This window comes from Manis pentadactyla, chromosome 13, assembly GCF_030020395.1.
Source record: "Manis pentadactyla isolate mManPen7 chromosome 13, mManPen7.hap1, whole genome shotgun sequence".
Lineage (NCBI taxonomy): Eukaryota > Metazoa > Chordata > Mammalia > Pholidota > Manidae > Manis > Manis pentadactyla.
The window spans coordinates 50,502,597-50,570,194 of NC_080031.1; the positions used below are offsets into that span (position 1 = coordinate 50,502,597).

Below are 67,598 nucleotides of genomic sequence, written 5' to 3' on the forward strand. Positions count from 1 at the left end.
GAGGCTAAACTTTGTTACTGAATATTTTGTGTTACAGAAATATCCAAATTTCCTTATGACAACTGTCTTACAGTAAGCTCTCATCAGATCTTTAACCATTGTCATTTGTAAGTCTTTTGTCATCTATACTCACTCTTTTAATACTCCTAAACTAGTAAAAAACTAGATTTCAGCAGAACAAGTATTAGTTACATAAGATTAAGTAAATTAAAAAAATGATTTTATGACTTTTTGTTTCAAATGTTGATAAAGTGTTTTAAGCTTTTTCTCTTAAGCTAACAACAGTTTAGTAAATGACTGCCTTTATAAGCAGAATTGAAACTTTATCTTTCTCTCTACCTGATCCCTTCAGAATTAAAAAACTGTCAGTGACTATTTTTATACTTCATGGCAGTATATTTATTTGCACAAGTTCAATAAGAATCTGCTTTCCTTGTAAGAGGACCAATTAAAAACACTAGTTATATTACAAAAGCTTTGACTGGAATGTCATACCTGAGAGACACGTGTGTAAACTCAGATATGAAAAGACAGCTTTAAGGAAATAAGATTGACTTTATAAAGCCAACAAAGCCCCTTAGAAGAACTAGCCTGGTACCTTGCTTACAGGGTTCCCAGCAGCCTTACCAGGTGAGTAAAGAAGGTCACTTCCTGGCAGGTGCAGGAACCTCAAGAATGTCTTGGGAACCACAAGAAGAGAAGGATTCACCTAAATCTACACGTACTGCAGGCACAACCTGATGGCAAGTCTTACTCAGCTTTCTGGCCTCAAGAGGCCTTTAAAAGTTCAATCTGAAATTCCTTACAAAAAGTTCCAGCAAAGCACATTTAAAAGAGCTTATATAATCAATTGCTCTTCTTGCTGCACTTATGCAAATAATAAAGCCAAGTGTTAATTATTTTCTTAATCTAGTTACTTCTAATAAAAATAAGGGTGATTTTAGAGAAAAGTATTGTTTCAATAATGCAGTCTTATCTATACTAACTCCTAATACTACTCATTGATATGTAAACTCAATCCAGAATTTTAAATTCCCCATAATACCTGGCTATAATTCTCAATTAAACTCTTCATATTTCTAGTTCTCATATTCAGCCATGCATTCTTAATCTCATCAAATTTGTCCTTCCAGAATAAAAGCACTAACTTTCTGAGGCCCTCTCAACTGACCAGTGATAGAAACCTAGATGCACCCTTTACTGCGCCCCTTCTCAGCATGTAGCAGCCAGAGCGGTCGTCGCCCCTTTTCCCTGGCAGCAGCTAGAGTCTCCATCTGTAGAAGAGAAAATTAGACAGAAACCATAAATTTAGATGGAGTGAAGTGAAAGCCTCTAAAGAAAGCAGGGTGAGAGGTTTGCAGTCATAACAATGTAACTACGTGCAACGAAACCGCCGCCCCCACGACACCCCTTGTCAGCCAGAAGTAGCCAGATCAAGTCGTTGCCCATTATGACCAAAAGGCTGAAATGTAAGGTTGAAGGCACTGGGGGGAGGGGTGAGCACATCAGACACTGATGACGTGCCAAAGTCCCAGGCTGCTGCCTCCTCCCAACCTGAAAAAGGTGCCTTAGGCTAGCCAATCCTCACGACGCTGTAAATAAAAGCTCTGCCTCCACCTACCTTCTTTAAAAACTCGCTGCTTGCCTACTTTCGTGTGACTTCCCCGGCCTGTGATAACCAGACCGTGGAACCTCGCCCGGGGGCATTCAAATAAATTACCTGGCCCTTTTTTGCCTCTCATTGCCTGCTTATTTCGGCTAGAATTTATCTTACAGTCATGTACTGTCTGGGTCTAAATCTCCCATCATTCCTTTTAGATGTGTGTTTTCAGTTATGACGGCTTTATACCTCATGTCTGAGACCTGTTGTTTTGCTAACATTTTTTCTTTTATTTCTAACTCCATTTTTAACTGTCTTTCCAGAAGGGAGGCTTTCTTCATGATCGTGGCTATGGTGATATCTTTCTGATGAAGCTCCTCTGTTGGGTCGCAGATCTCCTGCCTCACTCATCCTTTCCCGCTCAGAGCTGCGGTGCTCTTCCGCCTGATAGAGTTGGCTTCTTATCTTGCTCAGTTCTTTTGCATGATTTAGTTTATCTGTGGTCACTGAAAACACCTCTTTCTTTTTCCTTTCTGGTTCTTTAATAGGAGTTGAGTAAGATGATTCAAGTCTTTGTTTATTTTCTTGAGCACCTTGGCACTCTCCTATTCTTAATAATTCTCTCTGCAACTGCAGTCGTTCCATTTCTGTGATTCTGAAGAGATCATCACGTGACTGCAACTCACTTTTCACCTCTGAAAGTCCTGCTTCCATGGCCTGGCACTGTCTTTGGTTCATTTTTAGTTCCTGTAAGAGCTTCTGATTTTCATCTTGTAGCTTACTCCTGCTTAATGCTATCCCATTCACAGATGATTTTAATTTTTCCATAATGGCCTCATCGCTTTCATTTTCAAAACTGTGATCTGGTTCACAAACCAGCTGAGGAGTTTCAGAGCCGCTGTTTTCTGTGCACTTTCTTACCATTTAGTTGAGTCTGATAACTTTGTGCCTTTCCTCTAATTTCTGATTCAAATTGCTCAGTTCAAAGGGTATTTCTTCAGGGTGTTGTAATTCTTTTCGTCGAAATTCGTTTTGTTTCATTTAGTGTAATTTCAGTCTTTCAAAGCTATTCGTTGGTTTGGAAAATTGAGCTTTTCGAGTTTGTAGTTGTCCTTCATAATTCTGAGTCAAACTAGGAAAATGGAAGTTACATTTCTCCAGACTGTCCAGCTTCTGTCTAAGTAATCCCACCACGATGTCAATCCCTTCCATTAATTCCTGAAGCTATGCCTCAGAAGGAGAAGCTCCTATTGTATTATGGGCTTTGTTCTCCATGTCAAGAATCTACTGCCTCTGGTTTATAATTCTTGAATTTCAATCGGCGCCTGGCCGCACTCTCCCCGAGGTCTGCAGCGTCGGGAGCAGAACGCCGCACCCCTCCAGCGCCCCCCCCAACCCGCGGAGGGCCCCGCCCCTCCAGTCCCGCCCCCAGAGGGCACCCCTTCTGCCGCACGCTCGCCACAATGCCGCCAAGCTATTTTACTTTCACAGACCATTTAAATTAGATTTTCACCTGACTTCATTTTTTAAATTCCACCTAATTTGTGATTGGGATATCAGTCTCACTGAAAATACACACAGGCGGTAAGCAAAATCACCTGGTTTCTCAGTGATTTGGGGAAACAAGTTCTGAAGCGAGATGAGTTCCTTACATGGAAAAGAAGTTCAAGCTGTAAATTTTTATTGACCTTCTACACTAGGTGTGGTCTGACGTGTGTCAAAATTTGTATCAAGATTAACTTGACCGCTAGCTCTTGAGGCTGATGTAATCTGGCAATTTACAGATAAGAGTAGATTCAGAGATTTAAGAGATTCTCTGGTTGCTCTGCTAGTAATTTAGATACTAGAGTGATAGATATAGATATTTACATATTAATTTTGTCCAAATAAATATCCTTCACTAGCCCTTAGAATTTTTGAGGTCAACTCTGAAATAAATTTTTCATGTCTACTAAAAATTAAACTAAAAGTCACATGAAATCTATTAAAATATATGTTCACTACAGAAGAAAAGGTAAAGAATGTATATGATTTCCCTTATGCCCAAGTAAATTGGTTTTGTGTGTATGTGTAATTCTTATTCTCATATTGATGCCTGGGGTTCTTGTTTGCGGAGCCAAAGAATGAGCTTCACAAACAGTCAAGGTAGGAGAGCAAGGTACAGGCTTTTATTTAGAGAAAAAGTGAAAGGACAGAGCTCCCGGCTCATGCCAGGAGGGGACAAGAGAGTCTGTAGTGGTGCATTGTCTAGCGGGTTTTATAGGCAGTTGAGGATTTTTCGACAACAGGAAAAAACTGAGGGGTGGGGACTTGTTAAGTGGTCCCTGAATATTAAAAATTAACTTAACACAAGGAATTTTCTTCCTTGATTTCTCTCTGGGACACTGGCACCTTGGTCTGGGAGCATATCAAAAGGCTGCCTGCCCAGACCCAAGGCGGGCTGAGGTATTGTCTACTTGTTAAAGAATCTTGCCTCTTGAACTTTCTTGGTTGTTAAAATGCAATCTTATCTTTAAGATGGAATTCTTCCTGCCTTTAACCATGCCATCTACAGTTGGGTCTGCATGATAAGTTAGTTGCTCAGTTTGTAAAATCACCTTGTCAAATCTGAAGGATGAAAGACAGCACATAGGCCTGGGCCTTTTCACATGCTAAAGTGAATTTTACACATGGTTACAAATGATTAGCATAATAAAACATGTGCTACTCTTCTTTATCTGGGGAACATTAACTGATTTCACTTTAGAATGATTCTAGAGCTCAATGTTTAACATAGAGTTTTAGTAGGGGGGTTTCCTTGCATGTAGTTACATTGCTCTGACTGCAAATATCCCACCCTGCTCCCTCCAGAGGCCCTCACCCTACTCGGACTACATCCATGGTCCCTGTCTCAATATCTCCTGTTTTCCCTTTCTTGCTGTCTTACCCATGATCTGCCTTGTTTCCTGCAACAACCCAAACCTAATGACAGGTGCAGAGAATGCGCGCCTTGCCCTCAGAGCCTCTAAGGAGCTCTGATTCCTGTCTTGTTTGCAATACAAAAGTGGCCATGCCTGAATGGTCCTGGTTTGAAATACATGCACAAATTATCTCCTGTGTAAATCAAGTTGTATATCTACATATTCAGGATATATTCAGTTCATTTGTACATCATGGTGATGAATTGAAATTGTTACAGTGAGTGGAATACTACACAGATGTTCCTCAAAAATATAAAAATAGAAGTACCATATGCTAGCAATCCCACTTGATATATATCCAAAGGAAATCAAATCATTATCCAAACTCCTATGATTATTGCAGCATTATTCACAATAGCTAAGATAGAGGAATAACCCAAATATCCACTGATGAATGAATATATATGTGTGTGTGTGTGTGTGTGTGTGTGTTAGGCTGGAGGAAGAAAATACAAGGACATGCAAACAGAACAGAGAGATGCCATAGGGGGAGAACAGACCAGACCCCAAGGTCCGTCTGTACCTTATATGGAAAGGGGACAGCTCTTTCTGAATTCCATTCTTCTGATGTGCCAGCTAAGACTCGGATGTCTGCCTCCTCCCTCTTGGAAGGAAAAAAGTTGCTAGTTGTCTATTATGTCACCTTTAGCCAATCATACCTCTCCACACCCCCTAGGATAGCTTGCCCACTCCTCCCCCTCCTAATCCCTTATAAGCCCCCACCTCCCTGACCGGGTGTGACTTCCCTGGCCTGTAATACCCAGACCGTGGAATATCACCCAGGAGTGGCATTCAAATAAACTACCTGGCCCTTTGTTGCCTCTCTTTGCCTGCTTATTTCGGCTAAAATTTATCTTACAATATGTATATTACAGCCTTCTAAAAGGAAATACTGCCATTTGCAACAACATGGATACCCTCGAGGGCATTAACTGAGTGAAATAATTCAGGCTCAGGAAGACAAAACACTGCTTGATGACATTGATGTGGCATCAAAACTATCAGAATCATAGAGGTAGAGAGTAGAATGGTGGTTGTCAGTGGCTGAAGGGAGGGAGAAATGGGGAGATGTGAGTGAAGTATTGCATTACTATTATTCAAAAGAGTAAGCTCTCAAGATCAAACATACAGCAATGTGCCTGTAGTTACATATTGTTTTGTAAACTTGAAATTTGCTGGGAGGCATGTAACCAGTTGGTGGTATTCTCAGTCGACAAAAGAAAAAATAGAGTTATGTGAGTTGATGTTTATGCTAATTAGTTTCATTTGGGTGATAGTTTTAATATGTACATATATGGAAACATTATCTGTGAACTTCAAATACATACAATTTTTATTTGTCCATTATGTCAATAAACTAGTAAAAAACAATCCCTTCATGATTGTTTGAGGTAAAAAAGCCAGGATACTTCCAATGTGACATGCAGAAGTCATCATTGAATAGTAGCTGTGACACTTAACATCTTCAGCAGCAGCTCTGCCTGCTACATAGTTACCATAAGAGTTACCATCTACTCCCTGGATTTCTAAATGATAAAGTTCCCAGATTGTTTATATGTATTATTTTATTTTCACAACACATCCTAGGTTGTTAATAAAGACATTATTTCCTTGAAAGCTCCATGATGTGCACAGAATGCTAAAAGTCAAGTGTAAAAAATTAAACACAGATTAATACAATCAGGGAAATTTGGAAAAATTCTTGATAACCATGATACAGCCACTATTCCTGTGAAGGCATGGATTATTTCCTGAAAGTGTCCTTTAAATTTAGAATATAGATTATTGCCCCCAAGGCAGTTAATCTTGTCCATTACTATTTAGCTTCTATGTTTTCATCTATTTTATACTTTTGAATTAATCTAGACAAGAAATGAATTAGGAAGAACTCTTTCATGTAAGATAAAATAGTGTTTAAGCATAAGTTACCCTAGGAAACTTCTAACCACTGTGCACTGATTGGGACAAAAAGAAATCCCACAAACAGCCCATTAAGAAATGCTATTCTCTGCAATTGATATTGAGGATTTGGACATATATGTGTTATTTTATTAATTAAATTTCACATGAGCCTACCCCAATAAGATTCAACAAAGAACAGCATTCCACCTTCCCTTCCAGGGAGCATGTTTATGAAACACCCCCAAATCATTTTATTTTGTAAGAAGTGCAGCCATTCACACCCAAACTGCACTTAAAATATAATTCTGGGCTTTACCAACTCTCACATAGATCATGACACTTGTTTCCTAAACTGATCTTAAATCTGGTAGGATTTCAACCCAGACGACCATTCACACTGCAGAAAGTATCAGCAGCTATGCAAGCACCTCCCATTCTGCCATGAAAACAGCCCTGCTGGTGGGGAATAGTTTCTCTTACCTACACCCTGTAAAGCCTCTCCACTAAGACGCAATCCTCCTCAACTCCAGGGGATTTATCACAGACCCGGAGCACAAGGCCCCTTACCTTCCTCAGTAAATATACTTATCTTTTAAATTCAATTGCATTTCTAAGAAAAGTTTTGGCTGAATTATGTATAAATAAATTATCTTCATTTTTGAAGTACCCTTTGCACCTATTTAAACATTTAGTATGTATTTTGTCACAGTATATTTTTCTCAGTGACTGTATTTTCATGAATACAGTATGATTTAGTGTAGACCTTAGTCTTATCTATGATAAATATAGGTAAAAAATTTTAGTAGTATAAATATAATATCAGTATTGATTGTGTTTTCAATTTCACTGTTTCACTACCACTTCACAAAAGATTAGTAAATGTAGCACCGATTCTTCCCAGAATTGTATAGTGATTTGCATTTTAGGTTCATAGTTCCTGCCTTCAAAAATTGTACAAGTCTTTAAACAGTTCACTCAAAGTTAGACTTAAAATATATATATTTTCCATGTATTGTTATACAATCAACAAAGAATTGCTGAGACTTGCGTGATGAACTAAAAGGCAGTACAGTTCCTAAAGACAGGGGGAGCCCTGCAGTCTTAGGCATCCTTGAGGCCCAAACTAATGTCAAAACACAGTGTACATGAGTTTGTCAGATCATGGAACTGTTTGCAAAAACATACATTTAAGATGCTTCCTTAGTTATTTTTAGGAAACATATTTCAATGAAAATGAATCTATAAACTTTGGTAAAGCTAGTACTTATGTATAGGTTTATATAAACCTTATATAGATTATGCAACTCATTTCCTAAAATGATAACCTTAAATCTGGAATTATTTCAGCCCACACAATAACCACATTGCCAAAAGGTCAACAGCTAAGCAATTGCATCACAGTCTTTTATGAAAGTGCTCTAATTTGGTAGATTGTATTTCCCAGCTCAGTCAAATAAAATTTCATTTTTGAGGTTCCCTGGTTAATGATATGCCTGAATGTATCAATTTCTTATTCTAATAGTTTATAAACAGTTCTTAATTAACTAAATCAAAATTCTCTTAAGCATTTGTTGAACCATCTCGACTCTTATGTGATAAACAACCATCAAAATACAATTACAATATATGCCTTTTATTGCCCCCACATTTCACACTCACCGGATTGGTTAGCTGACTGCGATCTTACATTCATCACCTGAAAAAGTCATTTTTCTGAGTAGAAATATTTGAAAGTTTTCAAACCACTGTACATATTCACCTCTCATCCCTGCACATGACATTTTAGATAATGCCATGAACAGTCATGGACATCTTTGCTGGAAGATTAGGTATAACACCTTTTCTGTGTGTGTGTGTCCACTTGGGGATGTCCACTAGGAGCTGAATCATGTAGGTTAAGTAACTAACAGGACAGGGTGGCCTTAGGCCACTGTTGGGGAAGGATTTTTTAAAATTTCTTTAGGTGTTTTCCAGATGAGGTGTTTTAATTCATTGAGGAAAGAAACAAATATACTAACACCATATCAAAAGTAAACTCAAAATGAATTGAAGACCTAAATATAGGATATGAAATCATTAACTCTTAGGAGAAAACAGGCAAAAAGCTCATGGACATAAGTATGAGTGAATTTTTCTGGACACATCTCCCTAGATAAGCTAAATAAAAGCAAAAACAAACCAGTAGGACTACAACAAACTAAAATACTCTACAGCAAAGAACACCATCAACAAAATGAAAGGCAATCTGGATGGGAGAATATATTAGTAAGTGACATATCCAACAAGGGGTTAACATCCAAAATACACAAAGAAGTCATATGTCTCAACACCAAAAGACCAATAACCTGAATTAAAAATGGGCAGAGGATCTAAACAGACACTTTTCCAATGAAGATATACAGATGGCCAACAGGCACATGAAAGATGCTCCACATTGCTAATCATCAGAGAAATGCAAATCAAAATCACCGTGAGATATCACCCAACACCAGTCAGGATGGCCACTACCCAAAGGACAAGAAAATATGTTGGCGAGAATGTGGAGAAAATAGAACCCTCCTACACCTTTGCTGGGAATGTAAATTGGTGCAGCTACTATGAAAAACAGAATTGAGGTTTTTCAGAAACTGAAAATAGAAATACCATAAGACCCAGTTATCTTAATTCTAGGAATTTATTCAAAGAAAAAAATATGTCTTATTCAAAAAGATATATGCACCTCTTTGTTTCTTGCCATATTATTTACAGTAGCCAAGGTATGGGAGCAACCTAAGTGTCAGTCAGTAGATGAATGAATAAAGAACAGGGGCACATATACACAATGCAATATTATTCAGCCATAAGAACGGAAGAAATCCTACCATTTGTGAAAATATGGATGGATGTGGAGGGTATAATGCTAAGTGAAATAAGCCAGGTGGAGAAAGAAAAATACAATGTGATTTCACTTTTATGTGGAATCTAAAAATAAAACAAAATAAAATGAACAGAACAGCAGTAGACTCATAGACACTGAGAAGTGATTAGCGGTTACCATGGCAGAGGGGTTGGAGTGGGTGGGTAAAATAGTTGAAAAGGTCAAGAGGCACAAAATCTCAATCATAATATAAGTTAGTCATGGGGATGAAAGTACAGCACAGAGAATGTAGTCAGTAGATCTGTAACATCTTCCTATGTTGACAGATAGTAAGTATAGTAGTTGGGGTGAGGATTTAATAATGTGTGTAATTGGTGAATCACTGTGTTGTGCACTTGGAAACAATATAGTACTTATATCAACTAATTAAACAACAAAAAAGTCTCACTCTAAGTGGACGTCACTCTGTGATCAGCGGTGCCCTGAGGCCAGGTGCTCTGTGTCTGCCGAGACCCAGCAGCATGGCAAGAGCTGCTTTTGAATGCCATGCAATTTTCCACTGTGGATGGCATGAATTCACTCTTGAATTTCAGTGGTTTCATTCATAATTATCCTATTAGAGCCTGCAGTTAATGTCACATGACACCATTTCTCAACAATAATATCTCTAGTATCTTAGATATAAGCAGTTGTGTGTTTCAAGTTGCAACGTGGCTTCCACTGCACCCTGGAATGTCATAGATCCCTTTCCTGTTATTGGCCCTCTAAAGACACTGCTATCCTTTTGTGTAACCCAACATTTAGGTCAAAACAGTGGTCCAGAGGTGGTATATGCTGCTTCCAGAAATGTGGGTGAAATGCAGTATTTCCAGAATCTCTCACCTGGCTTTAGTGCATCTCCATATCAATAGGTGACTGTAAGAGGGGTGGAGAGATGAGAGCGCAATGGGACAGGAGAGGTTTTGGGGCCTTCCCAGTGGAAATGGGAGAAAAGGGAGCAAGTGACAGCAACAACCACGCTTCTTGTAAGCAGTAAATGGACTTCTCCCACTTAATTTTTTCCCTTTGACTGATTTTGGCTTTGCAGGTTTATTTTGCCCTGGGCTAGGAATGCGCTTTCCCCAGAGAACTACTGTGGAGAGAACATCGGTAGGAACTCTGAACCCAAAATCTGTCTTCATGGGTGCAATGTTTGGGCAGGCTGCACCTAGAGATGGTGGAAAGATACCTGGAGACCCCCTTGTGGAGGTTGGGGTCCCCCTGTGGATGATGCGTCTTCACCCAGCAACCCCTATCTGTGGAGATTCCCCTCAGGGAGCCCCTACTGGGGAATTGGTCTAAGGTGAAGCACCTCCTAGAGGGGTGGGGCCTTCCCCAGAGTGGGGAAGTGTGGAGACACCACCCCTCCGTGAGATAGAAGACTGCATAGAAGCCCTGAGTGGCTGTGTGGTGGCAGGGATTGTGGGATCTTTGTTTCTCGAGATATTGGAAAGGTTACTGAGGAGACACAACTTTAGCAACTCTTAGAGAAGCTGAGCAATGAGCTATGGGATGTCCTTAGAAAGGGAGACAGCCTTTGAGAACAGAGGTCATGACGCTGAAAGACGCACTAGCAGGCCAGGGAGGAGGTGGCAGGAGTCTCTGTTCTCCAAGAGGCCGGGGGAGAGTGGGAGGGAGGAGTAGTGCCTTCAGCCCTGGAGATGGTAGAGGAGCCGTTGGGGGCAGATGAGGCAGTGGGGCCGAGGGTGGAGCTGAGTCACAAAACCCGAGAAGAGTAGAGTGATGTGCTCGCTGTTTTGTGCTGAGAGAGGAGATGTGGTGATTTTTCCTTCCCTTGGGATACCCATCTCCCTTCATTGGTGTACACCTTCCTGCAGACTATTCCTGTGGCAGTCCTCTGAATCTTGATAGAGTTTATCTCCCACACTTTTGAGCACACTTGTCGTACAAGGTCTCCAATATGATAACCATATATTGCTCATTTTTCCAGCAAGCATTTTGTAATCAGTTTGGTGGGTCAAATTATTTTGTGTGAGATGTTAAGACAGCTTGAACTTCTTCCCAGTGTATTGTGGCAAAGGGCAGGATGAGCAGCATAATATTAGACAAAATTGTAAATATAAAATGTTTTTTCCTCATGAGTGTGAACTGTCCTTGATTCTGTCTTCTGATGGTAATGACCAAATCAATAGCATGCACAACACACACAATGATTCAACCCAATTAGGCCCCTTTTGTCTCCTACCACACTTGCAGGAGACTTTAACACCCAACTTATATCAATCAGGCAGAAGTCAACAAGGAGCAGTGGCTTTGAATGACACATTGGACCGAATGGACCTAATAAATATATACAGAACTTTATATCCAAAACTCAGAATACTAACTCTTTACAACTTCACATTTAACATTCTCAAGGATGAGCACATGGTAGGTGACAAAAAATGTCAATAAATTTAGGAGGATTGAAATCATACAAATTGTGTTTTACCACAATAGTATGAAACTAGAAATCAAATACAAGAAAAAAACTGGATAAAACACAGACACGTGGAGGCTAAAGAGCATGGTACTAAAGAACCAATGGGTCAAAGAAGAAATTTAAAAGTAAATAAAAAATTACTTGGAGATTAAAGAAAATAGAAACAACAATGCAAAATTAAACATACAACTTTTAGTTTTGATCCACTGTAAGTAAAGTACTATTTTCCTCTAGCTTCTTTAGCACTTTCCCCCTTAATTTTGATGTTCCATGATTTGCAAATGGTATGCCAATGTTTGGGCTTTGTTTGTTTTCTGGCATTCAAGCCGCGTGGTGAGCCGCCTAGGTCTGTGGTTTCATTTCAGTGGTCTCTTCCATTCCCTTTTGTGTTTTCCTTGTGGTGTTCACATTGCTTTAGTGTTACATCTTTTGGAGTGTCCTACAATCTTTGGATATTCTTTTTTTGTTGTTCTCTTTATCTTTTGGTTTTTGAGGCATGTGTTGATAAATCTTCTTGCTGCTTGATTATTTCCTCTAAAATGTAATTCTTGTGTACACTCTTCTCAGGCATTTGTCACATCTATCATAGCATACATGTGTGTGTTTTCTTGGAATTTCTTTTCATTTCTTTCTTAGCATTTCCATCTCTCCACTCCGAGGGCCCCTGTATTCTCCCATGTACCCACTTTATCCAAAGGAGACCTTGGCATAGGGTATTACAGCTATCTAGGTTCCTGCCTGGTGATTCCAACACCCTTGTCTCAGATGGTTCTGATGCCACTCTGTATTTTCAAGTTGTGTTTATTTGCCTTTCAGTGTTCCTTGTAACTTTTTTTTTGATAGCTGGAGAAGATGTGCCATGTGAGAGGAACTGCAGTAGGTGGGCCTTTGACATGGGACAGTAAGGACCATGGGGAGGGGAAGCATTCTATAGTTCTACATATGGTCCCCATATCTTAATGAGACTGTACTTGTGGACTGTTCAAATATTTCTCTATTTTTCCCTCCCCCTTATGTGTGAAAATATGTCTGGGGTGGGCAGTAGTTGGCATGTCCTTTCTCCCATGTAGAAGTCTGGAGCTAACTGGAATTTGGGTGTTTCTTTTTCCCTAAGGCATGCAAGCTCTACTAATAATCCAACCTATTAGGCTCTAGTCAACTACATTCTCCTGAGAGCAGGCTTTGTTAAAAACAGAGTGCTCAGGAGTATTTTTACAATTGTTCCTTTTCTTTTTCCTAGAAGCATGAGGGGATTATTCTCAGCTATTTACTGTGAGACCCTGGTTGAGATCCTGGGAGCAAACATCACTAAATTATGGTCCCCTCTATTTCAGGACTTTCCTGGGGTTTTTAGTTTTCAGATACCCACACTAAGATTCTAGCAATTACCTAATTATAGTCCAGGTTTTCCTACACTAGCAATAGATCCCACTGTAGTTTCTGTTCTAGACACTCTGCTTTGGTAAATTATGACACCCTATATTCATCTGCACCTTTAGTATCATGATCTTTGGTATGACTTATTTCCTTTCTTTTATGAGTCCAAGTTATTGATATTTCAGTCTACTCAGATTTGTATTTGTCAGGATAAAGGGTGACTTCACATTTCCTTATTTGAGGAACCAGAAATCAGAAGCCTGAATATTTTGTTGTTTTCACAAAGAGACAAAAACCCAAAGTTGATGTGCAATGACCCAGTCTTTGAAAATGTAAAGGAGTTTCCTTGTCAAGATATATTTTAAAACATTTCCTGTGAACATAAAATTAGAACCATGCTTTGAGTATTCAGTCCACTGGCTTAACTTCATCTTGCAGCACAATATACAAGTGCATTGAAAGAGGAGGTGTTTGTCGTTCATCGTGGGATCAGGGTTGTATTAGAAGGAATATGTACAAGAAATAAAAATATTTCAGTTCATATCTCCAAAATACCCACTGGAACCATATATGCAGCCATGAGGCTTCGGCGAGCAGCTCAGGGGCCTTGGGTGTGCTGCACTAAGGGTCAGGCTTTCTGGGTCTCAGGCTGCAGTCATTCTTGGAGAGCCCAGGTGACCGCAGGGGTGGAGTCAGAGCCATGGCATATGCATCGGGACTGCTTCTGCTCTTCATTGGGAGACGTGCTGAGTGGGCCCCTCACAGCCCGGCAGATGCAGGCAATAGAGGTATCTTAGAGCGATCCTGGGTTTCCTGAGGATACTGTGGAGAGAAGTATGCATTTGATAATTCTCTGGGACATGAAAACAGTGAGTGTGGCATAGGGCCGTGACATTGGGTGTAACCTAAAAGAAGAGGAAAGTGTAAGGAATCTACATATCAGTGAGCTGATTGTGCACGTTTTTAAAAATTTCTATGTTCAGACAAACATTGTTTTCATTATATAAGGTCCTTAAATGAATAATCGTACTTGCTTATTTTGGAAATGGTACTTCTCACATAGTCCTCACACATAATGGGCCATGTAGGAAGATAACCAAGGATTCACAAGATCCCTTTTTCTGCAGAATGTCTAGAGAACCTTGAGCATTCTTTTTACCTGGCTTTTGTTTTGACATGTCTTTGAAAACAACAATTCTGATACCTGTATAATGACCTAAATAGTCATGTCTTGCCTGACTCTCAGGTACAGTCAGGGTATGTATGCACATTTTGCATTAGATTAGTTGATCCAAATTGAACTCTGAGACGAGTCATTCAAGGAATCAGGGAATGTGCACAACTACTAAGGAAACAATATAAGAATAACAAACCAGGTTTTATTGCAAAAGCAATAAATTAGAATGTAATCTAACAGGAATAAAACTCACTGAGTTCTCAGAGGAGCCCATCAGATGGGCCTGGGATTGTTAATAATGCCCAGAAGAGCTGACATGGGTGTCTTCACAAGAACCATTCTCAGGCACATACTGGAAATTACTTGTGGTTGTGGAGTCTCCAGACTTAATTGGCCTGCATTTCTGGAGATTATGTAAGCTTCTCGCGTTTTAAAAAAGTATAATACTTTCTGGTTGTATTGGACTGCTTTTATTTCTTTTAAGATACAAATTTACTTCACTTGAGAACTTCAGACAATTATTTTCCAAATCACATTTTAATTCAATTGGAAAATTCTTGCTAGAAAAGAGTAAATGCTTAGTCAGTGTTTGGTCATTGATACTAAACAGTAAGATCTTTTTCTACAAATTTGAGACAAGTTATGTGATATCAGGTAAATCTTTTGAAAGCTAGTGAACTAATAATTTAAAAAAATATTGCTATTATAATGCATTTCTTTGTGATGAGAAAATGACCTATATTAAGAGATAAGCAAATCACACTCAATTATCCTTCCAAAATTAAGCTTTTAATGAGCTAATACTCAAGAAATCACTAAATATTCACTTGGTTTTAGTACAAAGATGGCTAAATTCATATGATTGCTCATGGAATGTTGATCTTGTACTTAAAAATTATTTCCAGTTCTATACATAAGTCATCAATCACTGTCATGACTTGGATAATCCAGGGCTTCTTACCTGCCCATTCTAGCATCTTCCTTCTTACCTGTATTCAGGCAATAAAGATTATATAAGAATTCTTTCCTGCACTGTGAAAGCCATTCATCCTCAGTGTGAAGCACACCTGGAAGAAATGGTGGGAGCTAAGTAGGCTGGTGACTAAGCGGCGTGTCTATTAAGAATATTGGGAGAGTCCATCGGGGGGCGGAGCCAACATGGCGGCGTGAGTAGGACAGTGGGAATCTCCTCCCAAAAACATATATACTTTTGAAAATACAACAAACACAACTAGCCCTAAAAGAGAGACCAGAAGACGCAGGACAGTGGCCAGACTGCAGCTACACCAGCGAGAACCCAGCGACTGGTGAAAGGGGTAAGATACAAGCCCTGGCCCGGCGGGACCCGAGCACCCCTCCCCCCAGCTCCCGGCGGGAGAACAATAGGCAGAGCGGGAGGGAGACGGAGCCCAGGACTGCCGAACACCCAGCCCCAGCCATCCGGGCCAGAGCGCAGACACAGTACGTGCCCAGGGGGCCCTGGATACTGGGGAAACAGGGAGTAAGACCTCTGAGCGGGTGCCGAAGCTGATGCCCCTGTGACAAAGAAAAGCGGGGGCTTTTTGAAAGTCTTAAAGGGACAGGGACTTAACAGCTTGACGGAAACAACCCAGGTCACAGTACAGCAGCTGGAAATTACAGGGAAAACCGGGTGCACTAACCCCCTGGGCAACAGCTCTGAGAACCCTCACGGAGGCAAACAGTCAAGCAGCCCCCCCCATCCATTACCCCACCGGGCGCTGCGAAAGCAGAGAAGCAGCCTGAGACAAATTCCGCCCACAGAAAGGGAAATTTCTCCCTTCCGGCCAGGCAAGACACAAAGAACCACTCTACACGCAATTACCCAACACAAGCCACTAGGGGTCGCAGTTGTCCCAGTAAAGAAAGGCCAGTAGCAAGTGAAAAGTTTGGCCCTCCCAGCTGACAGCACCTGTCAACATGAAAAGGCAAAAAAATATGATCCAGACAAGACTAACCCAGACAGCTTCGTCATCTGCTACATCTTCCCCTGAGAAGGAATCTGGGGAGATAGATTTAGCCAGTCTTCCTGAAAAAGAATTCAAAACAAAAGTCATAACCATGCTGATGGACTTGCAGAGAAATATGCAAGAACTAAGGAAGGAGAATTCAGAAATAAAACAAGCTCTGGAAGGACTTCAAAACAGAATGGACGAGATGCAAGAGACCATTAATGGACTAGAAAACAGAGAACAGGAACGCAGAGAAGCTGATGCAGAGAGAGATAAAAGGATCACCAGGAATGAAAGAATTTTAAGAGAGCTGAGTGATCAAACGAAAAGGAACAATATAAGAATCATAGGTATTCCAGAAGAAGTAGAGAGAGAAGAGAGGATAGAAAATGTCTCTGAAGAAATAATTGCTGAAAATTTCCCCAAACTAGGGGAAGAAATGGCCTCTCAGACCAAAGAGGTACACAGAACTCCCATGACAAGGGATCCAAGGAGGGCAACACCAAGACACATAATAATTAAAATGGCAAAGATCAAAGAAAAGGACAAAGTATTACAGGCAGCCAGAGAGAAAAAAAAGGTTACCTACAAAGGAAAACCCATCAGGCTATCATCAGACTTCTCAACAGAAACCCTACAGGCCAGAAGAGAATGGCATGATATACTTAATGCAATGAAACAGAAGGGCCTCGAACCAAGACTACTGTATCCAGCACGAATATCATTTAAATATGAAGGAGGGATTAAACAATTCCCAGAGAAGCAAAAGTTGAGGGAATTTGCCTCCCACAAACCACCTCCACAGGGCATCCTACAGGGACTGCTCTAGATGGGAGCACTCCTAAAAAGAGCACACAACAAAACACCCAACATATGAAGAAGGGAGGAGGAGGAATAAGAAGGGAGAGGAATAAAGAATCATCAGACTGTGTTTATAATAGCTCAACAAGCGAGTTAACTTAGACAGTAAGATAGTAAAGAAGCTAACCCTAAACCTTTGGTAACCACAAACTTAAAGCCTGCAATGGCAATAAATTCATACCTTTCAATAATCACCCTAAATGTAAATGGACTGAATGAACCAATCAAAAGACACAGAGTAATAGAATGGATAAAAAAGCAAGATCCATCCATATGCTGCTTACAAGAGACTCACCTCAAACCCAAAGACGAGCACAGACTTAAAGTCAAGGGATGGAAAAAGATATTTCAAGCAAACAACAGAGAGAAGAAAGCAGGTGTTGCAATTCTGGTATCAGAAAAAACAGACTTCAAAATAAAGAAAGTAACAAAAGACAAAGAAAGACATTACATAATGATAAAGGGCTCAGTCCATCAAGAGGATATAACCATTATAAATATAAATGCACCCAATACAGGAGCACCAACATACCTGAAACAAATACTAATAGAACTAAAGGAGGAAATAGAATGCAATGCATTCATTCTAGGAGACTTCAACACACCACTCACTCCAAAGGACAGATTCACCAGACAAAAAATAAGTAAGGACACAGAGGCACTGAACAACACATTAGAACAGATGGACCTAATAGACATCTACAGAACTCTACATCTGAAAGCAACAGGATACACATTCTTCTCAAGTGCACATGGAACATTCTCCAGAATAGAGCACATAATAGGACACAAAAAGAGCCTCAGTAAATTCCAAAAGATTGAAACCCTACCAACCAACTTTTCAGACCACAAAGGTATTAAACTAGAAATAAACTGTTCAAAGAAAGCAAAAAGGCTCACAAACACATGGAGGCTAAACAACACGCTCCTAAATAATCAATGGATCAATGACCAAATCAAAATGGAGATCCAGCAATATATGGAAACAAATGACAACAACAACACTAAGCCCCAACTTCTGTGGGACACAGCAAAAGCAGTCTTAAGAGGAAAGTATATAGCAATCCAAGCATATATAAAAAAGAAGAGCAATCCCAAATGAACAGTCTAATGTCACATTTATCGAAATTGGAAAAAGAAGAACAAATGAGGCCTAAGGTCAGCAGAAGGAGGGACATAATAAAGATCAGAGAAGAAATAAATAAAATTGAGAAGAATAAAACAATAGCAAATATCAATGAAACCAAGAGCTGGTTCTTCGAGAAAATAAACAAAATAGATAAGCCTCTAGCCAGACTTATTAAGAGGAAAAGAGAGTCAACACAAATCAACAGTATCAGAAATGAGAAAGGAAAAATCACGACGAACCCCGCAGAAATACAAAGAATTATTAGAGACTACTATGAAAACCTATATGCTAACAAGCTAGGAAACGTAGGAGAAATGGACAACTTCCTAGAAAAATACAACCTTCCAAGACTGACCCAAAAAGAAACAGAAAATCTAAACAGACCAATTACCAGCAACAAATTTGAAGAGGTAATCAAAAAACTACCAAATAACAAAACCCCCGGGCCAGATGGATTTACCTCGGAATTTTATCAGACATACAGAGAAGACATAATACCCATTCTCCTTAAAGTTTTCCAAGAAATAGAAGAGGAGGGGATACTCCCAAACTCATTCTATGAAGCTAACATCACCCTAATACCAAAACCAGGCAAAGACACCACCAAAAAAGAAAACTACAGACCAATATCCCTGATGAACGTAGACGCAAAAATACTCAACAAAATTTTAGCAAACCGAATTCAAAAATACATCAAAACCATCGTACACCATGACCAAGTGGGATTCATCCCAGGGATGCAAGGATGGCACAACATTCAAAAGTCCATCAATATCATCCACCACATCAACAAAAAGAAAGACAAAAACCACATGATCATCTCCATAGATGCTGAAAAAGCATTTGACAAAGTTCAACATCCATTCATGATAAAAACTCTCAGCAAAATGGGAATAGAGGGCAAGTACCTCAACATAATAAAGGCCATCTATGATAAACCCACAGCCAACATTATATTGAATAGCGAGAAGCTGAAAGCATTTCCGCTGAGATCGGGAACTAGACAGGGATGCCCACTCTCCCCACTGTTATTTAACATAGTACTGGAGGTCCTAGCCACGGCAATCAGACAAAACAAAAAAATACAAGGAATCCAGATTGGCAAAGAAGAAGTCAAACTGTCACTATTTGCAGATGACATGATACTGTACATAAAAAACCCTAAAGACTCCACCCCAGAACTACTAGAACTGATATCGGAATACAGCAAAGTTGCAGGATACAAAATCAACACACAGAAATCTGTGGCTTTCCTATATACCAACAATGAACCAACAGACAGAGAAATCAGGAAAACAACTCCATTCACAATTGCATCAAAAAAAATAAAATACCTAGGAATAAACCTAACCAAAGAAGTGAAAGACTTATATTCTGAAAACTACAAGTCACTCTTAAAAGAAATTAAAGGGGACACTAACAGATGGAAACGCATCCCATGCTCATGGCTAGGAAGAATTAATATCGTCAAAATGGCCATCCTGCCCAAAGCAATATACAGATTTGATGCAATCCCTATGAAACTACCAGCAACATTCTTCAATGAACTGGAACAAATAATTCAAAAATTCATATGGAACCACCAAAGACCCCGAATAGCCAAAGCAATCCTGAGAAAGAAGAATAAAGTAGGGGGGATCTCACTTCCCAACTTCAAGCTCTATTATAAAGCCATAGTTATCAAGACAATTTGGTACTGGCACAAGAACAGAGCCACAGACCAATGGAACAGACTAAACAATCCAGACATTAACTCAGACATATATGGCCAATTAATATTTGATAAAGGAGACATGGACATACAATGGCGAAATGACAGTCTCTTCAACAGATGGGATGGTGCTGGCAAAACTGGACAGCTACATGTAGGAGAATGAAACTGGACCATTGTCTAACCCCATATACAAAAGTAAACTCAAAATGGATCAAAGACCTGAATGTAAGTCATGAAACCATTAAACTCTTGGAAGAAAACATAGGCACGAACCTCTTAGACATAAACATGAGTGACCTCTTCTTGAACATATCTCCCCGGGCAAGGAAAACAACAGCAAAAATGAACAAGTGGGTCTATATTTAGCTGAAAAGCTTCTGTACAGCAAAAGACACCATCAATAGAACAAAAAGGAACCCTACAGTATGGGAGAATATATTTGAAAATGACACATCCGATAAAGGCTTGACGTCCAGAATATATAAAAAGCTCACACGCCTCAACAAACAAAAAACAAATAACCCAATTAAAAAATGGGCAAAGGAACTGAGCAGACGGTTCTCCAAAAAAGAAATACAGATGGCCAACAGACACATATAAAGATGCTCCACATCGCTAATTATCAGAGAAATGCAAATTAAAACGACAATGAGGTACCACCTCACACCAGTAAGGATGGCTGCCATCCAAAAGACAAACAACAACAAATGTTGGCGAGGCTGTGGAGAAAGGGGAACCCTCCTACACTGCTGGTGGGAATTTAAACTTGTTCAACCATTGTGGAAAGCAGTATGGAGGTACATCAAAATGCTCAAAACAGACATACCATTTGACCCAGGAATTGCACTCCTAGGAATTTACCCTAAGAATGCAGCAATCAAGTATGAGAAAGACCAGTGTACCCCTATGTTTATCGCAGCACTATTTACAATAGCCAAGAATTGGAAGCAACCGAAATGTCCATCGATAGATGAATGGATAAAGAAGATGTGGTACATATACACAATGGAATACTACTCAGCCATAAGAAAAGGGCAAATCCAACCATTTGCAGCAACATGGATGGAGCTGGACGGTATTATGCTCAGTGAAACAAGCCAAGCGGAGAAAGAGAAATACCAAATGATTTCACTCATCTGTGGAATATAAGAACAAAGGAAAAACTGAAGGAACAAAACATCAACAGAATCACAGAACTCAAGAATGGACTAACAGGTACCAAAGGGGAAGGGACTGGGGAGGATGGGTGGGTAGGGAGGGATAAGGGGGGGCAGAAAAAGAGGGGTATTAAGATTAGCATCCATAGCGGGGTGGGAGAAAGGGGAGGGCTGTACAACACAGAGAAGACAAGTAGTGATTCTACAACAGTTTGCTACGCTGATGGACAGTGACTGTAAAGGAGTATATAGGGGGGACCTGGTATAGGGGAGAGCCTAGTAAACAAAGTATTCGTCATGTAAGTGTAGATTAATGATTAAAAAAAAAAAAAAAAAAAGCAGTTCCTATGTGGTGACCTCTAATGTGTTCTACACAATGATATAAAGGGCATATAAAAGTGTAGGCAAAGGGTCTGTTTGTGTTTATACAGAGGATCAAAGCCTAATTTGGCTACCCCAAAAATGAACTAAGATACGCTATGAAAAAGAACTTCCAACATCAGCACTCTCGGGAAGACTCATGACAGAAGATGATCAGCAAAAAAAAAAAAAAACTCCAACAAAGATCCACGCAATGTCACAGGTGTAGATGCACTCATCCCACCAGTCCCTGGACTTGCCATGGGAATGATGAAGGAGATATCTAAGCTGGCCTGTGCATACAGTAAAACAAAAATTGGACTGGATCTATACTGTTGGAACTCAACCAAGAATTAGGAGAAGTGCAAATTGTAGCACTCCAAAATCTTACAACCACAGACTATTTATCGTTAAAAGAACATATGGGATATGAACAGTCCCCAGGAATGGGTTGTTCTAGTTTATCTGAATTCTCTCAGACTGTTTAAGTTCAGTCGGACAATATCCACCATATCATAGATAAGTTTTCACAAATGCCTAAGGTGCCTAACTGGTTTTCTTGGTTTCACTGGAGATGGCTGGTAATTACAGGTATGCTTTGGTTAGGTAACTATATTCCTATTATGTTAATGTGTGTGCACAATTTAATTAGTAGTTTAAAACCTATCCATGCTGAAGTTACTCTACAAGAAGATATGTCAAAGAAATAATCAATCTTCCCAGGTTTTCTTCTGCCTGCTACTTCTATAGCTTTTCTTCTTCCTACCTAATCACAACCTTTAAATAGAACTCGTGCCACATGTCGAATTTACTGAGTATCATAATTCTTCCAAGTGGTAAAGACACCTCAAGACAAATGCTGGGCATAGAAGCCACAGGGCATAAATATATGCAAAGAATTAAAAAGCTAACCTTTTCAAACAATAAGGCTTCTCTCTCACTTACCAACTTAACATTTCCCTGTATGGCCCCGGAAGATGACTGGTTAGCCAGAGACGGGTAAGATTCCTCAAGGGAGGAACAACCTAAGACAGGCACAGTCGCAGGGGGCCATGTGGGGAGAAAATGGGGAGCAGCAGAGGTGAGGCTTAGAACCTCCCCCCTCATGTTCTGAGAGAAATCTTCTGCATACATGGATGTTTATTGCCCTTGTCTAGCTCGGATTAACACATAGTCTACAGGCACACACCTGATCATCTACATTTGCTCTCTTACAACACTAAACTCTGTTTTCTACCTTTATCTCGTATCTACCTACTTCAGCATTTTATTAAAAATAATAATAATAGAGAAATGTGGTATCCACATATAAATCAAGTTTAAAAATCAAATGAATATTCATATTTGAACTGACTGTGTATAGTTCATAATGCATGAACAAAACCGAAATCTTCTGTGATGACTGCCCTTGCACTGTTCACCATGTAACTTATTCACTATGTAAGAATTTGTGCTCCATGTAAGAATTTGTTCGTTATGCATCAGAAGATTGGAGACTGACGAAAATTAGGCTTGGGGTGGATTAATGATTGTGCATTGAGTATTGACCCCCCTATACAGAAATTTATTGTGGTTAACAACTATTTGATCAATAAATATGAGAGATGCCCTCACAAAATATATATATACATATATATATATATAAACACACTTTCAATTGTAAAATAAATAAGTAACTGGGATGTAATGTATAGCATAAGGAATATAGTCAAAATATTGTAACAACCTGGTATGGTGATACCTGGTACCTAGAATTATCATGTATATAAATGTTGAATCACTGTGTTGTACACCTGAAACTAATGTAATGCAATACTGTTGTCAACTACCCTTCAATAATAAAAAATAAAAAAAAAAAGAATATTGGTGCAGAGAGGCTGATCCCAAACCAACTCCCAAAGCAGGTTCAGTAGGATTATAAAAGTCATAAAAGGAGAATAAAATGTTCATAAGAAGTATTACCTTATAAAAGGGTTACAGTGGCCATTTGGAATGTGCAGTTTGAGTTCATTTTGAGGGACGATTTGGGAATGTCTCAGATTAATTAAACTGGACTAATAATGTGTATAAATACATTAATACTCCCATAAAGGGCATTTAATTTTTCTATAGTACATTTTGTGTCTCTCTGATCATAATTATTCATCCTGAGGAAGTCCTGTGATAAACTGCTTCCTTAGAATACACTGTGATAATCCTAGTACCTTTCTAATGAAAGATATATACTTGTTGAATTTCCTATATATTGGTGCAAGATTTACACATTCCCTGCAGAGCTCTCTGCATGATCTCTAAATTGATCACTTCCCCCAGAAAATGGAAAATAGAAGGATAAACAGGCACCAGTTAAAATATAAGTATCGTTTTTTTGCTTTGTTTTAAACCCAGGGATGTTATGCCATTTACTGTTTCACTATAATATTTTTTTTCATTTTTGGATTTATATTAAGTACATCAGAAATGTTATACTGAATGATAAAATCAAGCTGGGAAATTTCCATAATCATGTCCACATATTGGTAAACTCTAATTGATGACAAATAAGGGAAAACTATATATGTATCAGGTTTCTTTTTTTTAATTACTAAAGAAAACAAAAAAAGTTGTAGGGTGCATATAATTATTTTGCATAATCTCAACTTTTTAATCCTATTAAAATTAATAGGTTAACTTTAATCCTTGTCTTGTATAATGAAATAAATTTTCCTTAATGGCTACATAATGTTAACATGATCTACTTCTAACGCTGCAAGAGTAATAACATTGTCTACATTTCCACAGAGAAGAATCTCTGAGTCACACTCCTCCAGGCCCCCCCATCTTCTTGTTTCTCAGGCTGTATATGATGGGGTTGAGGATTGGGGTCAGGACAGTGCAGATCACAGCCAGTACTTTACCCTCTGTAGGAGTTTGGAGGTAACTTGGGCACAGGTAAGTGTCAGCAAGGGCACATAGTAGGAAGTCACCACAGTGAGGTGGGTGCTGCAGATAGAATAGGCCTTCCTCCTCCTTTCAGGTGAGTGCATGTGGTGGGCACAGCCAAGAGGGCACAGCTATGGGAACATGCAAGCCAATGAGAGGGACCACAATCCAGAGAGTGGTGCTCAGAGACATTGTGTGCTCGTAGACCCAGGTGTCTGTGCAGGCCAGAGTCAGCGTAGCTGGGACATCACAAAAGAAATGGTTGGTGGCCCTGGATGGGTGGTAAGGGATATGGAGGACATGTATGGTGTGGACACAGGACTTGATGGAGCTCATTATCCAAGCTCCTGTTATCAGCAGCACACATACTCTGTTGCTCATAAGGATGAGATAGTGGAAAGGAAAGCAAATGGCCACATAATGATCATAGGCCATAGATGCCAGTAGTAATCCTTCTGTAGCAGCTAAAGTCAAGAACAAGTAGCTCTGAACCTCACAGCCTACTGAGGAGATGGACACGTTTCCAGAGAGATAACTGGAGGCCATTTTGGGGACGATGGTGGAGATGCGGCTCAAGCCCATCAGGGAGAGCCAGCTCAGCAGGAAGCACATGGGAGGGTGGAGAAGGGCATCCAGGAGGGTCGGGAGGACTCTGGCCCAGGCCTCCCAGCAGAGCCACTGGGAGAAAGAGGAGGGAGGGTGAAAAGGAGCAGCCCGTTGGAGATGGTAGGAACAACCCCAACATGAGGAAGTCAGTTGATGTTTGGTTATTATTTTCCATGGGCTATTCACTTAGATTTTCCTAAAGACTGGTACACAATAAGGTAAACATAGAGCAATAAGCTATTTTACTACATTGTTTTAGACTCATTTAGATTTGTCCATGACATAGTATAGCTTTTAAAGAAAGAACAAACTTACCTAATTTGAAAAAAATAAGTATAGTTTTGGTCTGATAAAATCTCCATGAAGCAAACATTTATGATAAAAAATTATATAGAAATACTGTGAATTTGAGAGCATTATGTATTTCTCTAAGCAATTTGATAAGTTATGCATATTTTACTTCCTTACATAGATTCAGGTAACATCAAAGTCAGAACTTATACTTCAAGTATATGCTTAGAAAATCAATAACAAGGCATAAAATTAGACCTATATTTCAGTATATTTTGGTAACTATCTGATGATGTTGCAGATACATATTCTTTTTCAAATTTCCCTTGCACAATAATGCCAAATCATGTTTCTCAGGTGCTGTCTTATTATTTGCTTCTTTTTTCCCCAGAAATCTACAATGAATCTTAATTGCCAATACCATTTACACAAAGTGTTTCTTTTCTGCCTCATGACTTGTTTTCTGAATTCTATTGCTTAAGCATGCCCTGTACGTGGCAATGTGTAACGCAATTTCATTGTAGTTTTCATGGCTCTGCTCAAGCCCTTTGGAAAGAAGAAGGGTAGTTTTTACATCTGTTCCTCAATGATTATATAACACTGTGCACTGCCTTATGACACACTTACACTCCCATAACTTTTCTTTATTTTATTTTATTTAAAACTATTTCCCCTTCTAGATAAGTGTAGGTTTTCAGCACACATATATCCAATCTCTGCCATGAAACTAAAGTAACGTGATAATAAAGAAAAAATAAGTAATAAATTTAACAAAAGTGGGGCTGTGCAAAATATGATGGAGTAAGAAACAAGGCAGAACCAAATCCCCATATACACACCAAGGAAGCAACTACATTTACAAGTAACCTGGAAAATGATGAAGAGTGCAGGACAGACCTTCTACACCTGGTGAGGAAGACCACTGAGAAGGACCAGGAGACGTAGTTGATCTACTAATATAAAGGAAGAGGCCTAGACAAAATGAGGAGGCAGAGGAATATATTCCAAGCAAAAGTACAAGCTAAGACACCAGAAAGAGGTCTGAATGGAACAGAGTTTACCAATCGTCTTGATAAAGATTTCAAAGTAACAGTTACAAAGATGCTCTGTGAGCCCAGGTAAAGAACTGATGATCTCAGTGAGAACTTTAACAGAGAGATAGAACATGTGAGAAAGAGACAGAGCTGAAGAATATAGGATTTGAAATGAAAAATACAATGGAGGGAATGAATAGTTGACTTCTCGAAGTAAAGAATCAATGAGGTAGAAAATAGAGAATAGGAAAACAACCAAATGGAGGAATAGAAAGAAAAATGAATTTGTAAAAATGGGAAGATGCTAAGAGAGCTGTGTGACAATACCAAGTGAAACAATATTCACATAATAGGGGTTCCAGAAGGAGAAGAGAGAGAAAAAGGAGTTGACAGTCTCTTTGAAGAAATAATAATTGAAAATTTCCACAATTTGTGGAAGAGAAAAGACATTCTGAAATAGCACAGAGTCCCTAAGATGATAAACCCCAGGAAGACAGCACCAAGACATATAGTAATTAAAATGGCAAAGATTAAAGATAGGGAGAGAATATTAAAAGCAGCAAATGAGAGACAGACAGTTACCCATAAGGGATACTTCAAGAGGCTATCAGCAGCTATCCCCTCAGAATCTTTACAGCCCAAAAGGGAATAGCATGAGATATTTAGTGCACTGAAAAGGAAGAACCTACAATAAAGAATCCTCTACATGCATGTGTATCATTAAGTTTTGAAGGAGAGAATACTTGATTGCCACTTAAAATGAAGGTTAAAAAAAAATTCACCATCATTAGGCTGGCCTTACAGGAAATGGTAAAAGGGCTTTAGTTGAAAATATTCTTAAGCCTAAATATATTCAATCAATGAAAATAAACCTACAGTAAAGTTGGCAGACAATTATTTAGTAAGCAAGTGTGGAGTCAAAAGAAAGCAAAAGTAGTAAAATCAATTGTATGCTAAATTAGTCAAGGGATACCGAAAGATGTAGATTGTGATATCTTATACATGAAGTGTGGGGAAGGAAGAATAAAAAAATAGTAGTTTTTATTATGTTCAAAATTGAGAAATTTTCAATTTAATATACAGTTATATATTTAGAAAAAATAGGAAATGTTGGTAACCATAAATCTAAAGTCTATAATAGATATATAAGAAATTTAAAAAATACACTAAAAGCATAACACTAAATAAAACCATGAAATAACAATTGATGAATAAAAGAGAGGAAGAAAGGAACAGAGAAGAACTACAAAAAAATTAATAAAATACAAAAGTACATACATGTCAATAACTACTTTGAATATAAATGGACTGGAGGCAACATTCAAAAGACATAGGTTGGGTAGGGTGGCAGAATGCATAAACAAGAAATATCTGTGTGCTGCTTACAAGGGAGTTACTTCAGACCTAGACCTAGAGACATGTGTAGACAGAAAATGAGGCATGGAAAATGATGTTTCATGTAAATAAAAAGTAGAAGAAAGAAGAAGCAGTACTTACATCAGACAAAATAGATTTCAAAACAAAGAAAGTAACAAGAAAGAAAGGAGGATATTACACAATGATAAAGAGGTCAGCCCAACAAAAGGATGTAACGGTTGCAAATAACTATGCACCCAATGTAGGGGCACCTAAATATATAAAATCAATACTAACAGACCAAAAGCCTGAATTAGACATCAACACAGTCATATTAGGAGACTTGTATGTCCCACTGATATCAATGGATAGATCATCCAGACAGAAAATAAATAAGGAAACAATGGCATTGAAAACACATTAGACAAGATGGACTTAACAAATATATAGAATGTTCCACACTGAAGCAGCAGGATACACATTTTTCTCAAGTACACATGGAACTTTCTCCAGAATAGGTCACATATTAGGATACAAAAAGAGACTCAATTAATTAAAAAGATTGAAATTGTATAAAGCATCTTTTCAGATCACAATGGTTGGAAAGAAAAATCAGGGAAATAATTACATTTACAATTGCATTAACAAGAATAAGTTACCTAGGAATAAACCTAACCAAGCAGGTACAGAAACTGTACTCTGAAAACTGCAAGACAATAATTTTTAAAAATTTGAAGAAAATAAAAATAAATGGAAATACATCCCAGCTCATGGATAAGAATTAATATTGTCAAAATGGTCATCCTACCTAAAGCAATTTACAGATTCACAGTGCAAATCTTACAAAAACATCAGTGGAATTTTACAATGAGCTAGAGCAAATAATTCTAAAGTTCATATGAAACCACAGAAGACCCCAAATAGCCAATGCCATCTTGAGGAAGAGGAATAAAGCTTGGGGTATTATGTCCCTCACTTCAAGTTATACTACAAAACTACAGCAATCAAAACAGGATGATACTGGCAGAAGAACAGACCCATTGATCAGTGGAACAGAATAGACCCCAGATATAAACCCACTCATATATTGTCAATTAATATATGATAAAGGAACCATGAATATACAATGGGGAGAACACAGTCTCTTCAATAAATTATGTTGGGAAAACTGGACAGTTAAATTCAGAGAATGAAACTGGATTACTCTAACCTCATACACAAAAGTAAACTTGAAATGGATTGAAATAAGACATGAAACCATAAAACTCTTAGAAGGAAACATTGGCAAAAATCTCTTGAATATAATAAGCATGAGCAATTTTTTTCTGGGTATTTTTCTCCAGGAAAAAAATAAAATAAAAATGAGCAAATGGTCTACATCAAGCTAAAGTCTATAGAGCAAAGGAAACCATCAGTAAAACAAAAAACACAACTTATAGTCTGGGAGTATATATTTGTAAATTATTTATGAGATAAAGGGTTAACATCTAAAATATATAAATAACTCATATGACTAAGCACAAAAGAAACAAATAATCCTTTTGAACAAAGGACAGAAGACCTAAACAAATATTTTCCCAAAGAAGAAATTCAGGTGGTCAACAGGCACATTATAAGTTCCTCCACATGGCTAATCATCAGGGAAATGCAAGTCAAAACCATAATATCATCTCACACCAGTCATACCGGCCACTATTCAAAAGACAGGAAACATAAGTATTGGCAAGGATGTGGAGAAACGGGAACCTTCCTACACTGTTGGTGAGTATGTAAACTGGTACAGCTACTATGGAAAGCAGTATGGAGGGCCTTTAGAAAACTAAAGATAGAAATATTGTATGATCCAGTAACTCTACTGCTACAAAAATAACCCAAAGAAAATAAAATTTCTGATTTGAAATGATGTATACACCCCTGTTTATTGACTCATTATGTACAATAGTCAAGATATTGAAGCATCAAAGTGTCCATCAATAGATTAATGGCTAAAGAATATGTGGTATATATACACAGTGGAATATTATTCAGACATAAAAAAAGGAAATCCTGCTATTTTGACAACATGAATGGACTTAAAGGGTTTTATGTCAAGCATTATAAGCCAGGCAGGGAAAGATAAACACCATATGATTTCACTTATTTGTGGAATCTAAAAACAAGACAAAACATAATGAATAAAATAGCAGTAGACTTGTAGACACTGAGAAGTACCCGGTGGTTACAATGGGGGGTGGGTAGTTAGGGTGAGTGGGTGGTGTTGGTGAAGGGGATAAAGAGGCACAAAATCTCAATCATAATATATGTTGGTGACAGGGATGGAAGTGAAACACTGAGAATACAGTTAATATTTCAGTAACATCTTTTAATGTTGACAATAACTGCATTAGTTGGGTGTGAGGATTTAATAATATGTGTAACTGTTGAATCACTGTGTTGTGTGCATGAAACCAATGTATAAGTGTTTATCAACTGTAGTTCATTAAAAATTAAAGAGAGTGGGAATAGAGCAAACATGGGAATCCATCAGGGTTAAAAGAGTTTTGAGCACTTTTTAAAAGGGTCTGAGTCTTTTTGAAAATGAATTTTAAGGCTGTCACTTAAGTGGAAAAATGGGGAAATGTCATCCTGAGAGTCTGCTAAGAGGGAATGAGCATGTAGGTCCTCCTGCAGAGGGAGTGCCATCGGTGAGTAAGATGACATCATTGCAGGATATCAGTTTTTAATTCTTCCCTAGGACCAAAGGCAATCAGACTTTTGAGCATGTCTCCATGAAAGACAATGGTACAGACACACAGACACACAAATGAATACATATTTATAAGAAAACTTTGTATCTTCAGAGAAATATGAATTGCTAAATCCACAAGACAAATATCATCTGTTATATAAAATGAAGTGTCCTATAACAATAAATAACTACTAAAAAATGAAGAAGATAATAATATATTGAATTCAATGAAAGTTCTGAGAGATGTGTTGGAGAAAATTTACCAGGAAGAAATGATAGCAATGAGAAATAAAAGTTTGATATTTAGAAAAGAGAATTAGAGAATTCACATAAGATGGTCCAATACCAACTTATGAGCATATTCCTAAAAATGCATTTGTCATTGTATTCATGGAGTGAATCTTACCAAACAAAACATTGTCTCAGACCAGTTATACATGAGCCACATGATTCAAATATGACTTAAAAAAACACCAAAAAATAATGAGAAATAATTTCTGAAATGATAATTTCTTGCAGAATCTAAATATTGTCTTCAAATAATTTATTGGTAATTCTCAACATAAAATAAAAAGGTAAGATCCTAAAAATATCTTCAGAGAAATTATAGTAATATAATTGGAAGAAATATATGCCATAATGGCCAAGGGGATAGTGTCAGGTTTTGCTTTGATGATATATTTTTTCCAGGCAAACAATAAATTCTAAAAAATGAAACAATACCGTCAACCCATGGCCACAGATATAAAGTGGGCTGTATTATTTTTGAGAGGATGGCAGGAGGGGAAAGTGTCATGGGGTAATGTACACTCACCACCCACAGTGGGCTGAGTCACAAATAAATGCTAAGTATTTGTGATTTAGGAATGAAGCATTAGAAGATAAGAGTAAAATATTTGAGAAAATTGTAAAAAATAGGGGGAATTTGTCTTGGGGCTCTCAGGAATGAGTTTAACTCAAACAATGGTGTAAACATAGTTTTACACTGTGTATGGTTAAAGCCATGTCTATGCACGATTTTAATATTAAAGTGACAGAATTATTTCACAGTAAATAATCTGCATGTACTCATCTTACTTTATGTGGGACACTCCAAATAAATTCCAGGAAATTTAAGGAGTTGCCTGGGCAATCTGAAACAACTGATTTTCAATAATTTTGTGGCTTCTGATAAGTTGCCGAGAACTGTTCGTTTTTTTCATGACATGACACTTGGATTCAATATGAGACATACAGGTTAGCTTGATATTGTAGGATTTATCATTAGTTTCAATTGTTAAGTAGATTGAAAATGTAATATTTGTAATTACCAGTGCCAATAACATTGCACATTATCCCAGTATTCAGTTTACATAGGGTTGCCTATGACAAAGGTTCCATGAGTTAGCTAATCCTACCTCTCTTTAATTATGAAGAAAAGACAACACAAAGCAGAAATAAAGAATGACAAGTAAGATCTTGTTATGCCCGAATCGTGGCGAGTCCCAAGAACCACTGGAGGACTCAGGTAGCATGTAAAACAGAGAGCCTTTATTAAAGCAAAACAAGCTCGAGCTTGGGCACCCAACCAGCCCGAAGCAGTGGGAATTATTTCGGGAGCCCCTGTGAATGTTTTAGCAGGATTTTTATACACAAACAGGAGAGAAGTTAGGGAGTTTCCTTCCAGGCAGAACTGGGATAGGTTGACTTTTAAATAGGGCTAACTTGTTTCAAGCTGATTGGGTTGTTAGAGGGTTGCTATGATTAGTTCCCTTTTTTTCTGTTTGTGTAATGCCTTTCAAGAGGGGGTTTTTCTTAGTAACTGACTTGTGACACTGACTTATGACACTGACTTGGGGTTAGTTTTAGCCTCTTGAGATGGAGTTACTTTGATCAAGTCTCGCTTGGTTCTCTCAATCAGTCTTTTGATGCCATGTCACATGATGGCCAATACAGCATCATTTTGATTAGCTCTGTTCTTTTCTTCTTATGTACTAACAATTTGTCATGTGATATCATTTGAAGAAGTATTGCATGTGAAAGGGAAGAAACCTCAGCCATTGAATATATATTTCAAGGTTTAAAGTAAACAGAACATTTTTTCTTTATGTAAAAATTGATTGTTTTCCCTTTTATTTTGTTTTTACTCAAAGATATAACAATAAGTAATCTATTTATAGATTATTTGCAAAAGATTTTCACCTGTCTTGATTTTTTTTTTTAATTCCACTAAAACTTTGTGTCTTGGACATGAACATTAATGGAAACATATGCAGCAGAAAAAATAAAATCAGATGATTACTTGATGATTTGGAGAAACAAACCTTGAACTTGTAGAAGCCCATTCATGGGAGAGAAGATAAGCTTATAACCCTTTATTTACCATCTACACTGGAACCTGTGCATGTGTGGAACCTGACATGTGTCAAAATTTGTGCCAGGATTAACTTTTTTTTAATCCTGAACCACTAGATATCGTGGTTGATTTAACAATCACCATTGTCTAGATGATAAACCGAAATTGGCAGCAGAGTTAAGCAACTTTCCCTGCTCCCTCTGCTAGTAATTTAGATGCTACATTGATGCATAAAGATATTTACATATTAAAACTATCTTTACATAAATATACCACCTTTGCTCTTAAATTGTTTGAGGTAACAATTCTGAAATCTTTCTATTTATCTATGGTTATATTTGACTACCAAAAGTAAAATAAAACAAAAAATTAAAACTGTTAACATATATATTCACTATAGATGAAAGAGTGTTAAGAATGTAAGTTCCTTTAGGCTCAAAAAAAAAGGTTATGTTTAAATTTATCTCATTTCAAGATCTTCTATTTTCTCTTTTTGCTCCCTTAATCATATACTCACTTTTTCCTGCAACGATCCACCTCTAATGATGTGTGTACAGAATGCACGCGTTGTTCTCAAATCCTTTCCATTAGCTGCCAAACGTCCTCGCCTGGGTGACTTTCATCACAAGGAGACAAATGCTCTCCTCTCTGCAAATCAGGCTGCAAATATACATATTGAGAGCATTAAGCAAATTCCTACATCATGATGAGGAAATCCTGTAAATGCTAAGTTTCAAAATGAATTCATATTACCATCACATACATTCAATATGTATTATTTTCCTTCATAGACATCATTTTTCCTTTTGCTTCCAGTTGAAAATAAAAACTGACAAAGCCTTACCATAATGATTCACATATTTACATAATAGATTTTTCAAACATTTTAATTTTTATAAGGATGGTAAACTGATTCTTACTGAGTTGATGTGAATATTTAGGATAGATCTGATGGGATATGCCCTATAATCTAGAAAATGGCCAGTTATCTTCTGAAGCAGAGAAGTTTTTCCCTGTACCACTTTGCTTTTGATCAAAGCTAATCATAGAGATATATTTTTTCTGATCACTAAATCATGTTCATGTTAATTTCAGCCTGTTTATTAACACAGTTGAAGCAAAAATACGGATTTGCCAAAGTTGAATATATTACAAGGAATCTGAGACTAGACTTTTAAAAGCATCTAAATGTAAATTTTTCCACCAACGTTCACATAATTTGGGTTACTTCCTCTCCTTTCAAGACCTGAAATATCTTAAATAGTCAAACTTTACCATGAGGAAACTTACTTATTCATCTGTAAGACAGGAGTCTTTTAGTAACGTATCATCAGGTCTGCTTTCACAGGAAAAATTTGAATCTGTTGGCTCCTTAAAGTTTATCATAATTCCTTGAAATAGTTTGTTGTACCTGTATCTACATGTCCACAATTATTTTTGCATTGTCTTCAATTACTAGGACTTTATAGCATTGTAACTAGATTTCATAGATTCTAAATAAAATGACCCAGAAGAGTGTCCACTGGAGTCTAGAGGAGCTTAGTTCTCCCCAGGACCTTTGCATGGAGTCTGGCATGAGATTCTTCATCTCTTCCAGTGTTTCCATAATGGACTTCACTAAAAAGGGACAAAGAGTTGAGAATTTATAACACTGAATAATGAATTAATGATCTTAGCAACTATATAAAAAGCATGTATTTTTAATTGCTTGGAAGGGTAAAGAGATTAAGAACTATATTTTATTGTGTAAACTGATCTAAAATACACAGTATTTGTAACTCATATCTCTGTGCTTCTGAATATACCTCCATGAAATTTCACAAAAGTAAATCAGCATTGGCTGTGCAGAACATAAGAGAATAGGTGGACAGACATTTTGAGAGATAAATAGAAAGTGATTGGTCAATATATACTTTGAGTTTGGATTCACATTGAAGACTGGGCCGGTGTGTTTTATTTCACAAGTACACCACAGAGTTTTGGAGTCAAGGATAGATCTAACTCTAGCTCTGCCACTTCTTAGAAACATAAACTTGGATCAGTGAATATAACGTCATCATAGGTTGCAATCAATTGTTTTGCTGTGGATGAACTTTTAAGAGATGATGGTCTAGAATTCCATTTATATTTGCCACCATTGCTCCAATTCCATTTTAAAGCATTTTGTTCCAACTTACAAGAACCAGAATTGTTTGTCTTTTTCACGACTTTTATCTACCCAAGTCATCTGAAGACAGAGTCGGAAAGTTTTGGCTGTCTAATTTTGGGTACTGCTTTGGAGGAAGAGGGTCGCTCGGTAACTGCTGTAGTACAGAAGGTACTTTGCAGTCTTGGCCTCTCTCTTTGCATAGTCATATGCTGTAATCTTTCCATTTCCATTAAATGAGTTATCATGTTCAGTAGAGCCTTCTGGAGGTCCCATTGTTGCTTTACAATTATCAGATTTCGAGGGCGCAAGTTTGTGCAAGTCCAGAGTGCTGAAAGGAGGAGGAAGGAAATCAGCATATAGAAATGCTTCACTTGGTTCCTCAGTGAAAATTTCTTCAACAGTTTCTATTGTTTCTGGCTTTAAGTTCAAGTCCATCTTTTTTAAATAGCCGAGCAAAGTATCATTTGCTTTCTCGTTTTCTGATATATCACTTTCATCAGTTAAGTTTTCTTCCACACTGCTGTTTCCATATTTCAAGTTCCAGTTTGGAGCAGGTAGAGTTTCACCATCATTGCTTTCTATAGTTAAGCATAAAGTAATGGGTTTCACTTCTGTCCTTAAAAAAGTTTCCCTCAGCATAGGGCCAGCAGGGATCACCATGGCATCCGAAGTCCAGGGTAAGAACCAACTTGTTTATCAACTGAAACACTTGTTAGTGAGTGGTGCACAGTGAAGAGCCTTCACTATTTTAAAATGTTGGGCCATATATATTATATTCACAATATTGTAAAACCATTATCACCATCCATCTCTAGAATATTTTCATCATGACAAACCAAAGTCTAACCCTATAAACAATAATGCCCCCATTTTCCCCTCCCCTCAGTCCTGCCAAGCACAATTACCTCTTTCTCTAATACCTCACAGGAGTGGAATCATACAATATTTGTCCTTTTTTGTCATGTTTATTTCACTAGAAAAATGTTCACAGGGTTTTCCCATGGTGTAGCATGCATCAGAATTTCATTCATTTTTAATTAAGGCCAAATACTATTCCATTGTAAGTGTTTACCTATTTATTCACTTTAGGTCATGTGGTCATGTGGGTTGTTTCAAGCTTTTAGTTATTGTGAATTATGCTGTAATAAACGTTGGTGTACAGATACCTTTAATATTTGCTTTAAACTTTTTTCTATATGCATAGATGTGGAATTGCTGAATGATACAGTAATTCTACGTTGAAATTTTAGAGAAATTGTCATGGTCTTTTTCTTTGTCTCCCAGCAGGAATGCATAAAGATGCAAACTTCTCTGCATTCTTGAAAGTACTTGATGTTTCTTTTCTTTTTTCTTATTTGTTCTTTGTTTTCTTTTCCTTCTTTTACTTACATAATAGCTTTCCTAACAGGTATGAAGGTTTATTTCATTGTTTTTTATTTGTATTTACCTAAGGACCAGTAGTGTTGGCCATCATATCATGTGCACATTGGCCATTTGTTCATCTTTGGAGGAATGTGTATTTGAATCCTTTACTCATGTTAATATAGTTGTTTCTTTTTTGTTGTTGAATTTTGGAGTTATTTATATTATAGATGTATATCCTATATACAAAACATTTTCTTCAATTACATTAGTGGTCTTTTCACTCTAGAGAGGTTGGTTATCCCTTGATGCAGAAAAATTGTATTTTTGAAAAACTTTTAATAAGGCTAACTTTTCTATTTTTTCTTTTGAAGCCTATAGTTTTGGTTTCCTATCTAAAAAAATCACTGACCACTCACTGTAATGACAATTTTCCCCCATGTTTCTTTCAAGAAATTCATGGTTTTAGCTCTTATTTTTAGGTGTTTGATCCATTTTGAGTTAATTTTTTATATTATATGGCTAATGGTTCAACTTTATTCTTCCATATGTGAATATTCAATTTTATCAATAGCGTTTGTTGAAAGAACTGTCCTTTCTTCATTAAGTGGCCTTGAAACCCTTGTTGAAAATCATTTCATCATCCATGTGAGAGTCTACCTCTGGATTCTATATTCTATTCAATTGCTTTGTCTTTTTGTAAATACCACACTGTTTTCTTTATTATAGCTTAATAGTTGATGGTTAAAATCAGGAAGTGTGAGTCCTCCCACTTTGTTCCTTTTAAAGATTTTGTTTCATGAAGATCTCTTCTTGCTGTTAATGTAGTGCATTACATACATTTGTTTTCATATGTTGTACATTTCTGACATTCCAGAAATTAATGTAATTAGGCCATGTGTATGATCCCTTTAATGTGATGTTAATTAATTCTATTCAGTAGTATGTTATGAGGATGTTGCATAAAGACTCATATCCAGAACATATTTTCTTATAGCATATTTTCTTATCTTGCGGTATCCCTTTCTGCCTTTGGTTCTAGGGAAATGCTGGTCTAATAGAATGAGTTAGTAAGTCCATCCTCCTTTTTTTGGAAAAGTTTGAGAAGGACTGGTCTTAAATCATTTTTATATGTTTGGCAAAATTAATCAATGAATTCATCTACCAGTGATACTCTTTTATTGAGAGGTTTTAATGACTTATTCTGCTTTTTAATTAATTATAAGTGTACTCAAATTTTCTAATTCTTCATGACACAGTTTTGGTGTAGCTTTTGTTTCTAGGAATTTATCTGTTTAAATGAGGTTATCCAATATTTTAATACATGATTATTAATACTACCATCTGATAATTGCTTTCATTTTTATAAAATTTATAATAATTTACATACATTAATTTTTGGTTTTAATATTTTGAGGCTTCCCTTTTTTTCTTGGTCAGTGTAGCTAAAGATCTGCTAATTTTCAAAGAACCTTATTTTGTGCTGATGGAATTTTTTTCTGCTCTTTTTCTCTATGTAATATTTTATTTAAATTTGTTCTTATAAATATGTATTTCTTGGTGCTAGGTTGAGGTTTACTTTATTTCTTTTTCTATGTCTTTATGCATAAAGTTTGGTTGTTGATTTAAGATATTTCTTATTTTTAATATAAATATTTTAAAACTTCTCCACTCAGCACTGCTTTATATACATTCTGTAAGTTTTATATGTTGGATTTTCTGTTGCTCTTCTCCTATGTCTCTAGGTGGTTTCTTAATTTACTTTGTGATTTCTTATACCTCTTGGATTTTAAGAGTGTGTGTTTCATTTCCATGTATTTGTGAGTTTTCTAATTTTTCTTCTGCTACTTGTTTTTAATTTTTCTATCACTAATGTACAATTACATGAGCAACATTATGGTTACTAGACTCCCTCCGTTATCAAGCCCCACCACATACCCCATTACAGTCACTGTCCATCAGCATAATAAGATGCTATAGAATCACTACTTGTCTTCTTTGTGTTGTACTACCTTCTCTGTGCCCCCCACTACATTATGTGTGCTAATCATAATGCCCCTTTTTCCCCCTTACCCTTCCCTTCCCACCCACCCTCTCCAGTCCCTTTCCCTTTAGTAAGTGTTAGTCCATTCTTGGGTTCTGTGAGTCTGCTCCTGTTTTGTTCCTTCCGCTTTCTCTTTGTTCTTATGCTCCACAGATGAGTGAAATCATTGGATACTTGTCTTTTTCCACCTGGCTTATTTCACTGAGCATAATGCCCTCTGGTTCCACCCATGTTGTTGCAAATAATAGGATTTATTTTCTTCTTATGACTGAATAATACTCCATTGTGTATATGTACCACATCGTTCTTCTACTGCTGATCCTAGCTTTATACAGGTTTTATCAGAAAAGATAAACATTTGATTTGGATTTAAACATTTAAATTTATTACACCATACTTTGTGACCAGACATGTATTGTATCCTGAAGACTGCATCATATGACTTTGGGACAGTTGTTTACTCAGATATTGTTTAATGGAGTGTTCAGTATATTTCTGTTAAGTCCAGTTGGTTTACAAGTTTTCCAAGTTCATTATTTTCCTATTGCTATTATACCTGGTGTTTCAAACCATTATTGAAAGAGTGATATTGAAATCTCCAACTATTATTGTAAAGCTACTATCCATTCTTGCAAGATTTGCTTCCTATATTTGGGATATCTGATGTTTTGTGTATATAAGTTTGTAATTGTTAAATCTTAGTTAATTGCAGTTTAATTAGTATACAATGTTCTTGTTTTACAAATTTTTAACTTAAATTCTACTTTGTTATTAGTATTAATATTAATATTATTTTGTCCAGTGTTGTCTGATAATTTTATGGTATTAGTATTTGTCTAAACTGTAGCCAAAATTAGCCTACCTCTTTCTCTGGCTACATTTGCAGGGATTTTCTTTCTTACATCCTTTACTTTCAAGCTATTTATGATCTTATCTATACAAAGTGAATCTCTAACAGATAGTAGTCAGTGAAATTTCTACAAAATCCATTTACCAATCTATACTCTTGATTAGGATTTCAATCCACTTACAGTTAGAGTAGTTATTAATGAAGAATAAATATATTTGCCATTTTCTATTTCTTTATGTATATATAATTATTTTTTATTTTTATACTCCCCAGTACTGCTTTTCATTGTATTTAGTTGATTTGATTTCATTGTGAAATGCTTTGGTTCCCTTTTATCACCTTTTGTATCTCTTCTCTAGGGTTTTTATTTATAGTTACCATGGTGATTACATATAATATCTTAGAAGTTTAACAACTTAATTTGTATTAATGCTTACAGAAGTATTACTTACATATAGAAATTCTACTTCTATACAGGACTGAGACACTTAAGGTTACTGATATCATAAATTAATTTTTATATCTTGTGTACTAATACTATTTTTATACATTTGTCTTTAAATTTTTAGTGAATTAAAGTATTTACAAATCAGTATGATAGTACTATTGATTTTTATATTTTCCTATGTATATGACTTGCTAAAGATCTTTACATTTCTACACCGCTCCAAGTTACAGTCTATCATCATTTCATTTAAACCTGAAGGACTCTCGTTGCCAGTTTTGGTAGAAGGCCAGTAATGATAAATTTTCTTTGGTTTTGTTATGAGACTGTCTTTGGGTGTCTCCTTTTTAAAAGGAAACATTGTCCAGATATAACATTCTCATTTCCCATAAATATTTTTCTCCACCATATTGAATATATTATCTCACTGTGCTCCATTCTCCAAGGATTCTGCTAAAAAATCAGCAAGTATTCTTATTGGGAAGTACTTATTTGTACATGGGAAGTAACTTATTTCTGTTTTCAATATTATCTCTTTGTTTTGACGGTTTGCTTAAATGTGTCTATTTGTGAGTCTGTGTTTATCCCTTTTTGGATTTATTTAGTTTCTTGGATTGTATATTAAAATCTTTCTCAAAATTTGTGAATTTATGTCATTTTTCATTCAAATAATCTCCATGCATCTTTCACTCTCATCTCCTTCTGGGACTCCCATAATAAATCTTCGATTTCAATTTGTAAGTGCCACATATACCTTTGGCTATGTTCACTTTTCCTCATTCTATTTTCTTTCTCATGATTAAACTCTCAAATTACGATTTGCCTGTTTGCACTTTCATTATTTTTATATGAATATAAAGCTTTGTTAAAAGCTTCTGTTGAGTATTTCAAGTGAATTTCTCATTTTTTCCAAATCTTCAGTGTGAAAATTACTGTTTTTTTATTTTTAGACTTTACAACTTTTTTATGTTCTCATTTTGTTTATATAAAATATCTTAAATACATTATTTTTATTTTCTGTTAAATATTTGACACAGTGAATTTTGTTAAGTATTTCCAATTTCTGAGATTCCTCAGGAACAGGTTATCCCAGTGTACTTTCTTTTCATGAGTGGACCATGTTTTCCTGTTTCTATGTAAACTATGTGATTGTTTTTGCCGAAAACTGGACATTTGAAATAAAACTCACTTCTCCCACTTTATGCAGACTGCCTCTCTATTATGACAGTCCTTCACTACAATGGGGCTGATTTCAGTTTAGGGAATAATCCAGGCAATATCCAAAGCCTTCTGAGATTTTTCTAAGCATGTATCTTTGCTTAGAACTATGGAAAATTCTAAATTTTCCATTATATATGATTGCTCTGGAATGATTTATATGCCATAGGACCCCATATAACTTTTTCCTGAGCTATTAGTCTATCACTGGACTCTATTTCAGTCTATTGCTACAGTCATCTCTGTGTCTTCAGTGTTTCTGAAGATTCCCTGAGAAGTGTCTATATTTCCTCTTTAGATGTGATTTAAGTGGAACCTAAGCCAGTGCTCCATGTGGCTACAAGAGAATTTAGATGTTTGCATGTAAGGTCTGCTTAGTTACCTGTTGTTTGAGGGAAGAACCTGAACATTTAGCTGCTGCAGGAATGTGTGGAAAGCGGTGAATAAAATTGCCACTATTGTTTGATTAGACATTCACTTGGTTGTCATAGACCTTTGAGTGTTTTGCAGCTATAAGCTTAGTTTAGTCATTTCCTCATTTGTCTGATTTTTGTTTAATGGTTCTATGAGTTAACAGAACCTTGCATATTCCAAGTCCATTATATTTCTTATTTGAAATAAAAATGTATTAATTATTACAATATTTGAATAAGGAACTTTTAGTTTCACAGTAAAATTGAGAGGAAGGTACAGAGACTTCTCACATTTCTGTTGCCCTCACACCATGTCCCACAGTATTATTAACATACTCCAGAAGGAAGGTACATTATATTTGTTACATTTGATGAATCCACACTGACATATCATAACCACCCAATGTCCACAGTTTTCCTTAGAGTTCGCTCTTGGTGTCGTGTGTTCTATAGCTAAGGACAAATGTATGATGACATATATCCATCGTTACGATTTACAGAGTAATTATTGTACTAAAATCTTCTGTCATCTCCTAATTCATTCTTCCACTGCCATGATCTCTGGCAACCACTGAACTTTTAATGTATCCATAGTTTTGGTTTTTTCAGAATGTCTTAGGTTTGAAATCTTTATACAGTTTTTCATAATTGCTTCTTTCACTTTATGTGTGTTTAAGGTTCCTCAATGTCTTTTCATGCTTTGATAGTTCATTTGTTTTTATCTATGAATATTTATAGTCTGGATGAACCACTTTATCAGTTGACTCACTGAGTGACATTTTGTTTGCTTTCAAATTTGAGGAATTATAAATAAAGCTGTTATAAAACTCCACTTTAGATTTTTGCGTGGTAGAAATTTTTAATTCCTTTGGTTAAATAGCCAAGTTAATGATACTCTGTTAAGTGGTAAGAAAGGCTTAGTTCTGTAAGAGACTACCAAACTATCTTCCCAAGTGGTCACCCCATTTTGTAACTCCACCAGCAGTGAATGATAGTTTCTGTTGTTTCAAGTTCTTGTCAGCATTTAGTGTTGTCAGAATCATGGATTTGCACCATCTGATAGGTAGGTAATAGGGACATATCACCATCTGGATTTGATGATATGATATGAAACATAGTTTCATATTCTTACCATGTTTATACCTTCTTTGATGAGGTTCCTTTTTATTGAAATATACTTGATATATATTTTTTCAGATGTAAAGCAGTGAATTAATGAATATATACATCACTAAATGCTCACTATGGTAAGCGTAGTTATCATCTGTCAACATTGAACAAATGAAGTATATTTGCCTATATTCTCTGTGTTTTACTTCCATCCAAGTAATTAATTTACTTTATAATTTGAAGTTTGTACTTCTTAATCAGTTTCTTTTCCTCATTTTTGATTTTAAGACTCCTCTTTATATTTTAATAGCAATCCTTTATCAGATGTGTCTTTTGCAAAGACTTCTATGAATTTGTGGCTTGTCACTTCCTTGAATTTGTTTTTCAAAGTAGAGTTATTAATTTCAATAAATCTTGCTAATTTCTTTTATTTCATTGACTATGCCTTTATTTTTGTTAACAAATTTTTTGGCATAGGATTTTTCATACTATTTCTTTACCATTTTTATTTCCATAGGATCTGATGCAATCCCCTCTTTCACTTCTGATATTGTTAAGTTGTATTCTTAGCCTGGCTAGAGATTTACAATTCTGTTGATCGTTTCAAACAATCATCTTTTTTCATTCATTCACTTCTTTATTGGTTTCCTGTGTTCAATTTCACTAAATTATGCTCTTATTCTTTTTGTTTCTTTTTTCTTTACTTCAGGTATAATTTGATATTATTTTATTGTCCCTGAGATGAAAAAATACATTATTAATTTTAGATCTTTCCTCTTTTTAAATATATGCACTCAATGCCATAAATCTCCCTGTATGTACTGCTTTCTTTGCAACTCATACATGTTGATAAGTTGTCTTTCCTTTCGTTTAAAGTTCCCCTGAGCACTACCAGCAGGAACCAGAGCAGGGTGAGCACTGGTGTTCCAACCCCTGCAGGCACTACTGCACAAATGGGGGCACAGTGAATGTCTGCTGTTCTCTATAATCCCTCCACACATTGTTGGTGAAATTGGGAACAGAGTGAGCTACTCCTTTTGTGTTACCCCAGCATGTTTCCAGTGAGGATGGGAAGAGGGTGTATGGCATTTATGTTCTGCTCCTACACTGACAATGTAGACAAGAGCAGTTTCAGTGAACCCACAAGGATCAGCCTTATTGGAGGTGGCCTCTTGGCTCTTGCACACACACTAACGTGTCTGTCTGAAATCCATCAATCTCACCAAGGTGATAGGAGTGCAAAGCTCATGTGGGCTCAGCCTACCTGTGACCTTTCCATCTCTGAATCCCACAGTAGCATGGCCCCAACCAGGTGCCAGACTGGGAGAATCCCACAGAGTACATATGCCTCCAGCTGCCTCATTATCAGGCCCTTTCTTGCACCAATTGGAGAGACCCCCAGACAGTGCACCTCTGTTTCCATTTGCCCCCTCAGAAGGGTCCCACAATGTTACTCACCATGCTACTCACTGGGAACTACTGGGACTGTACCACTTTGATGTTATTACCCAGCCAGTAAAGCCCTTGCTGGCAGTCAAACAAAAGACACGTAGCCCATGCCCTGAGAGCCCCAAAACTGAGACACACCCTTCTTATGCTAAGTCGGCCTCAGCCAAAGTCACCAGAGACATGCAGTTTACTTAGGGGACCTTCCCATACAAGGCCCATCATTTAAATCTTGGAGAGGAAATACCTTCAACTAATTCATAAAATCAAGCACAGAAAGAAAAATGAAATGAGAAGACAGATGAATATACTTCAAATGACAGAGTAGGACAAAACTTCAGAATAAAAATGGAATGAAGTGAAATTAACCAGTCTACCTGAAAAAGAGTTTGAAACAATGGCTGTAAAGATGCCATCAGAATTAAGAATGGATGGACTAAGGGAGGACTTCAATACAAGATAGAACATATAAAAAAGAACCAATCAGAGATGAAGAATACAATAAATGAAATAAAAAAATACAGTAGACTGAATCAACAGTAGATGAGAGGATGTATAAGAGCAGACAAGTGCTCTTTTGGAAGACAGAGTAAAGGAAACCAATAAAGATAAATAGCAGAATGAATAAAGGATTTAAAAAATGAGAATAGGTTAAGAAAATTCTGTGACAACTACCAATGTCCTAATATTATTATTACCGGGTCACAGAAGAAGAGAGAAAGGGGTGGAGAAGTTATTTTAAAAATAACTGTAAATTTCCCTAACCTAGAGAAGGGAATAGACATGAAGATCCAGGAATCACAGAGAACCTCACCTTAAACAAGAAGGAGGTATACACCAAGATACATCATATTTAAATATCAAAGCTCAAAGGCAAAGAGAGAATATTAAGAGTACTGATGGAAAAGTCACAGATTTCCTAAAAGGGGTGTGTATATGGCTATCAGCTGATTTTTAAGCAGAACCTCTGCAGGTTGGAAGAGAGTGGCATGACATAGCCAAAGTACTAAAGCAGAAAGACCTAAACCAAGAATGTTCTACCAGTAAGGCCATTATTCAGAGTAAAGAAAGAACAGATAAAGGGCTTCTCAGGTAAGCACAGGTAAAGGTGTCCACCACAACCAAACCAGCTTCATAGGAAGCACTAAAGGCACTACTGTAAGAGGAAAGGAAGGTCAAACCTAGAAGCAAGAAAATCATGAAGGAAACAAATTTCACCAGTCAAAGCACACAGATGGCAAAGCAGCAATCAGGTAAAAGCTAGTAGGAAGTTTCAATGATAAAAGTAGTGAAATCAACTACTTCTAAAAATTATTTAAGGGACTCATTAAATGCAAGGTGTTAAATACCATCATATACATAAAATATAGAGAAGGGGGAGTTAAAATGTAGTGCTGTAAGAATGCATTCACATGTAAGTGACTGTGAACTTAACCCAGACGGCTGCATGAGACATCATACGTAAACTACCAGGCAATGACAGACCAAAGACCCATAGAGATGCTCAGAACTAAAATGAAGAGAATCCAACTAAAGAAAGTCATTACAAAGATGGGGAGAGAACAAGAGAAGAAGAAAGAGCCAGAGAATGGTACCAGAAACAACAGGGAAATGTTTGGCAAATGGCGGTAGTACATACCTACCAACAATTACTTTAAATGCATACGGAATAAATGCTTCACTAAAAACATATAAGGTGACTGAATGGATAAGAAAAAAAGGCCCATCTACATTCTGCCCACAAGAGACTGACTTTAGTTCTAAAGATACACACAGACTGAAACTGAAGGGATGAAATAAATATTCTATGTAAACAAGAATGATAAAATGAGCTAGAGAAGCAGTACTATGTCAAAGACTATAAAAATACATAAAAGTACCTTATGTAATGATTAAGTGTTCAATCTAGTAAGAAGAGATAACAAGGCTTAATATCTATGCATCCAACAGAGGGGCACCTAATGCAGAGCAAATATGAACAGATGTGCAGGGAAGCACTGACAGTAAACAATAACCACAGGGCATTTTAACACCCCACTTACATCAATGGATGTAGATCATCCAGACAGAAAATCAATAAGGAAATAGTGCCTTTGAATGACACATTAGACCAAATGGACATAAGACATAAAGAACATTATACCCAAAGAGCAGAATACTCATTCTTTTCAAGTGCACAAGATGCATTCTTCTGGACTGATCATATGTTAGTTCACAAAAAAATGTCAATAAATTTAAGAAAATTGAAATAATACCAACCATCTTTTCTGACCATGACAGTATGAAACTGGAAATCAATTACAGGAAAAATAATGGAGAATAAAACAAACACATGGAGGCTAACCAGCACGCTGTAAGACAATGGGTCAGCAAAGCATTTAAAGAGAAAACTCTAAAAAATACTTAGAAGAAATAGAAACACAACAATTCAAAATATTTTGAATGAAGAAAAATTAGTTATAAGAAGGAAGTTTATAAAGTTACAGGCCTACATCAAGAATAAAGAAAGATCTCAATCTCACCCTAGACCTAAAGTAACTAGAAAAAGAAGACAAAACAAAGCCCAAAGTCACTAAAAGGAAGGAAATAATAGATATCAGAACAGAAACAAATGAAATAGGGACTAAAACATTACAAAGGATCAATCAATGTAAGGGCTGTTTCTTTTAAACAAAAGTGCTATAGCTACACTCATTGAAAAAAAAATAGAGGACTCACATAAAATGAGAAATGTAGGATAAGTTGCAACTAACATAACATAAATATAAACACTTATAAGAGAATGCTATGAAAAATTATATGCCAAAATATTGGACAACTTAGAAGAAACGGATAAATTCTTCCCAATCTAAATCTCCCAACACCGAACCAGGAAGATATGGAGAATTTTAATAAATTGTCTTCTAGTATGAAATTGAAGCAATAATAAAAAATACTCCCAATAAATGAAAGTCCACATCCAGATGTCTTCACAGGTAAATTCTACCCATTTAAAGATGAGTTAATACTTATCATTATCAAACTATTCCATAAAAGTGAAAAGGAAGGAAAGTAAAATTCATTCTATGAGGTCAGCATCACATTGCTACCATAAACAAAGACACTACAAAAAAAATATCAATATCCCTGATGAACATAAATGCAAAAATCCTCATATTAGCAAACCAAGTTCAAAATACATTAAAAGGCTCATTCCCCGTGACCACACGGAATTTATTCCAGGATGCAAGGATCATTCAACATCTGCAAATGAATGACTGTGATAAACCACATTAACAAAATGAAAGAAAAACCATATGGTCATCTCAATAGATGATGTAAAAGCATTTGATAACATCAGCATCAATTCAGGATTAAAAACTCTCAATGAAGTTAGATGGAACAGACCTCAATGTAATAAATGCCATATATGAGAAACTCACAGATAATATAATACTCAATGGTGAGATGCTGGAAGCTTTTCCTCTAAGATGTCTACTGTCACCACTTTTACTCAACATAGTCTTAGGAGTCCTAGCCACAGCAACTGAACAAAAGGAAAGACATAAAAGACATCCAAATTGGTAAGGAAGAAGTAAAACTTGATACTATTTAGATGGCATTTTGTATTAAATATAGAAGGCCCTCAAGACTCCAACAAAAAGACTAGTAGAAATAATAAATTAATTCAGTAAAGTTAAAAAGTATTTTTACTTTTTAAGTATTTCTCAGAATGGAACAATATGAGCAAACAAAAAAAATATAAAAAATCAACATACAGAACTCATTGCATTTTATATATAAATAAGGAACTAACAGAAAAAATAAATTAATAAATCAGTCCCATTTACAACTGCATCAAGAAGAATGAGATACTGATGGACACACTGAGCTCAGGTGGTTAAAAATATGTACTCTGGAAAGTACAGGATACTGATGAAATAAATTGAAGAAGACACAAATACATGTAAAGCTATTTCATGTTCATGGGTAAGAAGAATTAATATTGTTAAAATATCTATCCTGCCCAAAGAAACCTACAGATTCAATGTAATCCCTATCAAAATACCAATGGCATTTTTCATTAAAAATTTTTATGGAACCCTAAAATTTTTATGGAACCCCCCTAAAAAACCCAAGTAGTCTAAGTAATCTTCAGAATAAAAAACGAAGCTGTGGGTGTCACACTTCTTGATTTCAAACTACACTGCAAAGCTACTGTAATCCTAATAGTATGGTAGCAGCACAAGAACGGTTTCATAGAGCCATGGAACAGGCTAGGAGTCCTAAAATTAGTCCACATCTATGCAATCAGTTGATATGTGAAAAAAGTGTCTATCCATAGATGAAGGGATTCATCTCTGAATGAATATAAATTATATTTATACTATATACAAAATAATGAAATCTTTGCTTTTTGTGGCAACATGGATGAACTTGGATGAGATTATGCAAAGTCAAATAAGTCAGAGAAAAATGAGGACCATATGATTTCACTTATCTAATAAACAAAACAAATGAACAAATAAACAAAAGTGAAATAGACTAAAAACACAGAGAACAGACTGGTGTTCACCATAAAGGAGGGGGTGTGGAGGTTGGGTGAAATAGGTCAAGTGAAAAATTTACAGAGAATGTTTCATATCTTGAACTGTGTCATGATTATATGAGTACAAACACATGTCAAAATCATGAAATGGTATAATAATATTTATGTATTTTATTGTATGTATTTGAATTTTTAAGAAGCAGGTAAAAATAATCTAATAGAAGTTTCTTTACACATTGAAAATCATTTCTCCTCTTTAAACATTAAAATAAACATTTAGAAGGTATGATTGAATCCTTACTATAAAGATCTTTAATTATAATGAAGTCATAGTCTAAATGGAATAACTAAAAATTACACATTGGTTCCAATACCAGCTCTGATGGGCCATGCACATATTTTCATGACCTTCTTCAAATTCTTTTACCTTACAATTTTTCATCATCTATAAAACTAGGTAAATAATAAATACCTGCCAGAGATTTTGCCAAAGGGAGTAATTTTTTAAAGAATAAAACAAATGATAGGCAGTGGTAGTAAAAATGATTTTAAATATTGCCTTGGTAGCAGTGTTAATAATTCAGACAAGTTTAAATGTATATTTTGATTTCAGCTTAATTTGTTGTTTCTTGTACTGAAAACCAAAGGGCATTTTAAGAAAAAGTTTGCTTTTTCTCAATTAGTATGTCAAACTTTATCAGAGTTGTTCTCATTCATTTTGCTGGACTCTGAATGCTATTTAAATGATGGCTCATATTGATCCATTCTGAGAAATACTTTGGCAATTTCATTATTTTCTTACACATTTTCAGAAACCACCCTAGTCATACTAAATGCTCTTGCATTTATTTTCTCATTTATCTCTTATATTTCCTTATCTCTCCCTTTTTTCTTATACTTTCTATTGCTTATTGGCCTGTTGGCTGAGATCAAGTGTATTTACAAGGAGATTTTCTATTTTCTATTTGTTTTTCAAAATTTTGAATGAATCAGTTATATTGGCTGAAATATATACATAATTTTCAAGAGCACGTCTTATTTTTGTGCATATATCTTATATTCTCTGAAGACATTGCTGTTTATCTTTAATATAGTTTTGGCTATATTTATCTTTCCTTTCCAATTTTTGATATGTGTATATTTTAATTTCCTCTTCTCTCCTGATGTCTTTCTCAAAAATGTGATAATCTATAGCTTTTTAATTTTATATGGGTTGTAGGATAATTAGGTAGCTCATGTTTGCTCAGAATTTTCCTGATATTAAAGCAAAAGTCCTGTGTTCTAAGAATCCCTTCATTTTGTGCAAACTAGGATGATTGGCAACCCATTGATGTGGGCTCTTATGCTCAAAATATGAGCATGAGAAAGAACCTTGAAACATATTTAAGTTTCTCTGTCATATTTTGGGAATCCTGGGAGAATAATTGGGGTGAAGCAGTATACGTGGATTCCAGGAGATGTAGAGGGCAGTCTTCCCTCTGCTGAGGGGTACAAAGTGAGCTGGAAGGTTTTTGATAACTATCATAGAGGAATTTAATACTAAGGACCATTAATTTGTTCCTGATGGTATTAAGCAATAATCACTTATTTCTGAGTCCATGCCACTTCTGTTTCTTGATTTTCAAGAAAGTGCATTCAGAAATTTAGGACAAGTGACACCAAGAAGAAGATGCAGCTCATCAATAGGAGAAAAAGTCACAGTCATGCATATATGCCTTAAAGGACAAGCAAGGAATGTGATCCTGAATATTAAACCCAAATCGCCTTCTGTTGAATCACTTAGTTCATTCATATCATGAACCATTCCACGTTCACTTACACTGATATTTAAGTTGTCTCAGCCTTGGCAACAAGAATTATCTTATGCTTGAAATATTTGATTCTTTCGTAAGTGCATTTATGAAAGGAAGGCATTCATCTGAAATCCTAATGCTTCTCACCTCTTGTGACTTTCTGTAGCAAAATGGGGTTTCTCTCTCAAAATAGAAAAACACCAATTATTTTTTTCAGGAAGTTAGTACTTCATGAAAAATTCATAATGGGACTAAAATTTGAAAACTAAGTAAACAGCTCTCATTTCTTTAATCGTCATGCATGAGCTGGTGGATCTGGGCTCCCAGTTTCAGCAGAAATCCTTGGAGTCCATGTCAGCCTGGATCCTGCACCTTTGGGATGTAAGGATGGGTTGGATTATTCTGTCTGGGTTAGAAATGGGAAAGCTGGCTTCCCTGACAGCTCAGCGTGCCCTGCAGTAGTGATTGCACAATGCATGTGAGACCTCAGGAACCACTACGTCCTTGATGGTCTGATGGCTGCACTTCGCCTTGTGTGGCCCGATCAGGGTGATTCACCATCTTCCTCCACGAGATGGCGGACGTATGCTGAGCTCCCACAGGTGTTACAGGAGTTGGACATGAAAAATGCCATTGATAACCCAGGACATCATGACCTGGATGAGTAGCCATTTACCTGTAAATCATCTCAGAAAACAAACAAAACAAACACCATACTGCTGTCTGTGCTTGCCCTTCAGGCACTCTGCCAAACCTTGTAGCAAAAGCCGATGGTTCAGATCCCCGCCTTAATCGGATCCTGAGCTCTACTTGTCTTCTAATTGACCAGAACTGTAGCATCCTCTCTTTTCAGATAGACAGCTACACTGGCAAACGAGTCATTTAAATGAAACTAACGTGTATAATCATTTGAGGTGCCTACCTGTTCATATCTGTTCTGTTTGGAGTATAAAGTCCACATGAACATGTGACTTTATAACCAGTCTCCCCTTTGTAGACACCTGCTGCTGCCTGTTGGAGACGACAGCCTGCAGCCACATCACACCACTCAAAAATCCCCTTTTCTCCTGCAGGGCCCCTTCCCTGCCTTGTCCAGTATGTGAACTCCTGCTTCCATTTTAATTATCCCCTTAAGTGCATCCTGTTGTTTAACTATGGTCACCTCAGGGCAGATCCATTTTTGCCATGTGGTTCTATTTTAGTTCACCTGCACTTTTATTTTAGCATCTATCCATTATCATCATGCTTCAAGTTCTTGCATTTTATGAATGTGACAGCCTTGATGGTGTGGCTGTGTCCTCTTATCCATAATTCAGGTGAGAAGGTCACACACTGCATCTATCACTTCACTGTTCTTCAGCTTCTTTCTCGGGCTCATTACTGTGGTCACAGAAGTTCTTCCCAGAAATGAAGATAGCATATGCTTTAGAGCTTACTTCATGAGTAACCGTCTAGTTCTTTGAAATGTATTTTTTACAAAAATCTGTGTACAGCAATTCGATAGTCATTAGAATCCATACATCATTTTCTTCTTGAAGACCTCTAGTAAATGGGATCCACGTCAATTTATCAGTGATTTATCCCAGTGCTTAACAGAGAGCAGTTATTTAGTAACTGTAATAAAAGTGCTCTCAAAGCATTTTTATGCTCCTCAATAAAATCAAAAGTTAAAGCCAGCAGAGCACCACCTTCCTACCCTCTGGGTGGTGCCACACACATGCACTGACACTTCCTGTGTATTTTGTGTTGAAAAGTACAAGCTCACCTCTCAATTTTATACTTGACACTTAGGTGTATCTTGGAGATATATCTGGAACCATGATCTAGGTTTCTAATATTGGAGACTAAAAATTATAATATTTGTCTGATTTTGTTTTTGTCTGTTTGGCAATGCTCCCTGCTGTCAGGACAGTGGAAAGAGATTTGCTAAGGGTGCCTTAGGACAGCCTGGCGGGAGAGGCAATAAAAACTCCCCAGATGTTTTCACAGACTTTATCTCTGCAAGTTACTTGCAGAAAAGACAAATGTTATTTATTTGAACATTTAATTTCATTGAAAAAATATTTTGTTGAAGTTTTCTATATTTCTATATTCTGCATACCAATCTCCAGTAAAGACAAAATTACGAAGTGCCCACACATACTAAATTAAATTGACCAACATGTCTTATAAGTTAAAATAAAATGAGATGAATTTGATTAGATACATAATTTGACATATATTATTATATACATATATATACCTAATTTTATTTCAACTTTTTAAATTAGTGCATATTATATTATTTTATAAGTTCTTTGGCTGAAAACTTCAATCTTTTAGTTTTTAATCTTTCACTCAATTTGGATGATATATTTTTAAAAATTTTAGTAAACATGAAGGTGGTGAAAAGGTGCAAACTCTTGGTTATAAAGTAAAAGGATTATACATATTTAAGTTTTTACTTTTTCCATTCTGATGAAAATAAATAATATGAGTCTTTACCAGAATTATATGCCAGAGTAATAGAATTGAATATATGTATTATATGCCAGAAAATACAAATAATATGAATTATTACCATAGGAAAAGTATTTTTCATTGCAGCTTATGAAATTTTGAAAATGTGTATTAACACAGTTTTTAGTCTAGAAGACAACTATTTGTTCTTAGTGTTTACTATGTCTTCAATAATAGAATTAATGATAATGTGGCTCCAGTATAAAGGTTGAAAACAGAAAATGTTTAAAATTTCCTGGAAAAGAAAATGATCTCAGAGTCAATGTGCATTGATTTTGCAACACAAGGAACTTGGACAAACCATTCTTTTGTGAAGATTATATCCTTGATTTTCTACATAAAAAAGGTGAAGCCTTGAAGGCACAGAGCACAGTGTTTATTTTATTTAGAGGACAAAAAAATATGTCTGTGGTGAAAGAGTTGCCAAAAACCTTTATTTGAACTATGGAGGGAAGTCAGAAAATCATTTCAACAGAGAGGTAAGACATTTTACTTAAAATGAACCCCAGGGGTCACAGGCACAGGCATGGGAGAACTGAGATAAGCACCAATTCCTGGGTGGATTTGGAGGCCTAAACTGGAGAGGCCTGTGGTCCAGATCCCAGAGCAGGGCCATCCTGAGGGCATTGCTGACTGGTGCGCAGGCACCTGCAGGAGGGCAGGTGGGTCAGATGGCTGCATGTGTCCTCAGATGCCAGCACAACCTGGAGCATGGCACAGGCCACAGCACAGGCCTGGGGTGCCAGCAGGAGACCAGGGGTGAGGCTAGAAGGCATTTGGTCCAATGAAGGGCAAGGTGGAGGCTCAGCCGCATGCGGGTGGAGATGCCAAGATCCTGTTTCCTGCAGTGCCTGGCCTATGCCTGGAGAGCCAACGGTGAGGACAGAACAGGGATGTGCTCAAGTCACACTCAGCTCAGGGTTAAGTAAATGCTGTCAAGGAAGCTGGCGAGAGCCCAGTGAGGGGCTCAGGCCAGAAAACAGTTCTCCAACTGCAGTTCTTATCAGGAGGCCCTGCAGCACTGAGGCCGCTATTTTGTCTTTCTTGAGTCCTAGGAAGAGTACCCACTTTACACTGGCCAATTATAAATCTAGTCATGCTTCAATCTCTCGAAGGGATGATTTTTTCATTTAATTTTTCCTTCTGTGAATGTGAATAGGTTAGAATAGAGAGGTTAGAATAGAGAGGTAAACTAGTATTTCAGTGTACGAAAGTGGTGAAATACAGGAAGCAAATATAAATGAAATTGGAATAAACAATATGTAAATTAAAACCTGGGTAATTTTAACACATCCACTAAGCCTATGATTATCTGTGTTACTTTTAGGTAGCATACAAAAATATAAAAATATTATAATTCTTCACAGTTGGATAATTTGTTATTTTGATATAGTTTTTAAATTCCAGTTTGCATTTGCATAGGAAAGTCTGGACAAATATTCTTAAAGTATTTAATTATAAATATAATTCATATTACTTAAGAAGTATATATTTTAGAAATAAGTTGATTTAATCTACTTCACATTTTTTCTAAGCCTATACATAGAGTGCTGCACATGTAATTTTACAAGGAGAAAAAAAAAGTGGTCATTAAAATCCTCACATATTTTCCTTTAAGTATATCAGAAAACTTGGCATTGTGTTGAATCATTTCTATCACAAGTTATCAAATTACTAGGAGAAATTCTGGTACTCGTGTGCTGTATTAGCTAATGTGATCAGTGCGAACTATCACAATAAGGAACCGCAGCGTCTGAAGGCAGCACAGTTTGCTCGTCTCTGACGCCGCCTCTGACATGGGTCAGGGTCGCCCTCCTTCCTTTGCAGCCGTGTCCTCTGTGCCTTGTGACGCCCATGCCTCCTGGGCTGCGGAAGTCAGAGATGGAAGGTCGGGAATGATCTGTTTTACTCACACTCATTGTCTTCTGCCCAGAGGTAATCATGTCACTACAACTTAAATTCCATGGAAGCTGGGGAATACAGAAGATCGTATGGATATTTGTTAAGCACTGTCTGGAAAATGTGCTGAATATAATATAAAATAGATGGACTATGTGAACAGAGTTACTTTTAGTGAAAAATGATCTTGTATCTAGTTAAAAGAGGGTGAGGTGGTAATTAAGTGAGGGGTTTCTTTTATTCAATTTTCTTCCTTTGTACAGGTTTGTCTCCAAGTGAGATTTCAATGTGTATAAATACGAGTGAAAAGATGAATATGAATGCATAAACAGGGTCATGAGACAGATAGAGAAAAGTCACAATCACGTTAAGAGGACCTTTTCTTTAAATCCTCATACTACTCTCAGGATAATATAGTTTTGTTACAAACTACACCTGGGGAAACACACTGAGATTAAACAAATCATCCAGTTGAAGTGTATTAGATAGCAGTAAATGAATTGATCCCCAGAACATTTAACCACTAAGCTAACCTAAATAAGTCATAAATAGATAGCTTTATTGATTGCCAATTTGTGCTAATTGATGCCAGTAGGAACCAGTCAGAAAGTTTTATACAATTGGCCTATTACCCTTTAAACTTGCTACTTGATGGCTTGTATATTCCATTAGAAGCCCCAGAAGAGGCAATAGTCAGGGACAGCATGGACTTAAGAATATTGAATCATTACTGTCCCAGCCCCTGTTTGGCCTTCTATGGTGAAGGCTGTGTCATAAACTTCAGAGTCTCGGATAAAAAAATGCAGGTTAGTTTCCAGTCAGCATGACAAGGAAAGTCATGGTGATAAGTGCAAAGAGACAGAAGTGAGTTGGGGTGTCCTGCAGCAGACCCAGAAGAATGAAGTCAGTTACAGTGTGATTCTCCACGTATGTCATGCTTGGACTATTCATAGGGATAAAAGTAAAAGCATATAATATGGAAACTACTTCGCAGTTAATAGTGGATGATGTAGAGCTTAACCCATCAAAAATATTGTTCATATTACCTAAAGAATTTCAGAAAAGATGGTGAATTGATCAAATGATAGTTGTCATATTTTATCTAGTGATACATGGCATGAAATAGATAGATATGCTTTCCTTTTTAATATATTTTGGATATAGGTTCTTTCAAAGCAAAGGAGGTGAATAAAAAATAATTGCTTATTGGTAGTTTACCAGCACTTTAGATGATGGTTCTCTAGTGGAATAAAACCAATCAGATTGATTTTGTTCCACCTTCTGCCATTAGCTTCAGATCTCTGATCCCTAGAACAAAGCAGAACTCTATAAGCAAGTTTGTTAAAAATTAAAAGCATTGCACGTGGAGGCTTCAAACACTATAAGCATAGGTGCATATGTGTTCTGTATTGACAAGTAGAACATAATTCTCAATTTATTTGATGTTTTTAAGATATTTTTCTCACTTCATATGTCTAGAGTATTCTATGTATAATAAGCATTACACACACAGTTCCCCATGAACATTCTCATTTCTTCTTCAGACCGTACAACCAGCTTTCAAGAACAAATGGGGATATGGATATTAATCTTGGTGATGAGGAAATTATGCACTGGATCCCAGTGGTAATATGCACATTAGAAACCCTCTGCCTGATGCAGTTTCATGTAGCAGTGTGAGCCTTCATTCAGCGCTGGAAAAGCTTTGTTTACATATGCAGCTGCTGTTCACCCTCTAACTTCCAAATTCTTCAGCCTCACAAGAACATTCCTTGTAAGGATTTCAATCCTTCTCTTGAAAAATATGGCAAAACCATCCTCTAAAACATATTTTTTATTATTAGCCCAAACCACCATTTAGTTAAATTAGTCAGATTATTGCCTCTCACTGAATTTTTACATTGCTTTGTGGTTTCATGCAGTAATCATGTCTTCAATTATCTGTTTATAATGAGGCTCATAAAAAGAGGACCTGGTGGTTTATAATTGGGAAGGATGACAGCTGTGAATGAATACTGAATTGGAAATATACTTTCATGTCAAGGTTTCAACAAAAATTCATTCCATAGCTTAAATGTATTTGAATTTAAACATTTAAATTATTTCAGTGTATGACCAACACAGGAAAAAACAAATAAACATCTTTAACAGTAGAATACATCAATAGATATCCATCATCATGGTAAGCATTATAAACAGAAAACAGAAAAATAAAAAGAATAGAGTTTACTAACATTATGCAAAACATTATGTTTCTGGACAATAAAACAAAATAGTGAGATTTTCAGTTCATATCCAGTAGCTTTTTCCTTAGCAAGGATTGCAAACTCTAATTGGGATTAAAATAAATACAAGCTCACATGATGCTAACTTTTTGTATTTTTATTTAAATAATTTGTGTTGCAAGTTTCATACTGTAGGACATATTTCTGAATGTTCCATAAATATATCTTTGCTCACACTTTTTGCTGTCTGGATCCCCCACTCTTTCCTAATTTATTATTTTAAGAAAACAAAACAATCAAAACAATTTAAAACATAAAAACAAAACCTATGGAATCCCCCCAAAGCTGTCAGCACAAGTTCTCATCTTTGTGCCATGCTGGCCACCCCAGTCCATGCAGTCATCCTCCTTTACATTCCATAGCAATATGGTCCCTATTATGACTATGGCTTTTAACACGTGGGCTGCCTTCCTGCACTTTATTCCTGGGGTAATGCCTCATTTACTATTAAATGTCTTTCTATCTCTAAAATAAGAACAAACTCTTTAAAATTGAGCTTGTTTTTGCAATATTTCTATTTATTCACTCACAGAAATCACATATGATTAAATGTGTTCACAGTTGGATTTTGGTGCAGAAAGAAAGGGATTTGGAGTTAAAATTCAGTACTGAGGTTTTGTTTCTTGCATTATTTAGCGATACGTAGTGAAATGAAATATTTAAGTCACTCTAAGCTTCAGTTCCATCATTTGAAAAATTGAGATTATAATCCATCTATCTCAAACATTTATTTCATACATAAAATGTATACTTTTTATATTGTTAAATGAAAATTGATCATTTTTAAAAATCAAATTTTTCTTTTGGTAGTCAGGTAAATTGATCAGTTCCAGGATCTAACTTGGAAAAATTAATTTCTTGGAAAGCAGTGGGGCCCTAGATCCCCCATTTTGCAAATTCTATAGTTGAACTTCTTCCTCTGGGCAACCGTATGATGTTATTTAGGAGATTTTCAAGAGTGGATGATTAGCTTTTACAAGTGATTAGCTAACTAATAGGTTTGAATTATCTTTCCTTTCTAATACTTCTTACTTCTTCAGATCAAAGCCTGTTCATTTTATATGATTTACTCAAACGAGAAGTCACTGCAGAGATTGCCAACATTTTAAATGTCTCATTGCTCTCTCATTCTCATTTTATGCCCCTGGGAAACTGTGGGAATAGAGCGCATGCTTTGTATTGTTCAGGAATATTCACAGTATAAGCATAAAGTGTTAGCCACTGTAATGTAAGGGAAAATTAATATTACCACGATGGATTTTGGGTTAGACAGGTTAGTATTTGTGCTCTGCCAGGTACGGGCTTGTGGTTTGGGGCGGGCTTGTGGTTTGGACAAGCTTGTGATTTAGAGCCTGCTTTACTCATTCACAAAGTTGGATTCCAATCCTCACCTGAAAGTTTAAACAAAAGGAATTAACTATCAAGTTGCTTTAGGACAATGGCTGGAATAAAGCTAGTATTAATAAATATTAATGTTCTTCCTACCAGTCATCTTCCAAACTTCTGGGCAGTTTTTTCAGTATTTCCTCATTTTGTCCTCACATTTCTCCCCCATCCCTCTCCCCTCTTTCCCTCCATTCTTCCACCCTAACTTCTACCCTCCCTTATTCCACTGTCTTCAAAAGGATGTGATTGACTTTTAAATTTTATGTACTATTTTATGTACCTTGCCCTTCTCACATGGCATATGAGAAAATTCACTGAAATAAAAAGAACACTTGAAAATGTTACTTATTTGTTTATCTACTGAATATCCAGAACTGTCATCTGTTATTTCAAAATGATGAGTTATGGTACATAGGGAAGTATTTTGGTATTCATGCAAGAAGAATATAAAGGAGATGCTTTATGAAGTGCAGATGGCGATTTCAAAAGGAGAAAAATGCAATATGCGTTGATGGTAAGAGTCCATACAGTTTGCTTTCACAAAGGTGTTTAAAATAGAATAATGCATATTTGATTGGACAATCATTTGGCATTGCCTTTCATAAAATGATCGTTTCATGGGAATTTCTAGATAACCGTTAACCACATTTATGGTACAATCTTTCACTACCAATATGTTATCGTTGCATCATTATTTGGAGGAAATTGCCCACTTGTAACAAGAATGTAAAAAGCTGAAATATCAAACATATGTATAGAAAGAAGGCTGAATTTATCCCTTCATTGATACTGTGGTAACGAAATTAAAATTATTAGTTTGGTTGTATTTTGTAGATATTTGACAGCAATTTTTGCTGTTAAATGCTTATCCAAAGTAGTGTATTTACTATCTTTCAACATATAAAGATGTCACAGAATTATTGATTATAGGCTCCACTCTCATCCCAGGCCATTTGCAACAGAATGGTCCATGCAACCAAACTATATTATTTGCAAGATCTTGGAAGCAGCAGTTTCTCTCACACTTCAGACAGTGATATATGTTTGAAATTGAAGCATTGAGAAGTCCCATAGTAACAAATTTGAAATTGCACTTGCAGAAATACCCACATTTATAGCTACTTACCTGCCTAGTGATTAATGGTCTGTTCACAAAGTCCACGTAACTAGACAAATGCAATTTTAGCTCCTGGCACTGGAATGCAAGCGATATGTTTATGCTAAATAGACATTTAAATAAGGAATATCTTCTATGTGCATTTGCTTGTATATGGCACCAGGAAATAAGTGCTAAACAAAATAATTTAAACCCAAGAATATGTAAACATGGGGATTTTATTCCCCTTTGATCACTACATCATTTGAGAATTGTCTTCCAAGGGGTTTTCATCATCCTTGATTAGAGATGGTGAGAAATGACTCTCGTGTTCCCAAGGGAATGAAATACAATCTCAGTAGTCTTATATGATTTGGGTAAAGCATGGGGGAATGGAATGTATTTACAATTATTAACACAATAATTTGTATAAATTTAGAGATCAAATGAGCCATTTTTTGAGAAATAAGGGGGGGCTAAACAGTCTTAAAGTTTGACTAGTGTTTAATTTTATTATGCAATTAGCTTGATGGAAGCTGTATACAAAAGTTACCAAAAATCACAGTTGGATCATTTAAAAGACACTGATAAAAAGTAAGTAAAGTCAATTTGAAATACCATGCCATCTATGATACACATAGAATAATAGGGTCTTCAATTAAAATGTAGTAAACAATTACTGGAGGAATAAGTTTTAGATATATGCATGTTCCTTTATATTATCATCAATAAGGTTGAGTTCTAACAATGAATAAAAATCTTAGATACCTCCATGCTTTGTTCACTTAAAGTGAAAAAATAGCTAATAAAGGCTATTACAGAGCTATATTTAAAGTGAGTGAACTATAAAGAGGTAATAGATATTTGAAGTCTTTCAAAAACAATATTATTCATTGGGCACATTTGTGATATCTCTTTGTTCTAAGGCCATGCTTTGTGGAGTAAATCAATATTCTATGTAGATACTTTCAAGTATTAATTACATTGACTACATGTGTATTGTAAATGGTTGGAAATCATTATCAGAAGCAATAATAGCCCCTTTAATCTCCACACCTCTTTCATTTGCCCCGCCCCGCCCCTCCACCATGGCGACCACCAGTTCTCAGTGCCTGAGTCTAGTGCTGTTTTGTTCATTTGGCTTAATTTGTTTTCTTTAGGTTCCACATGAAAGTTAAATCATACAGTATTCGGCATCCTCTGACGGGCTTATTTCTCGGAGCATGACACCCTCTGTGCCCATGCATTCTGTTGCAAATGGCCTGGGATGAGAGTAGAGCCTATAATCAATAATTCTGTGACCTCTTTATATGTTGAGAGATAGTAAATACACTACTTTGGATAAGCATTTAACAGCAAAAATTGCTGTCAAATAAATATGTTGTGTACTTGAGACCAATAAAATATTGTACACCAACTGTATTTCCATAAAAAAGTCGAATTAGCATATAATCTCATTATTAGTGAATCAGTTAAATTTCCTTTCCATCCTAATAATTAAAAATTTAAATCAAACTTGTGTTATGATTACAGAATGTTTGGTGGTGCATATGGTTTAATTCAGTGGATTGACAAAAGCATTCATAAATTTCCTTAACTTTTTTCTCTACTTCTATTAGTTTCAGTGCAAATATAGATAGTATGGCTGGAAAAACATGAACAGCTTTTACAATTTTCACATGCACAATTCACAGCTTCTGCAGACTGCAGCTCAGGTAACTATCAGAGTAGGACAACTTCTTTATCAGAAACCTCCCCAGAACATCTGAGCAGACAGGACAAAGCCTTGTCATGTGCATGTACCTGAGATAATCATGGAGAATGAGATTACTGTTATTCACCCAGTGGTAGGTTCAACCCCCTGGAAGTGGGCTTGATCTCTCTATTAATTGGCTTACAATTTCCAAACCTCAGTGTATCACAGTGTGGAGATAGTTCTCATTGATAGCACCTACTGTGTGCATCAAATGCAACTTCGCTCTGTATCTTTATTCCTGCTTCCTGTGTTGGAAGCTCACTAACCCCTACTGAGTCACTACTCTCATGACATAGGACTAACAGTGTGACTAGGTGGTGGCTTGTAAAGGTTTTTTTCTGGATGTGGAATCCTTCACTTTATTTAGACTCCATTTGCCAGAGTAAGTCACACAGTGAATTAAATAGAGTATCCCACTACTCAGGTGCATGGAAGATAATCTTCTCCCTTGATATCAAGTGTACTGTTTGTATTGCTTGAACAATGTGATACATGGTGAGGTCTGCATTTGGATTCTGTATTGTGTATCCGTATGAGTCATATTTTTCCTATTTTTATTATAATGATGTACACAAGATAGTCAAAAATTTCAGAAACATAAAATGATAAGCATTTATTTCACAAAACTCTACAGGTTTGTCAGATGTGAATTCAGGTTGGTTCCATGTGTCTCTTAATCTCCTTAAACCAGCTGAGTGGCCAGATTTTCCTCAGGGCACGCGCATCTCATGGTGGAGGTTCCAGATCTCCCTGAGAGGGATCTACAGTATTAGGTGAAGCTGTCATACTGCAACTTCATCCACGTTATTATCATCCTAGGTACACGGCTAATGCAGTGTTAAGGGATTGAGCAAACAATGCTAATAATCTAATCTATGTAAGTGCCTTTTATTTATTCCACAAATATAATACAGGCATCAACTATTTGTCAGTTATAAAACAGGAGTTTTTAAGGTATATGCTTTCAAAAATAGAAGCACACATAAACACATGGTGCCATTCTATGAAAGGAAAAGTTAAAAAGTAGAGTATGGTGACAAGGCAATAACTGGTTTATACTGGAAGAATGGGGATGAATTTTCTATTATAATAACATTTCAGTAGAAACCTAAAGGAATTAAGGGAAGTAGCTACTAATATTTCTGCATTAAAATATTCAAAGGAAATGAACTATATTAAACTCTTAAGGTTGGAGCCTAGCTAAAGTGTACAAAGAATAAAAATTAGGAAAATACTGCAGGTTATAATGAAAAGCAAACTGATGCTAAAGCTGTCAAGGAGAAGTAAAAGATCCAGAGTAGTCCACAAAATATTGGAGAAGAAAAGAGTTGGACTGATACTACTCAACTTCAAGACTTACCATAAAGCTGTAGTAATCAGAACAAAGTGGCGTTCAGAAAACGATAGGCAAGTAGCTCTGTGTAAACGATAAGAAATGGACCTATACAAATATACTGAATTGATCTTTGATGAAAGAGTAAAGTCAATATAATGAAGAAAGATAATCTTTTCAACAAATGGTGGAGGAGCTAATGAGCATTCACATGTAAGAAAAATAATCTAGACAGAAGCACTGCACACTTTTCAAACACTAACTAAAAATGGATCACAGAATCACAGACTTAAATGTTAATCACAAAAACAAAAAATTCCTGAAGGAAAACCTAGCCACCCTTGATATTTTGATGACTTAGATACAATACCAGAGGCATGATCCATGAAAGAAATAATGAGAAAGTTGGGTTTCATTAACATTGAAAACTTCTGCTCTGTGCATGGCTGTGTCAAGGGAATAAGAAAGCAAGCCACAGCAAAAGCTGCAGCTGTTACCCAAAATATAGTAAAGAACTCTTAAAATCACCAATAAGAAAACTCACACACTGTGATTTAAAAAATGGGCAGACACATTGACAGTCACCATGCCCAAGAAGATATGCAGTCGGCCAATAGGCATGTGGAAAAGTGTTCCACGATACGTGTCATCAGGAAAGTGTAACTGAGAAGAAAATAAGATGCCATCGCATATCTATTAGAAAGTCCAAAATCCAGAACATAGATAATACAAAATGCAGGCCAAGGTGTGGAAAAATAAGAACTCTTAATTCAGGGCTAGTAGGAATGCAAAATGTTACAGCCACTTTGGAAGAGAATTTGGCTTTTTTTTTAACCAAACTCTTACCATGCAATATATCTATGACACTCCTTGGTATTTACCCAAAGGAGTTGGAAACTTATGCCCACAAAATATCTCACACAGATGTTTTTAGCAGCTTTATTCATAACTGCCAAAACCTGAAAGCAACCAAGATGTCCTTCAGTAGGCAAATGCCTTAATAAGCCATGGTACGTCCAGACAATGGAATATTATTCTGCACTAAAAAGGAAATGAGTTATAAAGCCATGAAAAAACAAGGATGGACTTAACTGAATATTACTAAGTAAGAGAAGTCAATCTGAAAAGGCCACATACTGTGTTATTCTAACTGTATGACACTCAAGAAAAGGTAAAGCTATGGAGAAAGAGATTGGGGGAGGTGGGAGGGATGAACAGGAAGAACACTGAAGATTTTTAAAGTAGTGAAACCTCTGTACATTATTTCTTACTGAAGTATAGTTTACAAAGAATATTATATGGGTTTCAGGTGTACAACATGGTGATTCTACAGTTATTTACATTTTTCAAAGATCCCTACAGTAAGGGTCAACATGCAAAGACATTACAATATTATTCACTATATTCCCTACTGTATTTACATTCCCTTGACTAATTTATAATTGGAAATTTGTGCCTCTTTATCCCCTTCACCTATTTCATCCACCCACCCCACAGTGATGGATACAAGGCATTATACATTTGTATAAAACCACAGAATGTACAACAGTAAGAGTGAGCCCTAAGGTAAACTGTAGACTGGGTGGTTATAATGTGTCAATGTAGGTTTATCAAATGTAACAAATGTACACTGTGGGGGGGGGGATGTTGATAATAAGCAAGGAAATATACACTGAAAAACTGTAAGAGTTTGATCAAAAAAATTGCAGATGCAAAGAAATGAAAAGATATCCCATATTCATGAATTGGTAGAATTAATACTATCAAATCTCTGTGTTACACATAACACTCTAGAGTCAAGGCAATCCCTCAAATTCCCATGGCATTTTTCACAGAGATAGAAAAAAATCCTAAAATTTATATTGATCTGCAAGGGACTCCAAATATCCAAAGCAAATTTGAGAAAGAAGAACAAAAATGAAGGCATCATGCTTTCTGGTATCAACATATGGTACAAAGCTATAGTAATCAAAACAATATGACACTGGCATAATAAAAACAGACATAAGGGTCAATGGAACAGAACTAAGAGTCCAGAAATAAACCCTCACATATATGACATATGTGGTCAACTTATATCTGACAAGTGTTTCAAGAATACTCAATGGGTAAAGGAAATTGTCTTCAATAAATTGTGTTGGGAAAACTTAATAACCCCATGTAGAAGAGTGAAATTGAACCCCTACATTATACCAGTCACACACTAAACTCAATATGAATTATTGATTTAAACATAATAAACAATAAAATCCTAAGAAGAAAACATTAGGGAAGAACTTTCAGCTTTGTCAGTACTTCCTACACAGGACACCAAAAGCACAAACTTCAAAAGCAAAAATAAATGTCTGACTATATCAAATTGAAAAGCTTGTGCACAGCACAAGAGATAATCAACAAAATTAAAAGACAACCCGAGGAATGGGAGAACATATTTGCAAGCCATATATATCTGTTAAGGGGTTAATATCCAGAGCATATGAAGAACTAATGCAGCTCAATAGCAAAAAGCAAACAAGCTGATTAAAAAATAAGCATAGGAACTGAATAAGCTTTTTTTCCCAAAAATGACATATAAATGACCAACAGGGATGTGAAAAGTTGTTTAATATCAGTAATCATTAGGAAAATGCAAACAAAAACCCCAGTGAGGTATCATCTCACACCGGTTAGAATTACTGTCATCAGAAAGGCCCAAGACAATGTTGGTAAACGTGAAGGAAACACTTGTCCTAGTTTGGGAATGTACGTTGTTTTGATCACTATGGAAAGTAATGGTAGTCCTCAAAAATAAATTAAAATACAACAATATTATGATCCAGATATTCCAATTCTGGGTATACATCTAAATAAAATGAAAAAAGGGACTCACAAAAATATCAATTATCCATGTTCATTGCTGAGCTATTCAGTAATGAAGATATGAGATAAAAATACAACCTAAGGTATAAAAGCAACCTAAGATACATAAACAACCTAAGATATGACACAAAAACAATGTGTCTGTCAACAAGTGAATTAATGAAGAAATTATATATACTATGCAGTGATATATATATGGTGATATCAACATATACATATAGTATGTATACTACCATATACAACATATGTATCATATATATGGCTTTATATATAATGGAACATCTTTAGGCCATGAGAAAGAACATCCAGCTATTGGCGACAACCTGCCAGAACCTTGAGAAGGCTGTTCTATGTGAAAACACTCAGACAGAGGAAGAGAAGTACTGTATGATATCACTTGTATGTGGAATATGAAAAAGCTAGGCTCATAGAAACACATAGAATGATGGTCACCAGGTTCTGCCGAGTGGGGGAAACGTTCTAAGGCTGGTCCCTCGTTACACACCTCCAGTCACAAGATGAGTAAGTTCTTGAGACCCGTTGTGCACCATGGTGATTATAACTAGTGATGTTTTATTTATACTTGAAATTTGCCAAGTAAATGTTGTTTTTGGCAATTAAGTGATGTGATAAAGGTATTAACACCAAGGGGTTGATCATTTTGTGATATATAAGTGTATCAAATCCATACATGTACACCTTAAACTACACAATGTTGATGTCAATTTTATTTTGATAATCTGGAAAAAATGTACAGCATGTGATGCATCTAATACAAAATATTAGAATCTCCAGTCAATTTGTGCTTCTAGCAACGATCTGATATATTATTATGTGAGCAAATTTCTTCTCTTTCTCTACTGACATAAAAGTCCTTAGCTCACCAGGTCTAGGAGAGGATTACAGGGAAGAAAGCAAGTAAGAAAATCCCAACTCCCATGCATGAAAATTTTAATTAGTACTTAATAATTGATTACTACATGTCTACATCATCATCATTGAAAAGTACCATTAGTAGATAACAATAACATTTTCAAGGTTCTTAATATGTATTACCAAATTGTTCTTTTAAATGTTTCCTATTTAATGCCCACCTAGAGTATATTGTTATAAGAAAACTTCAGTAATATTTATTCTTATTGCTTTATAATCTTCAATTGTAAAAGACAAAACAGTGCCTTTTACTCATTAAAATTTATGTAATATCGTCATACTTTCTATCAAATGTTTTATTGTATTTATTTAATATAAAATATTTAGTTAATGACAATAAATAAGTATCTACTCCCATTAAATGTGGTTTTCTAGTTTTTTCTACTAATAAAGCCATTTAATTTAGTAGAAACATTTGTTACTTTGCAATCATTTGTGGAATAAATTGCCTAAGATAATGTAACACTAAATGAAGTATATTTAATAATATAAATAACACACATTTAATTTTTATTGTGATATACTTAACATATAACATTGTACAAAACTAGTACCTAAAACTAAGGTATATACTTTGATATATGTATGTATTTGAAATGTTTACCACTATGCATTTAGCTAGCATATATCATCACATAGTTGCAATTTATTTTCCTGTGATGAAAAGTTTTAAAATCTACTCATTTAGCAAATTCCAAATATACACAGCATTTTAAAATATAGTCACCATAATGTTTACTATAGCCCCAGGATATATTTACTTTTAAACTGGAAATTTATATCTTTTAACCCTCCTTCACTCATTTTACCTGTGAATTTTAATGAATTTTTAATTACTAATTATAGAGTTTAAAATATAATTGTACTGTTCCATAAAAAGATAGAAGTTATGTTTTTCTATTTATATATGCATATATAATAATATATATCCTATATAACATTATTGTATTATTACTTTTACAAATTTTTATAATTTTAGTGGAAGGGAAATGGAAGATGTGGGTCATTTTGATTTCTTAATAATGAGTGACTTTGGTGAGTTTAATTGGTACCAGAGAGAGAGCACTGCCTTTTTAGATGTAAGTGTTTATAAAACAAATGGGTGAGAACTTTACTTATTATCAGGGTTTTGGAAATATCCATGACTTTTCCACACTAGAAGATACAGAAACCTGATATTTTTTTCCATGTATATGAATCATGGATATCCTTTGAGCATTGGGTATAGATACAGAGACAACACACACATCAATTATGTTTTCTACTATTTTTTATGGAGAGAGTTACTTTTGAGCCTATTTTTCATTGCCTCCAGAGCGTCTTTATTCCTAAAGCTACACATGATCGGGCTGAGTGCGGGTGTAAGGACGGTGCAC

At 36.2% G+C, this 67,598-nt stretch overlaps 3 pseudogenes; all 3 read right to left on the reverse strand.

The window, feature by feature from the left end:
- LOC118913159 (deuterosome assembly protein 1-like) overlaps positions 1–2,875 on the reverse strand; it is a 5,957-nt pseudogene extending 3,082 nt beyond the window's left edge.
- A 21,438-nt stretch (positions 2,876–24,313) lies between these two features.
- Positions 24,314–25,249, reverse strand: LOC118913093 (olfactory receptor 2L8-like; annotated as a pseudogene).
- A 9,588-nt stretch (positions 25,250–34,837) lies between these two features.
- Positions 34,838–53,451, reverse strand: LOC118912919 (protein FAM217A-like; annotated as a pseudogene).
- Between the last annotated feature and the right edge of the window lie 14,147 nt (positions 53,452–67,598).